Raw genomic sequence first — 52,493 nt, forward strand, 5'->3', positions numbered from 1 at the left:
TGTGACCTACCTGTTGTGTTTATATACTGACATGTGACCTACCTGTTGTGTTTATGTCCTGACATGTGACCTACCTGTTGTGTTTATGTAATGACATGTGACCTACCTGTTGTGTTTATGTACTGACATGTGACCTACCTGTTGTGTTTATGTCATGACATGTGACCTACCTGTTGTGTTTGTCATGACATGTGACCTACCTGTTGTGTTTATGTACTGACATGTGACCTACCTGTTGTGTTTATGTACTGACATGTGACCTACCTGTTGTGTTTGTCATGACATGTGACCTACCTGTTGTGTTTATGTCATGACATGTGACCTACCTGTTGTGTTTGTCATGACATGTGACCTACCTGTTGTGTTTATGTACTGACATGTGACCTACCTGTTGTGTTTATGTACTGACATGTGACCTACCTGTTGTGTTTATGTACTGACATGTGACCTACCTGTTGTGTTTATGTATGTGGAAGTGATAGATGACCACACTCTACATGTTAATGTTTTACATGGATGTAAATTGTAAATGATTTTGTCTGTAATGTCTTTTTCGTTATGAGTTGGACACCAGTAGGACTAGCTGTCTCCATGGCAAGAGACCGCAGTTAGACTAGCTGTCTCCATGGCGTCAGACCCCGAATGAATGGTTATAACTACTGTAGATACAGAATGAATAGTTATAACTACTGTAGAAACACAGACTAAGCATGAGGCCTAAACAAAACCTATAATAATCATTAACCTACATTGCTGACTTCAAGTTTTAACAAAAGTTGTTTATATTTTTTTAAACAGCGAAGCCTCCAGCATTGAATCACAAGAACGAACATGCTGACTACACCGGGCACGCGCTCGCACATTGATTTTGTCCAACCACACCAGACACAATCAGGACATGCAGGTTGAAATATCTGAACAAATTATATTTTAATTTGGGGACAGGTTGAAATACATGAAACATTCATGGACATTTAGCTCATTTGTCCTGGGATAAAATTAAACAATCGGGTTGTCGTTTTATTTGAAATACACAAGGTAACATTTTTTTCCTGGATCTCAGTAGATTTTTTTTTTGTATGTTCTCTCCCCTGACAATTAATCCACAGATAAAAGGGGAAGTCTAGTTTTTAGTAACCGCTCCTCCTTCAGTCTTCTTCTTGGGATTTTATATGGGGGTTGGCACCCAGCTTTAAGGTACATTACCACCACCAACTGGCCTGAAGTGTGGACCTCAGTTTATCTTTCAATCACCCACGTGGGTATATGCTCCTAACAACCAATGAGGAGATGGGAAAGGCGGGACTTGCAGCGCGTTCAGCGTCACACAAATAGAACCAAGTTCTATTTTAGCGCCTGGCTACGCAGACGCTTGTTGACGTGCGCCAGCAGTTTCGATGAAATGTATTGATTAACATGTATGCGCACATTTATTTTACAACGCGAGCGGTGTGGTCAGCATGTACGACCCACTTAAGACACAAAATCCTCATTTCATGAATATATCAAAACTTGAACATTTCAGTCGTACAAAGTAAGGCCAGTTTTCAAGAGAGATAATACACATCCTTAGATGTACAGTACATGGGAATGAGGAAGTTAGTCACTTATGAGGAGAATAGCAGAATGAGGAAGTTAGTCACTTAATGAGGACAACAGCAGAATGAGGAAGTTGTTCACTTATGAGGACAACAGCAGAATGAGGAAGTTGTTCACTTATGAGGACAACAGCAGAATGAGGAAGTTAATCACTTATGAGGACAACAGCAGAATGAGGACAACAGCAGAATGAGGAAGTTAGTGACTTAATGAGGACAACAGCAGAATGAGGACAACAGCAGAATGAGGAAGTTAGTGACTTAATGAGGACAACAGCAGAATGAGGAAGTTAGTGACTTAATGAGGACAACAGCAGAATGAGGACAACAGCAGAATGAGGAAGTTAGTGATTTATGAGGACAACAGCAGAATGAGGAAGTTAATGACTTAATGAGGACAACAGCAGAATGAGGACAACAGCAGAACGAGGAAGTTAGTGATTTATGAGGACAACAGCAGAATGAGGACAACAGCAGAATGAGGACAACAGCAGAATGAGGAAGTTAGTGACTTAATGAGGACAACAGCAGAATGAGGAAGTTAGTGACTTAATGAGGACAACAGCAGAATGAGGACAACAGCAGAATGAGGAAGTTAGTGATTTATGAGGACAACAGCAGAATGAGGACAACAGAATGAGGACAACAGCAGAACGAAGAAGTTGGTTATTTAAGACAATTGGATAACAACATTAAATTAATTATATGTGAGCTGTCCTCTTTCCTTTTCACTGTAACCCTAACCTGTACCCTAAATCTAACCTGTACCCTAACCCGCACCCCAACATATACCCTAACCTGTCAACTGTAACCCTAATCTGTACCCTAATCTGTACCCTAACCTGTCCACTGTAACACTAACCTGTACCCTAATCTGTACCTTAACCTGTCCACTGTAACCCTAACCTGTACCCTATCCTAACCTGTACCCTGTAACCCTAACCTATACCCTAAATCTAGCCTGTACCCTAACCCGCACCCCAACATGTACCCTAACTTGTCAACTGTAAACCTAATCTGTACCCTAACCTGTCAACTGTAACCCTAATCTGTACCCTAACCTGTCCACTGTAACACTAACCTGTACCCTAATCTGTACCCTAACCTGTCCACTGTAACACTAACCTGTACCCTAATCTGTACCCTAACCTGTCCACTGTTGCCCTAACCTGTACCCTAATCTGTACCCTAACCTGTCCACTGTTGCCCTAACCTGTACCCTAATCTGTACCCTAACCTGTCCACTTAAACCCTAACCTGTACTCTATCCTAACCTGTACCCTGTAATACCTAACCTATAACCTATCCTATCCTAACCTGTACCCTGTAATACCTAACCTGTACCCTATCCTAACCTGTACCCTGTAACCCTAACCTGTACCCTATCCTAACCTGTACCCTGTAACCCTAACCTGTGCCCTATCCTAACTTGTACCCTATCCTAACCTGTACCCTGTAACCCTAACCTGTACCCTATCCTAACCTGTACCCTGTAATACCTAACCTATAACCTATCCTATCCTAACCTGTACCCTGTAATACCTAACCTGTACCCTATCCTAACCTGTACCCTGTAATACCTAACCTATAACCTATCCTATCCTAACCTGTACCCTGTAATACCTAACCTATAACCTATCCTATCCTAACCTGTACCCTGTAATACCTAACCTGTACCCTATCCTAACCTGTACCCTGTAACCCTAACCTGTACCCTATCCTAACCAGTACCCTGTAACCTGTCAATTGTACATGTACATTTCTACAATCTAGATAGCTTTTACAGAAGGCAGGGATTCAAATAACATTTCTGTTGGCACTGAAATCACTCCATAGGAAACACTATCAACGCGTTTCATCTATTGCCCCAGAATGCTGTGCAACAAATAAAAGACATTGTATGGACAGCAGTTTTTGAAGTAGTCTCTGTGACTGCTTTTGGACCAATCATGTTTGCTACAGAAACACATTCAACAAATCCGAAAAGACAGGCAGGTTTCAGGAAGTGTTGCTTCTCTTCCTGGTTCTGGGTCTTTTCTTCATGATCATCTCCGTCTCCTGGTCGCTCTCACAGTCCCTCTGGAAGTATGATGAAAAAACAGACCTTAACCTGAGCTGCAAACCTTAACCCGAGCTGCAAACCTGAGCTGCAAACCTTAACCCGAGCTGCAAACCTTAACCCGTGCTGCGAGCTGCAAACCTTAACCCGAGCTGCAAACCTTAACCCGAGCTGCAAACCTTAACCCGAGCTGCAAACCTTAACCTGAGCTGCAAACCTGAGCTGCAAACCTTAACCTGAGCTGCAAACCTTAACCTGAGCTGCATACCTTAACCCGAGCTGCAAACCTTAACCCAAGCTGCAAACCTTAACCCGAGCTGCAAACCTTAACCTGAGCTGCAAACCTGAGCTGCAAACCTTAACCCGAGCTGCAAACCTTAACCCGAGCTGCAAACCTTAACCCGAGCGGCAAACCTTAACCCGAGCTGCAAACCTTAACCTGAGCTGCAAACCTTAACCCGAGCTGCAAACCTTAACCCGAGCTGCAAACCTTAACCTGAGCTGCAAACCTTAACCTGAGCTGCAAACCTGAGCTGCAAACCTTAACCCGAGCTGCAAACCTTAACCCGAGCTGCAAACCTGAGCTGCAAACGTTAACCCGAGCTGCAATCCTGAGCTGCAAACGTTAACCTGAGCTGCAAACCTTAACCTGAGCTGCAAACCTGAGCTGCAAACCTTAATCCGAGCTGCAAACCCGAGCTGCAAACCTGAGCTGCAAACATTAACCCGAGCTGCAAACCTTAACCTGAGCTGCAAACCTTAACCTGAGCTGCAAACCTTAACCTGAGCTGCAAACCTGAGCTGCAAACCCGAGCTGCAAACCTTAACCTGAGCTGCAAACCTGAGCTGCAAACCTTAACTTGAGCTGCAAACCTTAACCCGAGCTGCAAACCTTAACCCGAGCTGCAAACCTTAACCCGAGCTGCAAACCTTAACCTGAGCTGCAAACCTTAACCTGAGCTGCAAACCTTAACCCGAGCTGCAAACCTGAGCTGCAAACTTGAGCTGCAAACCTTAACCCGAGCTGCAAACCTGAGCTGCAAACCTTAACCTGAGCTGCAAACCTTAACCTGAGCCAGAAACAACTGTTGTGCACCACCCTTACCACTCAACAACATGCATCAAATTGCAGCATACGGTTTCCTTTGCATTCAGAGAATGCTGTCACTCTGTCACACAGTCACACTTCTGTTCCCAAAACTACTGAATGTACCGTGTGAAACCATGAACTGAGTTAAGTGTTACTTATTTTAGTTTGAGAACTAACAAAATAACATGTCTGTTGAAAACAGAAGCACGCCAGCATTCTGCATCGTGACAGTACCCAGGCAGCATATTTATAACATCTTTCACAGGGACTGTACTGTTGCCTACTGTATACTGCTAACAACACATACTGTATACTGCTAACAACACATACTGTATACAGCTAACAACACATACTGTATACTGCTAACAACATATACTGTATACTGCTAAAACACATACTGTATACTGCTAACAACACATACTGTATACTGCTAACAACACATACTGTATACTGCTAACAACACATACTGTATACTGCTAACAACACATACTGTATACTGCTAACACATACTGTATACTGCTAACACCACATACTGCAAACTGCTAACACATACTGTATACTGCATACTGCTAACACATACTGTATACTGCTAACAACACATACTGTATACTGTATACTGCTAACAACACATACTGTATACTGCTAACAACACATACTGTATACGGCTAACAACACACACTGTATACTGCTAACACATACTGTATACTGCTAACAACACATACTGTATACTGCTAACAACACATACTGTATACTGCTAACAACACATACTGTATACTGCTAACAACACATACTGTATACTGCTAACAACACATACTGTATACTGCTAACAACACATACTTTATACTGCTAACAACACATACTGTATACTGCTAACAACACATACTGTATACTGCTAACACATACTGTATACTGCTAACACCACATACTGCATACTGCTAACACATACTGTATACTGCTAACACATACTGTATACTGCTAACAACACATACTGTATACTGCTAACAACACATACTGTATACTGCTAACAACACATACTGTATACGGCTAACAACACACACTGTATACTGCTAACACATACTGTATACTGCTAACAACACATACTGTATACTGCTAACAACACATACTGTATACTGCTAACAACACATACTGTATACTGCTAACAACACATATTGTATACTGCTAACAACACATACTGTATACTGCTAACAACACATACTGTATACTGCTAACAACACATACTGTATACTGCTAACAACACATACTTTATACTGCTAACAACACATACTGTATACTGCTAACAACACATACTGTATACGGCTAACACATACTGTATACTGCTAACAACACATACTGTATACTGCTAACAACACATACTGTATACTGCTAACAACACATACTGTATACTGCTAACACATACTGTATACTGCTAACACCACATACTGCATACTGCTAACACATACTGTATACTGCTAACAACACATACTGTATACTGCATACTGCTAACAACACATACTGTATACTGTATACTGCTAACAACACATACTGTATACTGCTAACAACACACACTGTATACTGCTAACAACACACACTGTATACTGCTAACACATACTGTATACGGCTAACAACACATACTGTATACTGCTAACAACACATACTGTATACTGCTAACAACACATACTGTATACTGTATACTGCGCATACTGTATACTGTATACTGCTAACACATACTGTATACTGCATACTGCTAACACATACTGTATACTGTATACTGCTAACAACACATACTGTATACTGCTAACAACACATACTGTATACTGTATACTGCTAACAACACATACTGTATACTGCTAACAACACATACCGTATACTGCTAACAACACATACTGTATACTGCTAACACATACTGTATACGGCTAACAACACATACTGTATACTGCTAACACATACTGTATACGGCTAACAACACATACTGTATACTGCTAACAACACATACTGTATACTGCTAACAACACATACTGTATACGGCTAACAACACATACTGTATACGGCTAACAACACATACTGTATACTGCTAACAACACATACTGTATACTGCTAACAACACATACTGTATACGGCTAACAACACATACTGTATACGGCTAACAACACATACTGTATACTGCTAACAACACGTACTGTATACTGCTAATAACACACACTGTATACTGCTAATAACACACACTGTATACTGCTAACAACACATGCTGTATACTGCTAACAACACATACTGTATACTGCTAACAACACATACTGTATACTGCTAACACATACTGTATACTGCTAACAACACATACTGTATACTGCTAACAACACATACTGTATACTGCTAACACATACTGCATACTGCTAACACATACTGTATACTGCTAACAACACATACTGTATACTGTATACTGCTAACAACACATACTGTATACTGTATACTGCTAACAACACATACTGTACTAAACACTGTAATAGAGTCATGCTGCCAGATCTGATCTAGTTAACCCATAGACCTGCTGCTACCAGTGATAACTAATGTAGATCTGATCTAGTTAACCCATAGACCTGCTGTAGATCTGATCTAGTTAACCCATAGACCTGCTGCTACCAGTGATAACTAATGTAGATCTGATCTAGTTAACCCATAGACCTGCTGTAGATCTGATCTAGTTAACCCATAGACCTGCTGTAGATCTGATCTAGTTAACCCATAGACCTGCTGTATATCTGATCTAGTTAACCCATAGACCTGCTGCTACCAGTGATAACTAATGTAGATCTGATCTAGTTAACCCATAGACCTGCTGTAGATCTGATCTAGTTAACCCATAGACCTGCTGTAGATCTGATCTAGTTAACCCATAGACCTGCTGTATATCTGATCTAGTTAACCCATAGACCTGCTGCTACCAGTGATAACTAATGTAGATCTGATCTAGTTAACCCATAGACCTGCTGTAGATCTGATCTAGTTAACCCATAGACCTGCTGCTACCAGTGATAACTAATGTAGATCTGATCTAGTTAACCCATAGACCTGCTGTAGATCTGATCTAGTTAACCCATAGACCTGCTGTAGATCTGATCTAGTTAACCCATAGACCTGCTGCTACCAGTGATAACTAATGTAGATCTGATCTAGTTAACCCAGTGGAGGCTGCTGAGGTGAGGATGGCTCATAATAACGGCTGGAACGGAGCGAATGGAACGGCATCAAACACATTTGATTTGACTCCATTCCACTCATTCCGATCCGGTCATTACCACAAGCCTGTCCTCCCCAATTAAGGTGCCACCAGCCTCCTGTGGACTACACTGTGAGCTCGTATTGTACGCACCTCGTCCTGGGCTGCCAGCTTGGGATGTCCTTTCTTCATCATACGAGTTAAATGGTTACAGAGCGACACAATTCTGAAGGAAAGCTGTAAAGGGGGAAAGAGTTCAGAGTGATAAGAGCCTCCGTCTACACAAATCAAACCGGGCCGGGGAATGTAGGCCGTGAGGCTGGGGGGAATGTAGGCCATGAGGCTGGGGGGAATGTAGGCCGTGAGGCTGGGGGGAATGTAGGCCATGAGGCTGGGGGGAATGTAGGCCATGAGGCTGGGGGGAATGTAGGCCATGAGGCTGGGGGGAATGTAGGCCGTGAGGCTGGGGGGAATGTAGGCCGTGAGGCTGGGGGGAATGTCGGCCGGGAGGCTGGGGGGAATGTCGGCCGGGAGGCTGGGGGGAATGTAGGCCGGGAGGCTGGGGGGAATGTAGGCCGTGAGGCTGGGGGAAATGTAGGCCAGGAGGCTGGGAGGCTGGGGGGAATGTAGGCCAGGAGGCCGTGAGGCGGGGGGGAATGTAGGCCAGGAGGCTGGTGGGAATGTAGGCCAGGAGGCTGGGGGGGAATGTAGGCCATGAGGCTGGGAGGAATGTAGGCCATGAGGCTGGGAGGAATGTAGGCCAGGAGGCCGTGAGGCTGGGGGGAATGTAGGCCAGGAGGCTGGGAGGAATGTAGGCCATGAGGCTGGGAGGAATGTAGGCCGTGAGGCTGGGGAGAATGTAGGCCGTGAGGCTGGGGGGAATGTAGGCCGTGAGGCTGGGGGGAATGTAGGCCGTGAGGCTGGGGGGAATGTAGGCCGGGAGGCTGGGAGGAATGTAGGCCGTGAGGCTGGGGGAAATGTAGGCCAGGAGGCTGGGAGGCTGGGGGGAATGTAGGCCAGGAGGCCGTGAGGCTGGGGGGAATGTAGGCCAGGAGGCTGGGGGGAATGTAGGCCAGGAGGCCGTGAGGCTGGGGGGAATGTAGGCCAGGAGGCTGGGAGGAATGTAGGCCATGAGGCTGGGAGGAATGTAGGCCGTGAGGCTGGGGGGAATGTAGGCCGTGAGGCTGGGGGGAATGTAGGCCGTGAGGCTGGGAGGCTGGGGGGAATGTAGGCCGTGACACTGGGGGGAATGTAGACCGTGACACTGGGGGGAATGTAGGCCATGAGGCTGGGGGGAATGTAGGCCGTGAGGCTGGGGGGAATGTAGGCCATGAGGCTGGGGGGAATGTAGGCCGTGAGGCTGGGGGGAATGTAGGCCGTGAGGCTGGGGGGAATGTAGGCCAGGAGGCTGGGGGGAATGTAGGCCAGGAGGCTGGGGGGAATGTAGGCCAGGAGGCCGTGAGGCTGGGGGGAATGTAGTCCGTGAGGCTGGGAGGAATGTAGGCCGTGAGGCTGGGGAGAATGTAGGCCGTGAGGCTGGGGGGCTGTGGGGCATGTAGGCCAGGAGGCTGGGAGGAATGTAGGCCATGAGGCTGGGAGGAATGTAGGCCAGGAGGCCGTGAGGCTGGGGGAATGTAGGCCAGAAGGATGGGAGGAATGTAGGCCATGAGGCTGGGAGGAATGTAGGCCGTGAGGCTGGGGGGAATGTAGGCCGTGAGGCTGGGGGGAATGTAGGCCGGGAGGCTGGGGGGAATGTAGGCCGTGAGGCTGGGGGAAATGTAGGCCAGGAGGCTGGGAGGCTGGGGGGAATGTAGGCCAGGAGGCTGGGGGGAATGTAGGCCATGAGGCTGGGAGGAATGTAGGCCAGGAGGCCGTGAGGCTGGGGGGAATGTAGGCCAGGAGGCTGGGAGGAATGTAGGCCATGAGGCTGGGAGGAATGTAGGCCATGATGCTGGGAGGAATGTAGGCCGTGAGGCTGGGGGGAATGTAGTCCGTGAGGCTGGGGGGAATGTAGGACAGGAGGCCGTGAGGCTGGGGGAATGTAGGCCAGGAGGCTGGGAGGAATGTAGGCCATGAGACTGGGAGGAATGTAGGCCGTGAGACTGGGGGGAATGTAGGCCGTGAGGCTGGGGGGAATGTAGTCCGTGAGACTGGGGGGAATGTAAGCCGTGAGGCTGGGGGGAATGTAGGCCATGAGGCTGGGGGGAATGTAGGTCGTGAGGCTGGGGAGAATGTAGGCCGTGAGGCTGGGAGGCTGGGGGGAATGTAGGCCATGAGGCTGGGGGGTATGTAGGCCGTGAGGCTGGGGGGAATGTAGGCCATGAGGCTGGGGGGAATGTAGGCCGTGAGGCTGGGGGGAATGTAGGCCGTGAGGCTGGGGGGAATGTAGGCCGTGAGGCTGGGGGGAATGTAGGCCAGGAGGCTGGGGGGAATGTAGGCCAGGAGGCTGGGAGGCTGGGGGGAATGTAGGCCAGGAGGCTGGGAGGAATGTAGGCAATGAGGCTGGGGAGAATGTAGGCCGTGAGGCTGGGGGGCTGGGGGGAATGTAGACCATGAGGCTGGGGGGAATGTAGGCCGTGAGGCTGGGGGGAATGTAGGCCAGGAGGCTGGGAGGAATGTAGGCCGTGAGGCTGGGAGGAATGTAGGCCAGGAGGCTGGGAGGCTGGGGGGAATGTAGGGCATGAGGCTGGGGGGAATGTAGGCCATGAGGCTGGGGGGAATGTAGGCCATGAGGCTGGGGGGAATGTAGGCCAGGAGGCTGGGAGGCTGGGGGGAATGTAGGCCGTGAGGCTGGGGGGAATGTAGGCCGTGAGGCTGGGGGGAATGTAGGCCGTGAGGCTGGGGGGAATGTAGGCCATGAGGCTGGGAGGAATGTAGGCCGTGAGGCTGGGGGGAATGTAGGCCATGAGGGTGGGGGGAATGTAGGTCGTGAGGCTGGGGAGAATGTAGGCCGTGAAGCTGGGGGGAATGTAAGCCGGGAGGCTGGGGGGAATGTAGGCCGTGAGGCTGGGGGAAATGTAGGCCAGGAGGCTGGGGGGAATGTAGGCCAGGAGGCCGTGAGGCTGGGGGGAATGTAGGCCAGGAGGCTGGGGGGAATGTAGGCCAGGAGGCTGGGAGGAATGTAGGCCATGAGGCTGGGAGGAATGTAGGCCAGGAGGCCGTGAGGCTGGGGGGAATGTAGGCCAGGAGGCTGGGAGGAATGTAGGCCATGAGGCTGGGAGGAATGTAGGCCGTGAGGCTGGGGGGAATGTAGACCGTGAGGCTGGGGGGAATGTAGTCCGTGAGGCTGGGGGGAATGTAGGCCGTGAGGCTGGGGGGAATGTAGGCCATGAGGCTGGGGGGAATGTAGGTCGTGAGGCTGGGGGGAATGTAGGCCGTGAGACTGGGGGGAATGTAGGCCGTGAGGCTGGGAGGCTGGGGGGAATGTAGGCCGTGAGGCTGGGGGGAATGTAGGCCGTGAGGCTGGGAGGCTGGGGGGAATGTAGGCCAGGAGGCCGTGAGGCTGGGGGGAATGTAGGCCGTGAGGCTGGGAGGAATGTAGGCCGTGAGGCTGGGGAGAATGTAGGCCGTGAGGCTGGGGGGCTGGGGGGAATGTAGGCCATGAGGCTGGGGGGAATGTAGACCGTGAGGCTGGGGGGAATGTAGGCCGTGAGGCTGGGGGGAATGTAGGCCGTGAGGCTGGGAGGAATGTAGGCCGTGAGGCTGGGGAGAATGTAGGCCGTGAGGCTGGGGGGCTGGGGGGAATGTAGGCCAGGAGGCTGGGAGGAATGTAGGCAATGAGGCTGGGGAGAATGTAGGCCGTGAGGCTGGGGGGCTGGGGGGAATGTAGGCCATGAGCCTGGGGGGAATGTAGGCCGTGAGGCTGGGGGGAATGTAGGCCGTGAGGCTGGGGGGAATGTAGGCCAGGAGGCTGGGAGGAATGTAGACCGTGAGGCTGGGAGGCTGGGGGGAATGTAGGCCGTGAGGCTGGGGGGAATGTAGGCCATGAGGCTGGGGGGAATGTAGGCCAGGAGGCTGGGAGGAATGTAGGCCGTGAGGCTGGGAGGCTGGGGGAATGGTGGCTGGGAGGCTGGGGGAATGGTGGCTGGGAGGCTGGGGGGAATGTAGGCCATGAGGCTGGGGGGAATGTAGGCCAGGAGGCTGGGAGGAATGTAGGTCGTGAGGCTGGGGGGAATGTAGGCCATGAGGCTGGGAGGCTGGGGGGAATGTAAGCCAGGAGGCTGGGGGAATGTAGGCCGTGTGGCTGGGGGGAATGTAGGCCATGAGGCTGGGGGGAATGTAGGCCATGAGGCTGGGAGGCTGGGGGGAATGTAGGCCGTGAGGCTGGGGGTAATGTAGGCCATGAGGCTGGGGGGAATGTAGGTCGTGAGGCTGGGGGGGAATGTAGGCCGTGAGGCTGGGGGGAATGTAGGCCATGAGGCTGGGAGGCTGGGGGGAATGTAGGCCGTGAGGCTGGGGGGAATGTAGGCCGTGAGGCTGGGGGGAATGTAGGCCATGAGGCTGGGGGGAATGTAGGCCATGAGGCAGACAGACAGTTGTGATTAGGAGAGAAACCAAGTCCATAAATTAATTCCCCCAGAGGTTTCTTTCCATACACTCCTATTGCAGTGTAAGGTCTGTCTGTTTTACCTTCCACCTGCGTCGGGCGTATTGTCTCCTGAAGTTCTCCAGGTTGACTACAGACTGTCTCTTGACCAGGGCCTGTCTGGAGTCCAACGGCTGCAGGGGGACAACACACACACACAAACACACATGGATAAAGACAGGGATCTATACCAAGGTAATCTATGGCAAGCAGCAGTGTTGTGTCCGATTCAAGACCGGAGCAAATCAAGTCCGAGTCAAGACCAATGGAGGGGGACAAGACCAGAATAATGTGAGTCCAATTCACGACCATGAAATCACGACCATGAAATCACAACCATGAAATCACGACCATGAATTCACGACCATGAATTCACGACCATGAAATCACGACCATGAATTCACGACCATGAAATCACGACCATGAAATCACGACCATGCAATCACGACCATGAATTCACGACCATGAAATCACGACCATGAAATCACGACCATGAATTCACGACCATGAAATCACGACCATGAAATCACGACCATGATAAGAGTTCAACATGTCCAGTATTTCTGTGTTCATATTTCAGAACAACATAGTGGTGAAAAAAATTGCCATTCTAAAAAGTAGTACAAACCCAAACACAGTTGGGGAGAATGGGCCTTCTACACCTTTAAAGAAGGGCTAAGGATTAATAAAAACATGTTTATTTCATTTATTTAACTAGGCAAGTCAGTTAAGGACCAATTCTTAATTACAATGACGGCCTGCAAAAAGGCTAAAAGCCTCCTGTGGGAACGGGGCCCTGGGAGAGTGTCCCTGATTGTGTCTTTGAATGAAGAGATGGAGATAAAGTGGGGACGGGGGCCTGGGAGAGTGTCCATGATTTGAGTCTTTGAGGGACGGGCCTGGGAGAGTGTCCATGATTGTGTCTTTGAGGGACGGGCCCTGGGAGAGTGTCCATGATTTGAGTCTTTGAGGGACGGGGCCTGGGAGAGTGTCCATGATTGAGTCTTTGAGGGACGGGGCCCTGGGAGAGTGTCCATGATTTGAGTCTTTGAGAGACGGGGCCCTGGGAGAGTGTCCATGATCGTGTCTTTGAGGGACGGGGCCTGGGAGAGTGTCCATGATTGTGTCTTTGAGGGACGGGGCCTGGGAGAGTGTCCATGATTGTGTCTTTGAGGGACGGGGCCCTGGGAGAGTGTCCATGATCGTGTCTTTGAATGAAGAGATGGAGATAAAAGTGTCCAGGGATATGAAGTCCTCTTCCACTTGGGAACTTTACAGTCCTATTGATCAAACAACCATGAAAAGGTAGGCTCCCTCTCCCTACATGCACATCAACAACCACAAGATCAACAACTAATGCTAGCCAGAGGTATATGAGCTAAAATCTAATGCAGGAACATTAGATAAACCCTCTCAAACTTTTTCAGCTTGTTGGCCGTCAAAATTGCACTGATAAACGATGGGGAATTGTGGCCTCTTCCTACTTCTGCAACTTGCCTGCCAATGCATGCTTGTCCCAGCCAAGCACCCAAGCTAACTGGCTAAAGTTGTCTAGCTTGCTAGCTAGCTACTTCCAGACACAAATGAGAGAACAGCTAACTCTGACCAGTTACTTTAGTTCTTGACTAACTATTACGGTTTTTACTCGCTGTAGCAGTGCTGGTTAGGCTGGTTACATGTTATCCAGAGCGTTCTTGACTAACTATTACGTTTTTTACTCGCTGTAGCAGTGCTGGTTAGGCTGGTTAGGCTGGTTACATGTTATCCAGAGCGTTCTTGACTAACTATTACGGTTTTTACTCGCTGTAGCAGAGCTGGTTAGGCCTTTATTTTTGCCTACATTTACTGACACCGGTCATATTCAGCAGGTGTTTTGCACTTTCGTAAACTCAGCAGTCCTCTGAAATCGGTGTAGATAGGCAGAGTCAATTTACGAAAGCAAGATATCTAACTGTATAACAGTCGTTGAAGTTCTTAATAGCTATAATCAAATGACTCCTGCATCTCTGGCTGTGTTTTAGCCACCGATAGCTATAATCAAATGACTCCTGCATCTCTGGCTGTGTATTAGCCACCGAAAAACAACATGAGGGGAAAAAGTCAGTTAGGGTGTCAACATTTCAATCTCTGCAGAACAAACTGTTATAGTCGAGCTTCAAAGTGTTCAACAAATATAACATAATAATAATAAACCGTGTCATTACCTGTATCCAGGGATGTTTCAGAGCACCATGGATTGTCAACCGTTTTCTGAAAGGCAAAGAACAACCGTAAAGGTTTGTTAGCTTAGCGAGGGGACGCGTGCACAAAGAAGTGTTGTCGCTCTATGAAAACAGATGGTTGGCAAGTGAACAAGTCCCATCCTGCCTCGACACTGACAACCTCTGGGGTATGCATGTACTGTAGGTTCCTTCAAGGAAACAAGTCCAGTGACTAATCAATTAACAAAGGAAGATGTATACTGGAGGGATGCTAGTCCTGAGCTACAGGCAGTTAGATTTGGGTATGTCATTTTAGGCGAAAATTGGAGAGAAAAAAATGGATGGATCCTTATTAAGTATGCTCTCTCTCCCTCTCCTCCTGGAGGACCTGAGCCCTAGGACCATGCCTCAGGACTACCTGGCCTGATGACTCCTTGCTGTCCCCAGTTCACCTGGTCGCGCTGCTGCTCCAGTTTCAACTGTTCTGCCTGCAGCTATGGAACCCTGACCTGTTCACCGGACGTGCTACCTTGTCCTGGACCTGCTGTCCCAGACCTGCTGGAACCCTGACCTGTTCACCGGACGTGCTACCTTGTCCTGGACCTGCTGTTCTCGACTTTCTCTCTCTCTCTACCGCACCTGCTGTCTCTAACTCTGAAAGATCGGCTATGAAAAGCCGACTAACATTTACTCTTGAGTTGCTGACCTGTTGCACCCTCGACAACCACTGTGATTATTATTATCTGACCCTGCTGGTCATCTATGAACATTTGAACATCTTGGCCATGTGCTGTTATAATCTCCACCCGGCACAGCCAGAAGAGGGCTGGCCACCCCTCATAGCCTGGTTCCTCTCTAGGTTTCTTCCTAGCTTCTGGCCTTTCTAGGGAGTTTTTCCTAGCCACCGTGCTTCTACATCTGCATTACTTTCTGTTTTGGCGTTTTAGGCTGGGTTTCTGTACAGCACTTTGAGATATCAGCTGATGTAAAAAGGGTTTTATAAATAAACGTGATTGATTGATGTTAAGTAACACACACTAGCTCTGAGCAATCAGTGTTTTTTGAGGTTGTTTCGGTTTGATTATAAAAAAAAAAATTGTTTTTGATGTAGATTTTAAAAAATGGTAAGTAAATGCACTATACATTGAATGCTGTAACAACACATAATAAAACAATGAATCAAAGTCCCTATGATGGTAGTGACTGTCCATTACTGACGATCATTTATTAACCACCAGTTAGTCACATGACTTTAATAACATATTTCAGTTGTTGTGTTTTATTACATTAGGTTTATTTGATGTTTTTAATATTTCCTTCCAAGTCGTCATCTCTATGAAGTTGCTGCCTGACAAAAATCCCTGTTTTAGTAGTTCTTCAAAGTAAATAAGGCATAACTTTTATGACTGCTGAATAGCACCTATCAATGACTTAGATGATGTGTTTTCAGGTTAAGATAACTTGTGAAAAAACTGCCCTCTATTCCTCTCCTTCATTCTTCTGTGTCTGCCCCACACTAAAATAAACACACAGACCGGACAAGGAGGCGCGCAATGGATTATGGTCATTGTAGTTAATTACTACATTTTCTGCACTAAACTATGTAGAATATTGGCCTGTTGGAAACTACAACTCCCTACTACATCACACAGTTCAGTCTGGATCTGATTCATCTCTAGAGAAACTACAACTCCCTACTACATCACACAGTTCAGGCTGGATCTGATTTATCTCTAGAGAAACTACAACTCCCTACTACATCACACAGTTCAGTCTGGATCTGATTTATCTCTAGAGAAACTACAACTCCCTACTACATCACACATGGTTTATCTAGAGAAACTACAACTCCCTACTACATCGCACAGTTCAGTCTGGATCTGATTTATCTCTCGAGAAACTACAACTCCCTACTACATCACACATGGTTTATCTAGAGAAACTACAACTCCCTACTACATCACACAGTTCAGTCTGGATCTGATTTATCTCTAGAGAAACTACAACTCCCTACTACATCACACAGTTCAGGCTGGATCTGATTTATCTCTAGAGAAACTACAACATCACACAGTTCAGGGTGGATCTGATTTATCTCTAGAGAAACTACAACTCCCTACTACATCACACAGTTCAGTCTGGATCTGATTTATCTCTAGAGAAACTACAACTCCCTACTACATCACACAGTTCAGGCTGGATCTGATTTATCTCTAGAGAAACTACAACTCCCTACTACATCACACAGTTCAGACTGGATCTGATTTATCTCTAGAGAAACTACAACTCCCTACTACATCACACAGTTCAGGCTGGATCTGATTTATCTCTAGAGAAACTACGCAATGTGCTCATTGAGCTCACAGGAAAACCCTGAAGAAAACGGACTTCAAAATCCTTTTTACCGAAGTCGGTCAATTAGTTGTTTAAAAACTGAAAAAAAAATAACCTACATTTTGATTCATCGCTCGGCACTGATACACACAGGGGTCAAGGTTCACAGATCTCTCCTCTGCAGCTGGCTAGCTCAGAACTCTACACACTGGTCTTTATTCTCATCTGATCTTTGACCTCCAGGTGAGAACTGACTCTAACCTGGTGTCCTTTTCCAGTAGTTGTCGTATAAAGCTTTTGGCCAGCTCACTGGTCCTGCTGAATAACTCGTCATCGAACTCGTAGGCTATGGCTGAGATGTTCCCAAGAGTTTCCTGCTTTGAATCCCCGAGGAACGGTGACGCTCCACTCAAACTGAAAACACACACAAAGAGTCCATGAGTGACACTGTGTCCAAACTGTCACATCAATACATTTATAAATCAAGCAACGCCATGTGTTTCCTAAAAGAGGTTTTAACAGTTTCTACTTACAGTATGTACGTGATGACGCCGATGCTCCTGTGATAGAAGAGGAGAACAACAAGGTTCATCTGCTGAGATGATTCACAGCCTGTCTGCTGTCCTGTCTGCTGTCCTGTCTGCTGTCCTGTCTGCTGTCCTGTCTGCTGTCCTGTCTGCTGTCCTGTCTGCTGTCCTGTCTGCTGTCCTGTCTGCTGTCCTGTCCTGTCTGCTGTCCTGTCTGCTGTCCTGTCTGCTGTCCTGTCCTGTCCTGTCTGCTGTCCTGTCCTGTCTGCTGTCCTGTCCTGTCTGCTGTCCTGTCCTGTCTGCTGTCCTGTCTGCTGTCCTGTCCTGTCTGCTGTCCTGTCTGCTGTCCTGTCTGCTGTCCTGTCCTGGCTGCTGTCCTGTCTGCTGTCCTGTCCTGTCTGCTGTCCTGTCCTGTCCTGTCCTGTCTGCTGTCCTGTCTGCTGTCCTGTCTGCTGTCCTGCCTGCTGTCCTGTCTGCTGTCCTGTCCTGTCTGCTGTCCTGTCTGCTGTCCTGTCTGCTGTCCTGTCTGCTGTCCTGTCCTGTCCTGTCTGCTGTCTGCTGTCCTGTCTGCTGTCCTGTCTGCTGTCCTGTCCTGTCTGCTGTCCTGTCTGCTGTCCTGTCTGCTGTCCTGTCCTGTCCTGTCTGCTGTCCTGTCTGCTGTCTGCTGTCCTGTCTGCTGTCCTGTCTGCTGTCCTGTCTGCTGTCCTGTCTGCTGTCCTGTCCTGTCTGCTGTCCTGTCTGCTGTCCTGTCCTGTCTGCTGTCCTGTCTGCTGTCCTGTCTGCTGTCCTGTCCTGTCTGCTGTCCTGTCCTGTCTGCTGTCCTGTCTGCTGTCCTGTCTGCTGTCCTGTCCTGTCCTGTCCAGGTGTTGAATCCGTAGTGAGGTTGGTGGATGGAACCCATGTATATCTTTCTGTGTGTATCTGTGTGTATCTGTGTGTGTATATCTATCTGTGTGTATCTGTGTGTATCTGTGTGTGTGTATCTGTGTATCTGTGTGTGTATATCTATCTGTGTGTATCTGTGTGTATCTGTGTGTGTGTATCTGTGTGTGTGTATCTGTGTGTATCTGTGTGTGTGTGTGTGTGTGTGTGTGTGTGTGTGTGTGTGTATATCTGTGTGTATCTGTGTATCTGTGTGTATCTATGAAGGCATGTTGTATAAATTAAACCAATGAGTGTGAGGTAGCTATCAGCTCTTACCACATGTCTGCTTCTAAACCCAGAGGCTCATAGTTGACGACTTCTGGAGCTGGAAATACACATTATCACAATACATTATCACAATACATTATCACAATACATTATCACAATACAGTCTCTCCACTACACAATACATTATCACAATACAGTCTCTCCACTACACAATACATTATCACAATACAGTCTCCACTACACAATACATTATCACAATACTACAATACCACTACACAATACATTATAACAATACAGTCTCTCCACTACACAATACAGTCTCTACACTACACAATACATTATCACAATACTACAATACCACTACACAATACATTATCACAATAGTCTCTCCACTACACAATACATTATCACAATACAGTCTCCACACAACACAATACACATTATCACAATACAGTCTCTCCACTACACAATGAAACAACACTACACAATGACACAACTCTACACATTCTCTCCAACATTGTCTATTGTCAAATATCAGTCAATAAAATGTAGATGAAGCCTGGTATACATAAACATGGAGTCCTCGTCGATGCCGTGAAATACTTACCGACAAATTCAGGTGTTCCGAAGATCTTTTTAAAGTCTGTCCCGACCTGATCCATCTTATGGGCCAGACCGAAGTCTATGAGCTTGATGCGAGGTAGATCAACGTTCTTATCCAGCAGCATGATGTTCTCAGGCTGAAAACAAGAACCTCAGCTTTAGGTACTACAGAGCCCCCTGTTGATAACCAGGATGACCAGGATGACCAGGACATTAGGTACTACAGAGCCCCCGTTGATAAACAGGATGACCAGGATGACCAGGACATTAGGTACTACAGAGCCCCCTGTTGATAAACAGGATGACCAGGATGACCAGGACATTAGGTACTACAGAGCCCCCTGTTGATAAACAGGATGACCAGGATGACCAGGACATTAGGTACTACAGAGCCCCCGTTGATAAACAGGATGACCAGGATGACCAGGACATTAGGTACTACAGAGCCCCCTGTTGATAAACAGGATGACCAGGATGACCAGGACATTAGGTACAGGATGACCAGGATGACCAGGACATTAGGTACTACAGAGCCCCCTGTTGATAAACAGGATGACCAGGATGACCAGGACATTAGGTACTACAGAGCCCCTGTTGATAAACAGGATGACCAGGACATTAGGTACTACAGAGCCCCCGTTGATAAACAGGATGACCAGGATGACCAGGACATTAGGTACTACAGAGCCCCCGTTGATAAACAGGATGACCAGGATGACCAGGACATTAGGTACAGGATGACCAGGATGACCAGGACATTAGGTACTACAGAGCCCCCTGTTGATAAACAGGATGACCAGGATGACCAGGACATTAGGTACTACAGAGCCCCTGTTGATAAACAGGATGACCAGGACATTAGGTACTACAGAGCCCCCGTTGATAAACAGGATGACCAGGATGACCAGGACATTAGGTACTACAGAGCCCCTGTTGATAACCAGGATGACCAGGACATTAGGTACTACAGAGCCCCCGTTGAAAAACAGGATGCCCAGGACATTAGGTACTACAGAGCCCCTGTTGATAACCAGGATGACCAGGACATTAGGTACTACAGAGCCCCTGTTGATAAACAGGATGACCAGGATGACCAGGACATTAGGTACTACAGAGCCCCCTGTTGATAAACAGGATGACCAGGATGACCAGGACATTAAGTACTACAGAGCCCCCGTTGATAAACAGGATGCCCAGGACATTAGGTACTACAGAGCCCCTGTTGATAACCAGGATGCCCAGGACATTAGGTACTACAGAGCCCCCGTTGATAAACAGGATGACCAGGATATTAGGTACTACAGAGCCCCTGTTGATAAACAGGATGACCAGGATGACCAGGACATTAGGTACTACAGAGCCCCCTGTTGATAAACAGGATGACCAGGATGACCAGGACATTAGGTACTACAGAGCCCCCGTTGATAAACAGGATGCCCAGGACATTAGGTACTACAGAGCCCCTGTTGATAACCAGGATGACCAGGACATTAGGTACTACAGAGCCCCCGTTGATAAACAGGATGACCAGGATATTAGGTACTACAGAGCCCCTGTTGATAAACAGGATGACCAGGATGACCAGGACATTAGGTACTACAGAGCCCCCTGTTGATAAACAGGATGACCAGGATGACCAGGACATTAGGTACTACAGAGCCCCTGTTGATAAACAGGATGACCAGGACATTAGGTACTACAGAGCCCCTGTTGATAACCAGGATGACCAGGACATTAGGTACTACAGAGCCCCCGTTGATAAACAGGATGACCAGGACATTAGGTACTACAGAGCCCCTGTTGATAACCAGGATGACCAGGACATTAGGTACTACAGAGCCCCCGTTGATAAACAGGATGACCAGGACATTAGGTACTACAGAGCCCCTGTTGATAAACAGGTCATTACCAGATGGGGGTTAAAGAGTTGGGTATCAGCCCCATTCATGTACATCAGCCCCATTCATGTCCATCAGCCACATTCATGTCCATCAGCCCCATTCATGTCCATCAGCCCCATTCATGTCCATCAGCCCCATTCATGTACATCAGCCCCATTCATGTCCATCAGCCCCATTCATGTCCATCAGCCCCATTCATGTACATCAGCCCCCCATCAGCCCCATTCATGCCCATCAGCCCCATTCATTTCCATCAGCCCCATTCATGCCCATCAGCCCCATTCATGTACATCAGCCCCATTCATGCCCATCAGCCCCATTCATGCCCATCAGCCCCATTCATGCCCATCAGCCCCATTCATGTCCATCAGCCCCATTCATGCCCATCAGCCCCATTCATGCCCATCAGCCCCATTCATGCCTATCAGCCCCATTCATGTACATCAGCCCCATTCATGTCCATCGGCCCCATTCATGCCCATCAGCCCCATTCATGTACATCAGCCCCATTCATGTACATAGCACATAGTATGAGATTACCATGACTCAACGTTCACGACTGACTGCAGCCATGACTCATGACTGCCTGTGTGGTAGTAATATGGCCGCCGCCCTAACTTAGCGACACACTACACATGACTGCCTGTGTGGTAGTAATATGGCCGCCGCCCTGACTTAGCGACACACTACACATGACTGCCTGTGTGTTAGTAATATGGCCGCCGCCCTGACTTAGCGACACACTACACATGACTGCCTGTGTGGTAGTAATATGGCCGCCGCCCTGACTTAGCGACACACTACACGACTGCCTGTGTGGTAGTAATATGGCCGCCGCCCTGACTTAGTGACACACTACACATGACTGCCTGTGTGGTAGTAATATGGCCGCCGCCCTAACTTAGCGACACACTACTCATGACTGCCTGTGTGGTAGTAATATGGCCGCCACCCTGACTTAGCGACACACTACACGACTGCCTGTGTGGTAGTAATATGGCCGCCGCCCTAACTTAGCGACACACTACACATGACTGCCTGTGTGGTAGTAATATGGCCGCCGCCCTAACTTAGCGACACACTACACATGACTGCCTGTGTGGTAGTAATATGGCCGCCGCCCTGACTTAGCGACACACTACATATGACTGCCTGTGTGGTAGTAATATGGCCGCCGCCCTAACTTAGCGACACACTACACATGACTGCCTGTGTGGTAGTAATATGGCCGCCGCCCTGACTTAGCGACACACTACATATGACTGCCTGTGTGGTAGTAATATGGCCGCCGCCCTAACTTAGCGACACACTACACATGACGACAGCTCACCCCAATCCTTAGAGGAAGTATTTCTAACCAACTGAGCTCAACTTCACCACACGCGTTCCATATTGCTAAAAACGGCATGAGCGTGTAAAAGTACCTTGAGGTCAAAGTGTGCAATTCTCTTGCTATGGAGGAATTGTACTCCGTTCAGGATCTGTTTGATGAACTGGGTAGCTTCCTCTTCACTCAGAGACTCCTTCTGGGCCAGGAAGTCAAACAGCTCTCCTCCAGCCACCCTGCAACACAAACACACACTTTTAGAGCTCCTGACAGGCTGTCTGTCTGTCACACCATGCCTTCTATAACACTTACTGACAGGCTGTCTGTCTGTCACACCATGCCTTCTATAACACTTACTGACAGGCTGTCTGTCTGTCTGTCTGTCTGTCTGTCACACCATGCCTTCTATAACACTTACTGACAGGCTGTCTGTCTGTCTGTCTGTCTGTCACACCATGCCTTCTATAACACTTACTGACAGGCTGTCTGTCACACCACGCCTTCTATAACACTTACTGACAGGCTGTCTGTCTGTCACACCATGCCTTCTATAACACTTACTGACAGGCTGTCTGTCTGTCTGTCTGTCTGTCTGTCTGTCACACCATGCCTTCTATAACACTTACTGACAGGCTGTCTGTCTGTCACACCATGCCTTCTATAACACTTACTGACAGGCTGTCTGTCTGTCTGTCTGTCTGTCTGTCTGTCTGTCTGTCTGTCTGTCTGTCTGTCTGTCACACCATGCCTTCTATAACACTTACTGACAGGCTGTCTGTCTGTCTGTCTGTCTGTCTGTCTGTCTGTCTGTCTGTCTGTCTGTCTGTCACACCATGCCTTCTATAACACTTACTGACAGGCTGTCTGTCACACCACGCCTTCTATAACACTTACTGACAGGCTGTCTGTCTGTCACACCACGCCTTCTATAACACTTACTGACAGGCTGTCTGTCTGTCACACCATGCCTTCTATAACACTTACTGACAGGCTGTCTGTCTGTCACACCATGCCTTCTATAACACTTACTGACAGGCTGTCTGTCTGTCACACCACGCCTTCTATAACACTTACTGACAGGCTGTCTGTCTGTCACACCATGCCTTCTATAACACTTACTGACAGGCTGTCTGTCTGTCACACCATGCCTTCTATAACACTTACTGACAGGCTGTCTGTCTGTCACACCATGCCTTCTATAACACTTACTGACAGGCTGTCTGTCTGTCACACCATGCCTTCTATAACACTTACTGACAGGCTGTCTGTCTGTCACACCATGCCTTCTATAACACTTACTGACAGGCTGTCTGTCTGTCACACCATGCCTTCTATAACACTTACTGACAGGCTGTCTGTCTGTCACACCATGCCTTCTATAACACTTACTGACAGGCTGTCTGCCTGTCACACCATGCCTTCTATAACACTTACTGACAGGCTGTCTGTCTGTCACACCATGCCTTCTATAACACTTACTGACAGGCTGTCTTTCTGTCTGTCTGTCACACCATGCCTTCTATAACACTTACTGACAGGCTGTCTGTCTGTCACACCATGCCTTCTATAACACTTACTGACAGGCTGTCTGTCTGTCACACCATGCCTTCTATAACACTTACTGACAGGTTGTCTGTCTGTCACACCATGCCTTCTATAACACTTACTGACAGGCTGTCTGTCACACCATGCCTTCTATAACACTTACTGACAGGCTGTCTGTCTGTCTGTCACACCATGCCTTCTATAACACTTACTGACAGGCTGTCTGCCTGTCACACCATGCCTTCTATAACACTTACTGACAGGTTGTCTGTCTGTCACACCATGCCTTCTATAACACTTACTGACAGGCTGCCTGTCTGTCACACCATGCCTTCTATAACACTTACTGACAGGCTGTCTTTCTGTCTGTCTGTCACACCATGCCTTCTATAACACTTACTGACAGGCTGTCTGTCTGTCACACCATGCCTTCTATAACACTTACTGACAGGCTGTCTGTCTGTCACACCATGCCTTCTATAACACTTACTGACAGGCTGTCTGTCTGTCACACCATGCCTTCTATAACACTTACTGACAGGCTGTCTGTCTGTCACACCATGCCTTCTATAACACTTACTGACAGGCTGTCTGTCTGTCACACCATGCCTTCTATAACTAATACATGATATTTCCCTGCTATAGTATTTCTTGTGCTTAATAATAGTATTATTGAACAGCACTGTCCCTCCCCCTTGCTTTGGGTGAGTGAGATGTTAAATATATTTCTTTATCCCAATCTTTTTTTTAGTTAGTTCCATGTCTTGTCCCATTAAATGCGTTTCTTGCAACAGGGCTGTCCACATTTTAAATGTATTGTATTATTTGTTTCATTTTAAAATGTGACATGCCATGCACTTCACATTCCATGAAAATATGTTAAATTCTGAAAAAGTATTATGTCTACCGGCCATACATCTAAATGAGTCAAAGATTGTCATTCCTGTAGTAATATAGGAAGAAGTAGAATTGACAAAACATAGGAAGAAGTTGATCATATGCAATATGCTGACAACATGTACTTTAGATTAAAGTTTGTGCCATTATTAATAATTCAAAACAAAAACAGGAGAGACCTAGAGAGAACATTTTCACACAATACCCTCATATACCCATTGTTCCCCCTCTACCTTCCTCCCCCCTGCCCTGTGATCCAATTCCTGATTAAACAAAACCCCTCCTATATCTACCAAGCTTATTTCAATATGAAAATGTATTAAAAGTCGTCTTATTTTTGAAGTTTTAAACCAGATTCATTTATTCACTTTAAAAAAAAATGCTACAATTCTCTCCCCCCCCAAAAGGGATTATAGATAGTCATTTTGAGATAGGAGATACATCAATAAAATTAAACAAAATAAAAAAATCTAATCAAATGTTATTTGTCACATGCACCGAATACAACAGGTGTAGATCTTATCGTGAAATGCTTCCTTACAAGCGCTTTAACCAACAATGCAGGATCACTTGAATCGTTGTCAGTGATACAGCAACGAAAACATGACACCCAGACAATCGAAAAACAGAAAATAATGACATGTACACCTATCGTTCTTCATTCTTCTCTGTTTTTAAATGTCATAGTTCATTTGTCCAGGGAAGTCAAGAGTTCGTTGCTTCATATTTTCCCCCTCTTGAAGTTCATCTGCTCCAAGTAAAGTTGTGTGTTTGATTTATGAGGAATAATTCATAATAATTCCACCTCGAATTTCAAACGGTGTCGTTTGAAATAAAATAAAAAAGTAGCCTAGTTATTATTATTACGGAGTGAAATCAGGAACAATGACCATGATTTGGAAACGTGTGTTTTTTAAATATCATTTTAGAAAAAGAATAAGCCTTCATTCACCGGAGTTTCTGTGAATTATTCCCATATTTTCTTTAGTAAAGTCATACCTGGCTACATTCCTATGAATATGTCAGTTATATATTCAAGACTCCGCGACCTTCTTGTGTTTACAGTGTGGGAAGGATTTTCTTCATTGTCGTGATTTTACAGGTATTTTGCTGCGTTAAATATGAACTCCTCTCCGTTACGGAAGACGTTCAGCCTTGCTGGAAATTGCAGCACGAATCTCAACCCCACGTTGTACAATTCAGTCTTAATGTTATGGGATTGTTGTTGATTGAAGTCAGCCGGATTTGATGCCTTTGGAACTGGAGCGTTTTTCTGCGCGGAGGACACTCCTTCACCGACATTGATCTCACCAGCAGGGCCCTTGGTGTCGCGCCGGGCGCCGGCTTATGTTGGAAAGTCCGATGGACCCTGTCAAGCTCAGGTGACTCTGGCAGCACCTTGTCCCCCGGGATCTCCATCGACGGGTTAGCAGTGAAGGTGGTAGCCTGCGGTCGTTCCACTCTCTCGGGCAGGCCTGTGATTTTTGATGGTTTGGTATCTTGATTGATTCTGGAGAGACATCAGCTCTTCTCCAGCTCAGTAACCCGAGCGTGTGTGTCAGTTACTGACATTTCCAAGTCTGTAACTCGTACTACCTGGGCTTTCACAGCAATTTTGAGTTTAGATAAAGATGCATTGAGCCTTTGAATTGACTTGTTTAGCTCCGCTGCAAAAGCTTTCGTGATTACCGCTTTAAAAAATGTTGTCTCCAGCTCAAACATTGTAGATAAATAAGCCTGGTGTTCGGCTTGTGCTCTGATTTTTTTTTTTTGGTGCTGATTGTTGCTCCACGGCTATTTTTCCCTATGAAATAGCTACTAGCTAAATTAGTCCATTTTGTTTACTTCTGGTATTTAAATATTAGGTCAGTGTTTATTTTATCGTATTTTAAGCAGTAAAAGGGAGTTAATATTGAATGATATGTGCGCACCTCATGCCATCACTCACCCGGAACCGGAAGCAGTTTTAAACTTAAATGTCATTGAGAGCATCTTGACTGGCTGCATCACCACTGGCAACTACTTGGTATCTGACCGCAAGGAAGGCGCTAGAGGGTAGTGCGTACGGCCCAGTACATCACCGGGGCCAAGCTTCCTGCCATCCAGGACCTCTATACCAGGCGGTGTCAGAGGAAGGCCATAAGACCCCAGCCACCCAATTCATAGACTGTTCTCTCTGCTACCGCACGGCAAGAAACATCGATGCACCAACAGGACCCTTGACAGCTTCTAGTCTCAAGCTATAACACTGCTAAATAGTTAGTCCGAGTAGCTATTTGGTTAAATATTTAACTATCTGCATTTTGATAAGCGGTTTATCCCCCAAAAAATACATCCCGTATTATCGGCCAGTTATTGGCCACCTTACTATTTTGTTCAATTACAAGATATATTTGTGTCACGGTTGTGTGTAGGAACGGACCAAGGTGCAGCGTGAATATCGTTCCACATCTTTTATTTAAATGTGAAACTTTGCCAGACAAAACAATAAACTAATAACAAACCGTGACGACAGAGGTGCAACATGCACTAACTCAAAATAATCTCCCACAAACACAGGTGGGGAAAAACAACTACTTAAATATGATCTCCAATTAGAGACAACGATGACCAGCTGCCTCTAATTGGGAATCATACAAAAACCCCAACATAGAAAAAATAAACTAGAACACAACATAGAAAAAATAAACTAGATTAAACCCCCCCAGTCACGCCCTGACCTACTCTACCATAGAAAATAAGAGCACTCTATGGTCAGGACGTGACAAATTGTTTCATTTTGTTCAAAAAAGGAGACATCAACCTTGTATCCAAATCAAATCAAATGTATTTATAAAGCCCTTCTTACATCAGCTGATATCTCAAAGTGCTGTATAGAAACCCAGCCTAAAACCCCAAACAGCAAGCAATGCAGGTGTAGAAGCACGGTGGCTAGGAAAAACTCCCTAGAAAGGCCAGAACCTAGGAAGAAACCTAGAGAGGAACCAGGCTAGGAGGGGTGGCTAGGAAAAACTCCCTAGAAAGGCCCAGAACCTAGGAAGAAACCTAGAGAGGAGCCAAGCAATGCAGGTGTAGAAGCACGGTGGCTAGGAAAAACTCCCTAGAAAGGCCAGAACCTAGGAAGAAACCTAGAGAGGAGCCAAGCAATGCAGGGGTAGAAGCACGGTGGCTAGGAAGTGTTTACTAGATAGTTGGCTAGCCTTCCGGTAAAAATGACCTGAAATCCGTTAGCTATATTTCAGAGTTAAAAATTTGGATATTAAATTGTGTGGTCTGATGCACAGTCAAATTTTACAATATACAGTGTGTCCCACAAAATGTGTAAATATAGTATTTTTTTTTTTAAACTCTCACAACTTAATTTACATAAATTGCAAGTTCGAGGTGGTTTAATCCGCTAACTAAACGATAGTGTCTGATGTTGGGGGAGTCTGATGTTGGGGGAGTCTGATGTTGGGGGGAGTCTGATGTTGGTGGGAGTCTGAAGTTAGGGGGAGTCTGATGTTGGGGGGAGTCTGATGTTGGGGGGAGTCTGAAGTTAGGGGGAGTCTGATGTTGGGGGGAGTCTGATGTTGGGGGGAGTCTGATGTTGGGGGGAGTCTGAAGTTAGGGGGAGTCTGATGTTGGGGGGAGTCTGATGTTGGGGGGAGTCTGAAGTTGGGGGAGTCTGAAGTTGGGGGTTAATCCCCTAACTAAACGATAGAGTATCTGATGTTGGGGGAAAATGTAGCTATTCCTCATGTTGTAATTGTTCTATTTTTCTCTCTGCGTTGTTGGGAAGAACCTGTAAGCATTTCACTGTTAGTCAACACCTGTTGTTTACAAAGGATGTGACAATTACAATTTTGATTTAGACAGCTGATAACACCATGGACAAAACATCCTCTGTTAGACAGGGCCAGCTGATAACACCATGGACAAAACAACCTCTCTAGATTTTATCACACTAATGTCTGCTCTTCTCTAAGAGACTGGACTCTCACAGACTGGACTCTCACGGGCTGGACTCTCACGGGCTGGACTCTCACGGGCTGGACTCTCACGGGCTGGACTCTCACGGGCTGGACCCTCAGGTGTTAGAGATACATAAGTCTAATAGATGGTCTACATACTGTCTATCCAGTCTAGTAGATGGTCTACATACTGTCTATCCAGTCTAGTAGATGGTCTATATATACATCCAGTCTATAGATGGTCTATATATATATCCAGTCTAATAGATGGTCTATATACTGTCTATCCAGTCTAATAGATGGTCTACATACTGTCTATCCAGTCTAATAGATGGTCTACATACTGTATATCCAGTCTAATAGATGGTCTACATACTGTATATCCAGTCTATAGATGGTCTACATACTGTCTATCCAGTCTAATAGATGGTCTATATACTGTATATCCAGTCTAATAGATGGTCTATATACTGTATATCCAGTCTATAGATGGTCTACATACTGTATATCCAGTCTATAGATGGTCTATATACTGTATATCCAGTCTATAGATGGTCTACATACTGTATATCCAGTCTAATAGATGGTCTACATACTGTATATCCAGTCTATAGATGGTCTACATACTGTATATCCAGTCTAATAGATGGTCTATATACTGTATATCCAGTCTATAGATGGTCTACATACTGTATATCCAGTCTATAGATGGTCTACATACTGTATATCCAGTCTATAGATGGTCTATATACTGTATATCCAGTCTATAGATGGTCTACATACTGTATATCCAGTCTAAAAGATGGTCTATATACTGTATATCCAGTCTATAGATGGTCTACATACTGTATATCCAGTCTAATAGATGGTCTACATACTGTATATCCAGTCTAATAGATGGTCTATATACTGTATATTCAGTTCTTCCTCTCTTATTAAAGAGATGGAGTCCAGACAGGCTACTTTAGGAAACGTTATATTAGGCCTATAGTATAATGCTAAAATAATAGCATATCAAATGATTTGACAAGGACAGTTTGAAATGTGGGAGCGAGAGAGAGACGGCTATGTTATTACTAGAGATGATGGGTATGTCCTTACGAATGCTGGATTAACAGCCAAACCTATGAACTCACTTCTAATTTACTCTGTCTTCACTGGTCCTTTCTTGCTAAATTCATCTCTGATGGCATCTCCACTGGCCTCTCTCTATTTTTCTGATGGCATCTCCACTGGCCTCTCTGATGGCATCTCCACTGGCCTCTCTCTATTCTTCTGATGGCATCTCCACTGGCCTCTCTGACGGCATCTCCACTGGCCTCTCTGATGGCATCTCCACTGGCCTCTCTCTATTCTTCTGATGGCATCTCCACTGGCCTCTCTCTATTCTTCTGATGGCATCTCCACTGGCTTCTCTCTATTCTTCTAATGGCATCTCCACTGGCCTCTCTCTATTCTTCTGATGGCATCTCCACTGGCCTCACTCTATTCTTCTGATGGCATCTCCACTGGCTTCTCTCTATTCTTCTAATGGCATCTCCACAGGCCTCTCTCTATTCTTCTGATGGCATCTCCACTAGCCTCACTCTATTCTTCTGATGGCATCTCCACTGGCCTCACTCTATTCTTCTGATGGCATCTCCACTGGCCTCTCTGATGGCATCTCCACTGGCTTCTCTTTATTCTTCTAATGGCATCTCCACTGGCCTCTCTCATCAGTGATGGCATCTACACTGGCGCCTGTATTCTTCTGATGGCATCTCCACTGGCCTCTCTCATCTCTGATGGCATCTCCACTGGCCTCTCACCTGTGATGGCATCTCCACTGGCCTCTCATCTGTGATGGCATCTCCACTGGCCTCTCTCTCATCACTGATGGCATCTCCACTGGCCTCTCATCTGTGATGGCCTCTCCTCTGGCCTCTCTCATCCCTGATGGCATCTCCACTGGCCTCTCATCTGTGATGGCATCTCCACTGGCCTCTCTCTCATCCCTGATGGCATCTCCACTGGCCTCTCATCTGTGATGGCATCTCCGATGACCTCTCTCATCTCTGATGGCATCTCCTCTGGCATCTCTGATGGCCTCTCTCACCACTGATGGCATCTCCTCTGGCCTCTCTCATCTCCTCTGGCCTCTCTCATCTCTGATGGCTTCTCCTCTGGCCTCTCATCTCCTCTGGCCTCTCCTCTGGCCTCTCTCATCTCTGATGGCATCTCCTCTGGCCTCTCTCATCTCTGATGGCATCTCCTCTGGCCTCTCTCTATTCCTCTGCTCTTGAACCAGTGTATGTCCCAGAGGTAGCAGTATAGTCTTATCATTTATTTTGAGCAATTTAAAAATATACATGTTTATATTTAAGGAAATAAGCACCTTGCTCTTGCTTTCTGGATATAAAATAAGCTACACCGTTCACAATAAACTGGTGGGATGTGTCACGTCCTGACCATAGAAAGCTGTTATTTTCTATGGTAGAGTAGGTCAGGGCGTGACAGGGGGGTTTTCTAGTTTAGTTTTTCTATGTTGTCAGGTTCTAGTTTTGTATTTCTATGTTGGGTTTTGTTTGGGATGATCTCCAATTAGAGGCAGCTGGTCATCGTTGTCTCTAATTGGAGATCATACTTAAGTCGGTGTTTTTTCCCACCTGGGTTTGTGGGAAATTGTCTTTGAGTAGTGTATGTTTCACCTCTGCGTCACGGTTTATTATTCAGTTTATTTATATGTATTGCATCGTTTAACAGTTCAATGAAAATGTGGGACGATAATCACGCTGCACTTTGGCCCGCTCCTTCCTGTGACAGGATGTATGAATGGGTTTTCTGGTATGATGTGATCACGTTCGCTTCTGAGGAAAAATGCAATAAAGGGGAATCCTCTATTCTCCCCATCGCCCAACGTTGACATTTACAACGAAATGTAGAACGCCCGATTATTAGAATGTTTCCAAATCTTGTGTATGAATTCGATTCGATAGGAACACGTTCCGTCTAATTTGCATAAACATTGTGATAGGATAATGGATGACAGGGTTTATCGAATCAGGATCAAATCCTCGCTCATTAATGATACAATGTTCATATTTGAAGATTACCAAAAAGGCCTTTCTCTTTGGTAATGACCGGAGTGACAAGGAGTGGAATATAATGGCTGAACAGCAACCAGACTGTCTGGATGTGTGTGTGCGTGCGCACGTGCGTGCGTGCGTACGTGTGCGTGTGCATGTGTGTGCGTACGTGCGCACGTACGTGTGTGCGTGTCTCCTCACTCACAGTTCCAGTATGAGCACCACGTCAGTGCGGGTCTCGTAGACGTCATGCAACGCTACGATGTTGGGATGAGTGATCAGCTGTAGGATGTCCACCTCTCTCTCGATGTCTTCCCTCCTGACTCCCCTCCTGCTGGCCCGGCTCTGACACTTCTTCACAAACTTGGCGGCGTACTCCAGACCCGAGCACTTGTCCCGGCAACGCTTCACGATGGCAAACTGACCACTGCGGGACGCAAAGAGCACACGAAGGGGATGACGTCATCGAATTGACGACGAAGGATGCAGAGAACACACAATAATGTAAATCTCTGACCTCATCCAATAGACTGGGAATGTTTGGGACTGAGATGGTTACAGTCTGATGGTTGAACTACAGTCTGATGGTTGAACAACAGTCTGATGGTTGAACAACAGTCTGATGGTTGAACAACAGTTACAGTCTGATGGTTGAACTACAGTCTGATGGTTGAACAACAGTTACAGTCTGATGGTTGAACTACAGTCTGATGGTTGAACAACAGTTACAGTCTGATGGTTGAACAACAGTCTGATGGTTGAACAACAGTTACAGTCTGATGGTTGAACAACAGTCTGATGGTTGAACTACAGTCTGATGGTTGAACAACAGTCACAGTCTGATGGTTGAACTACAGTCTGATGGTTGAACAATAGTCTGATGGTTGAACAACAGTCTGATGGTTGAACAACAGTCTGATGGTTGAACAACAGTCTGATGGTTGAACAACAGTCTGATGGTTGAACTACAGTCTGATGGTTGAACAACAGTCTGATGGTTGAACAACAGTTACAGTCTGATGGTTGAACAACAGTCTGATGGTTGAACTACAGTCTGATGGTTGAACAACAATTACAGTCTGATGGTTGAACTACAGTCTGATGGTTGAACAACAGTCACAGTCTGATGGTTGAACTACAGTCTGATGGTTGAACAATAGTCTGATGGTTGAACAACAGTCTGATGGTTGAACAACAGTCTGATGGTTGAACAACAGTCTGATGGTTGAACTACAGTTACAGTCTGATGGTTGAACAACAGTCTGATGGTTGAACAACAGTCTGATGGTTGAACAACAATTACAGTCTGATAGTTAGAGGAGGCGGGTAGCCTAGTGGTTAGAGGAGGCGGGTAGCCTAGTGGTTAGAGCAGCAGGTAGCCTAGTGGTTAGAGGAGGCAGGTAGCCTAGTGGTTAGAGGAGGCAGGTAGCCTAGTGGTTAGAGGAGGTGGGTAGCCTAGTGGTTAGAGGAGGCAGGTAGCCTAGTGGTTAGAGGAGGCAGGTAGCCTAGTGGTTAGAGGAGGCGGGTAGCCTAGTGGTTAGAGGAGGCAGGTAGCCTAGTGGTTAGAGGAGGCAGGTGGCAGGTAGCCTAGTGGTTAGAGCAGCAGGTAGCCTAGTGGTTAGAGGAGGCAGGTAGCCTAGTGGTTAGAGGAGGCAGGTGGCCTAGTGGTTAGAGGAGGCGGGTTGCCTGGTGGTTAGAGGAGGCGGGTAGCCTAGTGGTTAGAGGAGGCAGGTGGCCTAGTGGTTAGAGGAGGCGGGTAGCCTAGGGGTTAGAGGAGGCGGGTAGCCTGGTGGTTAGAGGAGGCAGGTAGCCTAGTGGTTAGAGGAGGCAGGTAGCCTGGTGGTTAACAATTACAGTCTGATGGTTGAACTACAGTCTGATGGTTGAACAACAGTCACAGTCTGATGGTTGAACAACAGTCTGATGGTTGAACAACAGTCTGATGGTTGAACTACAGTTACAGTCTGATGGTTGAACAACAGTCTGATGGTTGAACAACAGTCTGATGGTTGAACAACAATTACAGTCTGATAGTTAGAGGAGGCGGGTAGCCTAGTGGTTAGAGGAGGCGGGTAGCCTAGTGGTTAGAGCAGCAGGTAGCCTAGTGGTTAGAGGAGGCAGGTAGCCTAGTGGTTAGAGGAGGCAGGTGGCCTAGTGGTTAGAGGAGGCAGGTAGCCTAGTGGTTAGAGGAGGCGGGTAGCCTAGTGGTTAGAGGAGGCAGGTAGCCTAGTGGTTAGAGGAGGCGGGTAGCCTAGTGGTTAGAGGAGGCAGGTAGCCTAGTGGTTAGAGGAGGCAGGTAGCCTAGTGGTTAGAGGAGGCAGGTAGCCTAGTGGTTAGAGCAGCAGGTAGCCTAGTGGTTAGAGGAGGCAGGTAGCCTAGTGGTTAGAGGAGGCAGGTGGCCTAGTGGTTAGAGGAGGCGGGTTGCCTGGTGGTTAGAGGAGGCGGGTAGCCTAGTGGTTAGAGGAGGCAGGTGGCCTAGTGGTTAGAGGAGGCGGGTAGCCTAGGGGTTAGAGGAGGCGGGTAGCCTGGTGGTTAGAGGAGGCAGGTAGCCTAGTGGTTAGAGGAGGCAGGTAGCCTGGTGGTTAGAGGAGGCGGGTAGCCTAGTGGTTAGAGGAGGCAGGTAGCCTAGTGGTTAGAGGAGGCGGGTAGCCTAGTGGTTAGAGGAGGCGGGTAGCCTAGTGGTTAGAGGAGGCGGGTAGCCTAGTGGTTAGAGGAGGTGGGTAGCCTAGTGGTTAGAGGAGGCGGGTAGCCTGGTGGTTAGAGCATTGGACTTGTAACCGAAAGGTTGCAAAATCAAATCCCAGAGCTGACAAGGTAAAAATCTGTCGTTCTGCTCCTGAACAAGGCAGTTAACCCACTGTTCCTAGGCCGTCATTGAAAATAAGAATTTGTTCTTTAACTGACTTGCCTAGTTAAATAAAGGTTAAATAAAAATACACATTTGAGATGCCTTGCTGCAGCTAGGGGGTTAGCTAGATCGTTGAAATCTAACTCAGCGTCTAACACCAGCATGTAATTCAGGGTTCAGTTCACGACTAGAGAGCTGTAGCGACGTGACCAGATCAGATCTGTAGCAACGTGACCAGATCAGATCTGTAGCAACGTGACCAGATCAGATCTGTAGCAACGTGACCTGATCAGATCTGTAGGAACGTGACTAGATCAGATCTGTAGCAACGTGACCAGATCAGATCTGTAGCGACGTGACCAGATCAGATCTGTAGCAACGTGATCAGATCTGTAGCAACGTGACCAGATCAGATCTGTAGCGACGTGACCAGATCAGATCTGTAGCAACGTGATCAGATCTGTAGCAACGTGACCAGATCAGATCTGTAGCAACGTGATCAGATCTGTAACAACGTGACCAGATCAGCTCTGTAGCGACGTGACCGGATCAGATCTGTAACGACGTGATCAGATCAGATCTGTAGCGACGTGACCAGATCAGATCTGTAGCAACGTGACCAGATCAGATCTGTAGCAACGTGACCAGATCAGATCTGTAGCAACGTGACCAGATCAGAAGCAACGTGACCAGATCAGATCTGTAGCGACGTGACCAGATCAGATCTGTAGCAACGTGACCAGATCAGATCTGTAGCGACGTGACCAGATCAGATCTGAAGCAACGTGACCAGATCAGATCTGTAGCGACGTGACCAGATCAGATCTGTAGCAACGTGACCAGATCAGATCTGAAGCAACGTGACCAGATCAGATCTGTAACGACTAGAGATCTTTACTCTAGCAACACGTACCAGTCTGCTTCATGCCAAGCCACTTTCCCATCTTACCTAACTGACAAAGTCGCTGGCAGAGTGCAGCTTTCTGCCTCTCTCTCTCTCTCTCTCTCCCAGAAAGCCATGGGGCAACCACATTGAGACATTCAGGGGGACAATTTCACAAGCAAAGATGACCTCTTTCCCTGCTTGGCTGGGAACTACTTATGACGATAAAAGAACACAGACTTAAGAGTTTGGGAGGAAGTCCGAAGTTTGGCTTGTGTCAGATGGGAGCAGAGTACAGCCAGAGAACTCTTCTCCCACTCCCATCAAATGTTCTGCCAAATATCTGAACCACCCCTCGTACTCCCAAATCTCCAGAATAGGTCACAACAGACTTATTGTTCTCGTATGTGTGGTTGTGAATGGTTTCGAGACGTAGCTACCACGGCTTGGCCTACCGACGTTTAGTGAGGGTGATTTTTGAAATCATCAGCTTCTTTATTGAACGTTTCTATTTGACTGATTTGTGTCTAGGATTTTTTTTACTGCAGGGCTCATTTACAAAAAGAGACCTGGGTCTCAATATGACTCCCTGTTAAATAAAATAAAGGTTAAATAAACAGTCTACCTATCATGTACCTACTTACTGGGCATCAGGGAGAGAGACTGTGGTTCACGTAGATTGTGTAAACATGTCCCCATTGACAGGGTGGATTACAACACAGCAGCAATAAAGGACAGACTGCATTTCTCAACACATAGCCTAACGCAGAGCCTAACGCAGAGCCTAACGCAGAGCCTAACGCAGAGCCTAACACGTAGCCTAACACGTAGCCTAACGCGTAGCCTAACACAGAGCCTAACACAGAGCCTAACACGTAGCCTAACACAGAGCCTAACACAGAGCCTAACACGTAGCCTAACACGTAGCCTAACACGTAGCCTAACACGTAGCCTAACACAGAGCCTAACACGTAGCCTAACACACAGCCTAACACGTAGCCTAACACAGCCTAACACGTAGCCTAACACGTAGCCTAAGACAGAGCCTAACACGTAGCCTAACACAGAGCCTAACACGTAGCCTAACACAGAGCCTAACACAGAGCCTAACGCAGAGCCTAACGCAGAGCCTAACACAGAGCCTAACACCGCTGGTATGTTCATGGAATTAAAGAAAGGGGTGGATATACATGTTCCCTAGTGATTTGTCACCCAGTTAAATACAGGGTAAATACGACGTCTCTGCCAGGGTGTGACGACGATCACTGTATTCTGTTACCATCCTGACACTGACGGGCTGCTGTCAACGCTGACTAATCCTGCTGGCTGCTGCCACTCCTCTCCTGCTTGCATCATGCCTGCTGCAGTGTCCTGTCCTGTCCTGCTTGCATCATGCCTGCTGCAGTGTCCTGTCCTGTCCTGCTTGCATCATGCCTGCTGCAGTGTCCTGTCCTGCTTGCATCATGCCTGCTGCAGTGTCCTGTCCTGCTGCAGTGTCCTGTCCTGCTGCAGTGTCCTGTCCTGCTGCATCATGCCTAATGGCCAGCCACTCTGTAATGTACCACAGGGGCCTGTGTTAGGCCTGCTGCAGTGTCCTGTCCTGCTGCATCATGCTGCCTAATGGCCAGCCACTCTGTAATGTACCACAGGGGCCTGTGTTAGGCCTGCTGCAGTGTCTTGTCCTGCTGCATCATGCTGCCTAATGGCCAGCCACTCTGTAATGTACCACAGGGGCCTGTGTTAGGCCTGCTGCAGTGTCCTGTCCTGCTGCATCATGCTGCCTAATGGCCAGCCACTCTGTAATGTACCACAGGGGCCTGTGTTAGGCCTGCTGCAGTGTCCTGTCCTGCTGCATCATGCTGCCTAATGGCCAGCCACTCTGTAATGTACCACAGGGGCCTGTGTTAGGCCTGCTCCTGCCTTCCATGTTACACAAGACATTAGCTCCGTCTTTACTCACTTAGGAAACGCTCTCTAGTGATCAAGTTAAATACAGGACTATTATTTACATTATCATTAGCCTGATAAGGACTTTGACGATATGCTATCAGAGCTGGTTAAGCCTAACACTCCTTGTCCCCGACTGCTTCATAATTAAACCTGTCCCCTGGTCCCCAGTGTCAAACCATAGAACTCACCATACGTCCACGTTGGACAACATGCAGTGCTGTGTTACCTCACGTTGACGCTAACAGAGAATTACAAAGAAGAGCTCTTTATTGAACATTGTTGAAACGGGTAAAGTTGATGCAATACTTTATATGGAAGAAACATGAATCACTCAGGACCACACCTCTCCAGTCAACCCTCACAGTTTAGCCAATGGGAAGAGAGTTGTGATATAGTGTCACTGTCTCAGTCTCTGTATAGTGTAACTGTCTCAGTCTCTGTATAGTGTAACTGTGTCAGTCTCTGTGTAGTGTAACTGTCTCAGTATCTGCATAGTGTCTCAGTCTCTGTATAGTGTAACTGTCTCAGTATCTGCATAGTGTCTCAGTCTCTGTATAGTGTAACTGTCTCAGTATCTGTATAGTGTCTCAGTCTCTGTATAGTGTCTCAGTCTCTGTATAGTGTAACTGTCTCAGTCTCTGTATAGTGTAACTGTCTCAGTCTCTGTATAGTGTCTCAGTCTCTGTATAGTGTCTCAGTCTCTGTATAGTGTAACTGTCTCAGTCTCTGTATAGTGTAACTGTCTCAGTCTCTGTATAGTGTCTCAGTCTCTGTATAGTGTAACTGTATGTACACATGCAGAGCATTCGGAAAGTATTCAGACCCCTTCCCCTTTTCCACATTTTGTTATGTCACAGCCTTATTCAAAAATGGATACAATTATTTTCCTTGTCAATCTACACACAATACCTTATAATGCGAAAACAGGTTTTTAGACATTTAAAAAAACAGAAATACCTTATTACATTTCCATTGATCATCCTTGAGATGTTTCTACAACTTGATTGGAGTCCACCTGTGGTAAATTCAATTGATTGGACATGAATTTGGAAGGCACACACCTGTCTATATGAGGTCCCACATTTGACAGTGCAAAAACCAAGCCATGAGGTGGAAGGAATTGTCCGTAGAGCTCTGAGACAGGATTGTGCTGAGGAACAGATCTGGGGAAGGGTACCAAAACATTTCTGCAGCATTGAAGGTCCCCAAGAACATTGTTCTTACAAGAACCCGATGGTCAGTCTGACAGAGGTCCAGAGTTCCTCTGTGGAGATGGGAGAACCTTCCAGAAGGACAGTGCAGTAAGTAAGGCTGGACTAGTGAACCAGCAGGGCAGTGAGGCTGGACTAGTGAACCAGCAGGGCAGTGAGGCTGGACTAGTGAACCAGCAGGGCAGTAAGGCTGGACTAGTGAACCAACAGGGCAGTAAGGCTGGACTAGTGAACCAGCAGGGCAGTAAGGCTGGACTAGTGAACCAGCAGGGCAGTAAGGCTGGACTAGTGAACCAACAGGGCAGTAAGATTGGAATAGTGAACCAGCAGGGCAGTAAGGCTGGACTAGTGAACCAACAGGGCAGTAAGGCTGGACTAGTGAACCAGCAGGGCAGTGAGGCTGGACTAGTGAACCAGCAGGGCAGTAAGGCTGGACTAGTGAACCAACAGGGCAGTAAGGCTGGACTAGTGAACCAACAGGGCAGTGAGGCTGGACTAGTGAACCAGCAGGGCAGTGAGGCTGGACTAGTGAACCAGCAGGGCAGTGAGGCTGGACTAGTGAACCAGCAGGGCAGTAAGGCTGGACTAGTGAACCAACAGTGTAGTGAGGCTGGACTAGTGAACCAGCAGGGCAGTAAGGCTGGACAAGTGAACCAGCAGGGCAGTAAGGATGGACTAGTGAACCAACAGGGCAGTAAGGCTGGACTAGTGAACCAACAGGGCAGTGAGGCTGGACTAGTGAACCAGCAGGGCAGTGAGGCTGGACTAGTGAACCAGCAGGGCAGTGAGGCTGGACTAGTGAACCAACAGGGCAGTAAGGCTGGACTAGTGAACCAACAGGGCAGTAAGGCTGGACTAGTGAACCAACAGGGCAGTAAGGCTGGACTAGTGAACCAGCAGGGCAGTAAGGCCGGACTAGTGAACCAGCAGGGCAGTAAGGCTGGACTAGTGAACCAGCAGGGCAGTAAGGCCGGACTAGTGAACCAACAGGGCAGTGAGGCTGGACTAGTGAACCAACAGTGCAGTAAGGCTGGACTAGTGAACCAGCAGGGCAGTGAGGCTGGACTAGTGAACCAACAGGGCAGTGAGGCTGGACTAGTGAACCAGCAGGGCAGTAAGGCTGGACTAGTGAACCAGCAGGGCAGTAAGGCTGGACTAGTGAACCAGCAGGGCAGTGAGGCTGGACTAGTGAACCAACAGGGCAGTGAGGCTGGACTAGTGAACCAGCAGGGCAGTAAGGCTGGACTAGTGAACAAGCAGGGCAGTGAGGCTGGACTAGTGAACCAGCAGGGCAGTGAGGCTGGACTAGTGAACCAACAGGGCAGTGAGGCTGGACTAGTGAACCAACAGGGCAGTGAGGCTGGACTAGTGAACCAACAGGGCAGTGAGGCTGGACTAGTGAACCAACAGGGCAGTGAGGCTGGACTAGTGAACCAACAGGGCAGTAAGGCTGGACTAGTGAACCAACAGGGCAGTAAGGCTGGACTAGTGAACCAACAGGGCAGTGAGGCTGGACTAGTGAACCAACAGGGCAGTGAGGCTGGACTAGTGAACCAGCAGGGCAGTGAGGCTGGACTAGTGAACCAACAGGGCAGTGAGGCTGGACTAGTGAACCAGCAGGGCAGTGAGGCTGGACTAGTGAACCAACAGTGTAGTGAGGCTGGACTAGTGAACCAACAGGGCAGTAAGGCTGAACTAGTGAACCAACAGGGCAGTAAGGCTGGACTAGTGAACCAGCAGGGCAGTAAGGCTGGACTAGTGAACCAGCAGGGCAGTAAGGCTGGACTAGTGAACCAGCAGGGCAGTAAGGCTGGACTAGTGAACCAGCAGGGCAGTAAGGCTGGACTAGTGAACCAACAGGGCAGTAAGGCTGAACTAGTGAACCAACAGGGCAGTAAGGCTGCAGTAAGGCTGGACTAGTGAACCAGCAGGGCAGTAAGGCTGAACTAGTGAACCAACAGTGTAGTGAGGCTGGACTAGTGAACCAACAGGGCAGTAAGGCTGGACTAGTGAACCAGCAGGGCAGTAAGGCTGGACTAGTGAACCAACAGTGTAGTGAGGCTGGACTAGTGAACCAGCAGTGCAGTAAGGCTGGACTAGTGAACCAACAGTGTAGTGAGGCTGGACTAGTGAACCAACAGGGCAGTAAGGCTGGACTAGTGAACCAGCAGGGCAGTAAGGCTGGACTAGTGAACCAACAGTGTAGTGAGGCTGGACTAGTGAACCAGCAGTGCAGTAAGGCTGGACTAGTGAACCAACAGTGTAGTGAGGCTGGACTAGTGAACCAGCAGTGCAGTAATGCTGGACTAGTGAACCAACAGTGTAGTGAGGCTGTACCAGTGAATCAAATGTAACGGAGTCCATTGCCCGTGTTGTGAAAAGTTCCTGTTCATACATGGTTTTGTACATGTCATTGCTAGACATGACTGGCTTGTTGACCTGATAGCCAGCGAGATGAGACAAGTGGCCTCACCTACAGCACACATGTATGAACATTGTTGTCTAAGGGGAAGCTGGTGTAATGTTAATGATGATGTGTTTTCCTGTGAGCCAAATGCACCAGATATTGTTGTTGACGGCAGCAGGCCTTTCCCTGGAAGCTGCTTAAGTACCGGCCCCTCTTGGCACGCTGGGACATCCACGGGTCTAGGTGTAAGCTGGTGGCGCCGTTATTCGGTAGTCTCTACCACGTACACAGGCTTGTAGTGTGTTGCCTGACAGAAACTAGGGCAAAGCAGTTGGCTAGGTACTGCTCTGTTTCAGCTGTCGGGGACAAAGCAGTTGGCTGGGTGCTGCTCTGTTTCAGCTGTCGTGGGACTAGAGCAAAGCAGTTGGCTGGGTACTGCTCTGTTTCAGCTGTCGTGGGACTAGGGCAAAGCAGTTGGCTAGGTACTGCTCTGTTTCAGCTGTCGTGGGACTAGAGCAAAGCAGTTGGCTGGGTACTGCTCTGTTTCAGGTGTCGTGGGACTAGGGCAAAGCAGTTGGCTAGGTACTGCTCTGTTTCAGCTGTCGTGGACTAGAGCAAAGCAGTTGGCTAGGTACTGCTCTGTTTCAGCTGTCGTGGGACTAGGGCAAAGCAGTTGGCTAGGTTACTGCTCTGTTTCAGCTGTCGTGGGACTGGGGCAAAGCAGTTGGCTAGTTACTGCTCTGTATCAGCTGTCGTGGGACTAGAGCAAAGCAGTTGGCTAGTTACTGCTCTGTTTCAGCTGTCGTGGGACTAGGGCAAAGCAGTTGGCTAGGTACTGCTCTGTTTCAGCTGTCGTGGGACTAGAGCAAAGCAGTTGGCTAGTTACTGCTCTGTTTCAGCTGTCGTGGGACTAGGGCAAAGCAGTTGGCTAGGTACAGCTCTGTTTCAGCTGTCGTGGGACTAGGGCAAAGCAGTTGGCTAGGTACAGCTCTGTTTCAGCTGTCGTGGGACTAGGGCAAAGCAGTTGGCTAGGTACTGCTCTGTTTCAGCTGTCGTGGGACTAGGGCAAAGCAGTTGGCTAGGTACAGCTCTGTTTCAGCTGTCGTGGGACTAGAGCAAAGCAGTTGGCTGGGTACTGCTCTGTTTCAGCTGTCGTGGGACTAGAGCAAAGCAGTTGGCTGGGTACAGCTCTGTTTCAGCTGTCGTGGGACTAGGGCAAAGCAGTTGGCTAGGTACTGCTCTGTTTCAGCTGTCGTGGGACTAGGGCAAAGCAGTTGGCTAGGTACAGCTCTGTTTCAGCTGTCGTGGGACTAGAGCAAAGCAGTTGGCTGGGTACTGCTCTGTTTCAGCTGTCGTGGGACTAGAGCAAAGCAGTTGGCTGGGTACAGCTCTGTTTCAGCTGTCGTGGGACTAGAGCAAAGCAGTTGGCTAGGTACTGCTCTGTTTCAGCTGTCGTGGGACAAAGCAGTTGGCTAGGTACTGCTCTGTTTCAGCTGTCGTGGGACTAGAGCAAAGCAGTTGGTTAGGTACTGCTCTGTTTCAGCTGTCGTGGAACTAAAGCAAAGCAGTTGGCTAGGTACTGCTCTGTTTCAGCTGTCGTGGGACAAAGCAGTTGGCTAGGTACTGCTCTGTTTCAGCTGTCGTGGGACTAGGGCAAAGCAGTTGGCTAGGTACAGCTCTGTTTCAGCTGTCGTGGGACTAGGGCAAAGCAGTTGGCTAGGTACAGCTCTGTTTCAGCTGTCGTGGGACTAGGGCAAAGCAGTTGGCTAGGTACTGCTCTGTTTCAGCTGTCTTGGGACTAGGGCAAAGCAGTTGGCTAGGTACAGCTCTGTTTCAGCTGTCGTGGGACTAGAGCAAAGCAGTTGGCTGGGTACTGCTCTGTTTCAGCTGTCGTGGGACTAGAGCAAAGCAGTTGGCTGGGTACAGCTCTGTTTCAGCTGTCGTGGGACTAGGGCAAAGCAGTTGGCTAGGTACTGCTCTGTTTCAGCTGTCGTGGGACTAGGGCAAAGCAGTTGGCTAGGTACAGCTCTGTTTCAGCTGTCGTGGGACTAGAGCAAAGCAGTTGGCTGGGTACTGCTCTGTTTCAGCTGTCGTGGGACTAGAGCAAAGCAGTTGGCTGGGTACAGCTCTGTTTCAGCTGTCGTGGGACTAGAGCAAAGCAGTTGGCTAGGTACTGCTCTGTTTCAGCTGTCGTGGGACAAAGCAGTTGGCTAGGTACTGCTCTGTTTCAGCTGTCGTGGGACTATGGCAAAGCAGTTGTCTGGTTACTGCTCTGTTTCAGCTGTCGTGGGACTAGAGCAAAGCAGTTGGTTAGGTACTGCTCTGTTTCAGCTGTCGTGGGACTAAAGCAAAGCAGTTGGCTAGGTACTGCTCTGTTTCAGCTGTCGTGGGACTAGGGCAAAGCAGTTGGCTAGGTACTGCTCTGTTTCAGCTGTCGTGGGACTAGGGCAAAGCAGTTGGCTAGGTACTGCTCTGTTTCAGCTGTCGTGGGACTAGGGCAAAGCAGTTGGCTAGGTACTGCTCTGTTTCAGCTGTCGTGGGCAGCCTAGCTGTTTAAGGAAGGAGGTGCTTTCTGTACCCTTGAGTGCCATGCAGACAGGGATCTTTGAAATGTTGGGATCTTTGAAATGTTGGGATCTTTGATATGTGGATTCAAATAAAGCATTTAGTGTGTGTGTGTGTGTTATATGTTGTGTGAATTAAAGGGTCTTGTCTAGTCCAGTAGTCTGCATATTATATACAGTGGTTGGTACACCTCTCCAGTCTCTGATTGTTCTAGGGGTCTTTTGTAGGCTGATGATCTGAATGGTACATGGTGTGGACTGCATCACGTGGTCTACTTCTCTGAAGGACAGTAATCTGTCCGACCCTGGAGTAGTAGAAGTTCACTGTTTGCTCTGGTCAGCTTCTTCAAAATTGCTGATTTGACTTCCTTGATTGATGCCTCTCTTTTTTGGGGGGGGAGAGAAAGGGACATGGTTGCAAATAACCCTTTTTTTATATGTGCCCTCGTTTGGTATTAAATATTACATTTGCAACTGGTAAGATCTGCAAACAGGCCTTCACGATTCTGTCCCATCTTCAAACCTTTGAAACGTTCCTTATCTTTCTCCGTCTGGACGTCTGGTGGGTAAACAATTTCCATAGTAACGCTGGCGATGTTAGCTACAACGTCCTAATAGGAGCCTACCTTTTCCAAAACAGCGTTGTTTCTTGTATTATAGTCTTTACAGAACTGCTTTACTTTGATGTCCTTTATCTTCTGTCTTTCTATTGTGTTGTTAACTAGCTAGTTTTTTTTGTTAACTAACTAGTTTTTTTTGTTAACTAACCATCTTCTTTTAGGAGAGCCCCTAGCAACTGCTTAACGATCTAGCTAGCTAAGCTAACTGCACAATCTTATAGGCCTATCTTCTTCATTTGTTGCTTGTTTTGTCTCACATTCAGTCTTGCAGTTTTCTTTTTCCCCCCCAATGTACTTCACTCTAAAAACCATGTCAATATTTGTAGGAGCTCATTTTTTTCAGCAGCTCAAGTTGGAACTCTTCTCTCCAATTCAAGTCAAGGGCTTTATTGGCATGGGAAACATATATGTTAACATCTCCAAAGCAAGTGATCTGTCTTTCTTTCTTTCTTTCTTTCTTTCTTTCTCTCTAATCTATCTGTTTCTCTCTCTCTGACCTCTCTCCCTCTCTCTCACCACCCCTCTCTCTCCCTATGATCTCTCTCTCTCTCTGACCGTCTCCCTCTCTCCTCCCTCTCTTTCCCCCCTCTCTCTCTCTCCTCCCTCTCTCCTCCCTCTCTCTCTCTCCTCTCTCCCTCTCTTTCCCCTCTCTCTCTCTCCCCTCTCTCTCTCCTCTCTCTGACCTCTCTCCCTCTCTCTCTCCACCCCTCTCTCCCTATGATCTCTCTCTCTCTCTGACCATCTCCCTCTCTCCTCCCTCTTTCCCCCCTCTCTCTCTCTAATGACTGATACAGCAGCTGCTGAGGTGTTGAGGAAACTCACACACACTTCTGTGACACACACACACACACACACACACACACACACACACACACACACACACACACACACACACACACACACACACACACACACACACACACAGTCCTTCCTCTTTCATTTCAGTTGTCTGAGGCTTCCCAATCCAGTCTTGTTGCTGTCCTTATGTCTATGGGGTTCAAGACACATGCAAATCTAACCACTCGTGAAGTCTTGTGTGTCCTTAAACAGTCCCTATTGAACACAATGAAGCCATCTCCCCAGTAACCTGCATTCAATTAGAGAGCAAGAGCCATCTGAACTGAACCCAGTGTTATTAACGAGAACAAAGTCAACTCCTAGCATGTTGTGTCACAGAAAATACCAGAACAGGAAGTTACTATAGTGTGGTAGACCACAGATCATATTTCAGGTCCTGTTGGCTATGTAGAAGTGCTGTTGGCCACCTTCTCATGCAACCTTCCAATACTGCCCGTCTGTCCCACACGTGACTTAATGAACTTCCTGCTGAACACATTCCTAACCTCTTTTGAATTATTGTATACTTCCTTAGAAGGATTCCCCCTAGATGTTTCCTATAACAGCAGTTCCTTACTGGGAGGATAGTTTGCCTATAGGGCCCGTTGAGGGGACTGTTTTGACCCACAGACTGGATTTCTACGGGTTAATTTCCACATTGGCTGAAAATAGACTAACCGAAGACAGAAAGTTGAATAACGTGGCAATAAACAGTTTGGGAAATCACCTTAATTATTATATTTATCTCCATTATCCTGCCCTACGGTTACCTCCATGATCATATAGTATGTTTATCTCCATTATCATATAGTATGTTTATCTCCATTATCCTGCCCTACGGTTATCTCCATTATCATATAGTATGTTTATCTCCATTATCCTGTCCTACGGTTATCCCCATTATCATATAGTATGTTTATCTCCATTATCCTGTCCTACGGTTAGCTCCATGATCATATCCTACAACTCCATGTGTTCCATAAGCCAGGAGAGGATCCTTCTGAGGCTTAGCTTCATTATCCTATAGTATGTTTATCTCCATTATCCTGTCCTATGTTTATCTCCACTACAGTATCCTATCCTACTTTATCTCCATTACAGTATCCTATCCTACTTTAACTCCATTATCCTATAGTATGTGTATCTCCATTATCCTGTCCTACTTTAACGCCATTATCCTGTCCTATGACTATCTCCATTATCATATAGTATATTTAACTCCATTATCCTATCCTATGGCTATCTCCATTATCATATAGTATGTTTATCTCCACTACAGTACCCTATCCTACTTTAACTCCAGTATCCTATCCTATGGCTATCTCCATTATCATATAGTATGTTTATCTCCATTACAGTATCCTATCCTACTTTAACTCCAGTATCCTATCCTATGGCTATCTCCATTATCATATAGTATGTTTATCTCCACTACAGTACCCTATCCTACTTTAACTCCAGTATCCTATCCTATGGCTATCTCCATTATCATATAGTATGTTTATCTCCATTACAGTATCCTATCCTACTTTAACTCCAGTATCCTATCCTATGGCTATCTCCATTATCATATAGTATGTTTATCTCCATTATCATATAGTATATTTATCTACATTACAGTATCCTATCCTACATTTAACTCTTGCTGTAAACTGTAACTATCTCCTGTCCTATACACATCAACAAGCCAGCTGTTAGCATTTCTCTGTTGTCCTCCTTTTACAGCACACCCCAGGATCAGGCTGGCTGGCCAGTCAACATGTGGGACTGGGATTAACACTGAGAAGGAGTCATAATAAAGACTAAATACACAACACTGATCTTAGCGCTAAATAAGATGTATATAACAGCTCATAGTAATATAATACATTATAATCTACATACACAGAGCATAGAGTTACATAACAGGTCTATAAGAGCTCATTAAACAGTAATAACAGTAACACACTCACCTCCCCAGCTCTTCACCAATCTCATAGAAGTCCTCTACTTTCTGTTGCTTGAAAACAGCCATGCCCAAATGTCCTCATCGAGGGTGGATACGTCCTCGTCAACGATAAACATGTAACTCTGTCTTCAGTCTGAGTGACACACACAACGAAAGAGAGAGAATTGCCTGATCAGTTCTGAGCGACACAAGAGAGAATGAGAGCCAGCGCAGCAATGCACTGACGAGCGATTGTGCGATGAGGACTGACACCTCTACCCACATGTCCCAGCTTGCTGCACTACATTCCAGCTCAAACGAAAAGGAAGTCCATGTGTTCCATAAGCCAGGATAGGATCATTCTGAGGCTGAGCCAGGAGGCTGAGCCAGGATAGGATCCTTCTAAGGGCTGAGCCAGGATAGGATCATTCTGAGGCTGAGCCAGGATAGGATCCTTCTGAGGGCTGAGCCAGGATAGGATCCTTCTGAGGCTGAGCCAGGATAGGATCCTTCTGAGGGCTGAGCCAGGATAGAATCCTTCTGAGGCTGAGCCAGGATAGGATCCTTCTGAGGGCTGAGCCAGGAGGCTGAGCCAGGATAGGATCATTCTGAGGCTGAGCCAGGATAGGATCCTTCTGAGGCTGAGCCAGGATAGGATCATTCTGAGGCTGAGCCAGGATAGGATCATTCTGAAGCTGAGCCTAACACTACAGGCCAATGGGCATGACTATGGCCTTGGAGAATAAAACTATTAGGCAGCATCCCAAAAGGCACCCTATAGACCTATGGGTCTCCCTATAGACCTATGGGTCTCCCTATGGGCCCTATGGGTCTCCCTATAGACCTATGGGTCTCCCTGTGGTCCTCCCAAAAGACCTATGGGTCTCACTGTGGGTCTCCCTATGGGCCCTATGGGTCTCCCTATAGACCTATGGGTCTCCCTGTGGTCCTCCCAAAAGACCTATGGGTCTCACTGTGGGTCTCCCTATGGGTCTCCCTATGGGTCTCTCTATAGACCTATGGGTCTCACTGTGGGTCTCCCTATAGACCTATGGGTCTCACTGTGGGCCTCCCTATAGACCTATGGGTCTCCCTGTGGGTCTCCCTATAGACCTATGGGTCTCACTGTGGGTCTCCCTATAGACCTATGGGTCTCCCTATGGGTCTCCCCATGGGCCTCCCTATGGGCCTCCCTATGGGCCTCTCTATGGGTCTCTCTATGGGTCTCCCTATGTGTCTCCCTATGGGTCTCCCTATGGGCCTCTCTATGGGTCTCTCTATGGGTCTCCCTTTGGGTCTCCCTATGGGCCTCCCTATGGGTCTCCCTATGGGTCTCTCTATGGGTCTCTCTATGGGCCTCCCTATGGGTCTCTCTATGGGCCTCTCTATGGGCCTCCCTATGGGTCTCTCTATGGGCCTCCCTATGGGTCTCTCTATGGGTCTCTCTATGGGCCTCCCTATGTGTCTCCCTATGGGTCTCTCTATGGGTCTCCCTATGGGTCTCTCTATGGGTCTCTCTATGGGTCTCTCTATGGGCCTCCCTATGTGTCTCCCTATGTGTCTCCCAATGGGTCTCTCTATGGGCCTCCCTATGGGTCTCCCTATGGGTCTCCCTATGGGTCTCCCTATGGGCCTCCCTATGTGTCTCTCTATGGGCCTCCCTATGGGCCTCCCTATGGGCCTCCCTATGGGTCTCCCTATGGGCCTCCCTATGGGCCTCTCTATGGGCCTCCCTATGGGCCTCCCTATGGGTCTCCCTATGGGCCTCCCTATGGGTCTCCCTATGGGCCTCCCTATGGGCCTCCCTATGGGCCTCCCTATGGGCCTCCCTATGGGCCTCCCTATGGGTCTCCCTATGGGCCTCCCTATGGGCCTCTCTATGGGCCTCCCTATGGGCCTCCCTATGGGTCTCCCTATGGGCCTCCCTATGGGTCTCCCTATGGGTCTCCCTATGGGCCTCTCTATGGGCCTCCCTATGGGCCTCCCTATGGGTCTCCCTATGGGCCTCTCTATGGGTCTCCCTATGGGCCTCCCTATGGGCCTCCCTATGGGCCTCTCTATGGGCCTCCCTATGGGCCTCCCTATGGGCCTCCCTATGGGCCTCCCTATGGGCCTCTCTATGGGCCTCCCTATGGGTCTCCCTATGGGTCTCTCTATGGGCCTCTCTATGGGTCTCTCTATGGGCCTCTCTATGGGCCTCCCTATGGGTCTCCCTATGGGCCTCCCTATGGGTCTCCCTATGGGTCTCCCTATGGGCCTCTCTATGGGCCTCCCTATGGGCCTCCCTATGGGCCTCCCTATGGGTCCTGGTCAAAAGTAGTGTACTACATAAGGAATAGTGTCCCAGTCTGCCTTTCTTTCACAACATTTTAGTCAAGGAGCCTAGCAACACTAAGCCTGAATGTAAATGCCACTGTTATTAATACAGGGCTTCAGTAATAGGCAAATTACAACACAAAGCCTGAATTTGAATGCCAAATTAACAGCATTAACAAGGATCAAACCTGAATATTCAAAAGCAAAAAAAAGTACTTTTACAGAAGATTGAACACGTCAAACTATAATCATGACCATTTGAAAGAATAATGAATGATTTTCAAGTTGCCTTCAAGAGTTGAACAAACGTTCTCCACCCATGTATCAATAAGGGCTGTAACAACATTACAGCATTGAAGGGACAGTTTCAGAACGAATGTAACAACTACACTGGGCAAGCTAATAACAGAGGACTTGACGCTCTTACCTTATATGATATCAAAGTAAATAGCTGGTCTTATTGCTGTAGTAAAGTCATACTTCTCCTGTCTGTGACTCTTGACTGCAGTGTTTTCAGTGTGTTGTGACTGTCCCCTTCCAAGCACAGACACAGACTGGGTCTGTCGCTCTGAGCACACACACACACACACACACACACACACATGTATAAGTCTGAAAAGGATGCCATCTGTTGGCTACACACGAAACAGCAGCTGTGACATTGAGGAAGCCCTCACTGTGTGGGTGATAAACAGAATGTCTTGAAATGTTCTTCTACCTTTTTTTTTATTTTAGATAAGCGTTAGTGGTTTCTGAAAAGATCATTGGTGTTGATTGTAGGCTATACATTCATATGCTTTTTCCTGTCACTACACAGACAGACACACAATGTTCCAACACAAGCAAAGTGTGAGTGAAACCAGCTGGCTAGAGAATGTGGCCATAGTGAATCTAAATCAAATCCAATTTTATTTTGGCACATTCTTTGTAAACAACAGGAGTAGACTGACAACAAAACTCTTACGGGTCCTTTTCCAACAATGCAGAGTTAACATCAAAATAAATTAAACAGTGATATGAAGACTAAATATACAGTGAATAACAATAACGAGTAAAAGTAACATGGCTATACTCAGTACTGGTACTTCCTGTATATAACCATGTTATTACCTGGTACTCCCTGTATATAACCATGTTATTACCTGGTACTCCCTGTATATAGCCATGTTATTACCTGGTACTTCCTGTATATAGCCATGTTATTACCTGGTACTCCCTGTATATAGCCATGTTATTACCTGGTACTCCCTGTATATAGCCATGTTATTACCTGGTACTCCCTGTATATAGCCATGTTATTACCTGGTACTCCCTGTATATAGCCATGTTATTACCTGGTACTCCCTGTATATAGCCATGTTATTACCTGGTACTCCCTGTATATAGCCATGTTATTACCTGGTACTCCCTGTATATAGCCATGTTATTACCTGGTACTCCCTGTATATAGCCTTGTTTTTACCTGGTACTCCCTGTATATAGCCATGTTATTACCTGGTACTTCCTGTATATAACCATGTTATTACCTGGTACTTCCTGTATATAGCCATGTTATTACCTGGTACTTCCTGTATATAGCCATGTTATTACCTGGTACTCCCTGTATATAGCCATGTTATTACCTGGTACTCCCTGTATATAGCCATGTTATTACCTGGTACTCCCTGTATATAGCCATGTTATTACCTGGTACTTCCTGTATATAGCCATGTTATTACCTGGTACTTCCTGTATATAGCCATGTTATTACCTGGTACTTCCTGTATATAGCCATGTTATTACCTGGTACTCCCTGTATATAACCATGTTATTACCTGGTACTCCCTGTATATAGTCATGTTATTACCTGGTACTCCCTGTATATAGCCATGTTATTACCTGGTACTCCCTGTATATAGCCATGTTATTACCTGGTACTTCCTGTATATAGCCATGTTATTACCTGGTACTTCCTGTATATAGCCATGTTATTACCTGGTACTCCCTGTATATAACCATGTTATTACCTGGTACTCCCTGTATATAGTCATGTTATTACCTGGTACTCCCTGTATATAGCCATGTTATTACCTGGTAATCCCTGTATATAGCCATGTTATTACCTGGTACTCCCTGTATATAGCCATGTTATTACCTGGTACTCCCTGTATATAGCCATGTTATTACCTGGTACTCCCTGTGTATAGCCATGTTATTACCTGATACTCCCTGTATATAACCATGTTATTACCTGGTACTTCCTGTATATAGCCATGTTATTACCTGGTACTCCCTGTATATAGCCATGTTATTACCTGGTACTCCCTGTATATAGCCATGTTATTACCTGGTACCCCCTGTATATAGCCATGTTATTACCTGGTACTTCCTGTATATAACCATGTTATTACCTGTTACTTCCTGTATATAGCCATGTTATTACCTGGTACTCCCTGTATATAACCATGTTATTACCTGGTACTCCCTGTATATAGCCATGTTATTACTTGGTACTCCCTGTATATAACCATGTTATTACCTGGTACTTCCTGTATATAGCCATGTTATTACCTGGTACTCCCTGTATATAGTCATGTTATTACCTGGTACTCCCTGTATATAACCATGTTATTACCTGGTACTCCCTGTATATAGTCATGTTATTACCTGGTACTCCCTGTATATAGTCATGTTATTACCTGGTACTCCCTGTATATAGCCATGTTATTACCTGGTACTCCCTGTATATAGCCATGTTATTACCTGGTACTTCCTGTATATAGCCATGTTATTACCTGGTACTCCCTGTATATAGACATGTTATAACCTGGTACTCCCTGTATATAACCATGTTATTACCTGGTACTCCCTGTATATAACCATGTTATTACCTGGTACTCCCT

The 52,493-nt window shown here is 47.1% G+C and overlaps 1 protein-coding gene across 5 annotated transcripts; it reads right to left on the reverse strand.

Moving 5' to 3' along the window:
- Positions 1-758: 758 nt before the first annotated feature.
- On the reverse strand, positions 759-50,176 carry dapk2b (death-associated protein kinase 2b). Of its 5 annotated transcripts, none has more exons than XR_003878058.1 (13): positions 50,039-50,176; positions 47,321-47,449; positions 32,254-32,475; positions 22,686-22,824; positions 19,365-19,497; positions 18,806-18,854; positions 17,612-17,638; positions 17,340-17,492; positions 14,748-14,793; positions 12,588-12,677; positions 8,112-8,195; positions 2,786-3,677; positions 759-2,478 (listed from the first exon to the last, which is right to left on the reverse strand). XR_003878058.1 is itself a non-coding variant. In XM_029751994.1 (12 exons), the coding sequence occupies exons 2-12, from the start codon at positions 47,380-47,382 to the stop codon at positions 3,597-3,599; spliced, it is 1,086 nt and encodes a 361-aa protein (XP_029607854.1). In that variant the 5' UTR covers positions 47,383-47,449; positions 50,039-50,176; the 3' UTR covers positions 759-3,596. The 5 variants fall into 5 exon arrangements, 1 of the variants encoding a protein (XP_029607854.1); XR_003878056.1 differs by having other exon boundaries at positions 2,698-3,677; XR_003878057.1 differs by having other exon boundaries at positions 759-2,416; positions 2,680-3,677.
- Between the last annotated feature and the right edge of the window lie 2,317 nt (positions 50,177-52,493).

The sequence above is a fragment of the Salmo trutta genome, chromosome 4 (genome assembly GCF_901001165.1).
Source record: "Salmo trutta chromosome 4, fSalTru1.1, whole genome shotgun sequence".
NCBI lineage: Eukaryota > Metazoa > Chordata > Actinopteri > Salmoniformes > Salmonidae > Salmo > Salmo trutta.

What these genes read in the sequence shown, in the direction of transcription:
- dapk2b (XM_029751994.1), bottom strand. Translation starts at nt 47,382, where the DNA reads ATGGCTGTTTTCAAGCAACAGAAAGTAGAGGACTTCTATGAGATTGGT. An exon ending in TTGCACACTTTGACCTCAAG is followed by an intron (nt 19,498 to 22,685) that starts GTACTTTTACAC and finishes TCTTGTTTTCAG; the next exon opens with CCTGAGAACATCATGCTGCT. An exon ending in CGGAACACCTGAATTTGTCG is followed by an intron (nt 18,855 to 19,364) that starts GTAAGTATTTCA and finishes GTGTATTTCCAG; the next exon opens with CTCCAGAAGTCGTCAACTAT.